Consider the following 55,417-nt stretch of genomic DNA (forward strand, 5'->3'; position numbering starts at 1 on the left):
CGCCGGCGAACAAGCGGGAGACCCGAGGTCTGGGCCTCCCCCGCGCAGGAGGGCACGTGCCCCACAGCCAGTGCAGGCATTCGTGCCCTCGCCTTCAGATAACACTGCGGGTCCCATGCCAACCAGCCCCGGGCACATGGCCGGTTGGTACGACCGCCGGGTCCCCGTCCCCCTCCGAGGACGCCGCCCGCTGGGCAGGAAGATGCCAGGAGGCAGGCAGATAAAAGTAGTGTCGGTTTAATGGTCTGGGCGTTTCGTTCAGCACCGTCCCGGTGCGGCGGCCAAGCCCCACCCCTCCGAGCCCTGGGATGTGCCGCATTTCGCTCTCCCTTGAGTCCGAGCAGGCCAGGCCGCGCCCTCTGCTGCAGATGAGCAGGGGCACGTCCCCCCTGTTCGCTCGACACCGGAGCCCCCACGGCCTGGACATTAAAAGCTAAAAAAGTCTCACCCCGGCAGAATCAGGGGGGACTGCCTGCTGCAGAGGCCACGACATATCACACACACACTCACACGCATGCTGCCGGCTCCGGGCCCAGCACCCCCTCTCCTGGCTGGGGGAGACACGTGCCACCCCAGGGCACTGCGATCGCACCCGTCGAGGTGGGAGCCGGCGCCGCCGACGCTGCCATCGTCCGGGGAGGGGAAAGGGAGGCGGCAGAGGGTCCCCCGGCGGGGAAATAAATAAAGAGGTCCGAGGCTCCGGACGGACGCCCCAGCCGGGATCACGTGGCCTTGTGATCCGGGTGGCTCTTTAGCTTGTGGAATTTGACGCTGTCCATCTTTTCGAAGCGCTTGCCGCAGTGCTCGCAGGTGAAGTTGTACTGGACGTCCGAGTTGTGCTTCTTCATGTGCCAGTTGAGAGACGCTCTCTGGCGGCACTGGTACCCACAGATCTCGCACCTGGCGGGGGGCCAGACACAGTCACGCAGGCCGCACCCCTCGGGCCCGCCCCACGGCACACCCCGCGCGAGCTGAGGGCCCTCTCTGCAGCCGTACGCTCCCTACCGCTGCCGGGCTAAACACACCCCACCCCACCGCCCGTACTTTCAGCCGGATGTGGCATTTTTCCACTTCCTGATCAGCGTTACTAGGTGCTGTTAACAGCCCCCGTGCCACACCCCTGAGGCGTCTGCATCTCAGCCCCAGGCGAGGGATCCCTGTATAAACAGCCCCCGTGCCCCACCTTGGCTGTGGTTGCATTTTAGCACCGGGTGAAGGATCCCAGTACAAACAGCTGCCACACCCCACCCCAGAGGCAGCCGCATTTCAGTGGCGAGAGGGGTAATCTCCCCACCACCTTTGAAAAGCTCACTAGGGGCAAAGCAAGCTCATCTCCAGCAGTGTCACCAATAAAAGGCCCAGGCACCGCAGGGGCAGAGCCACCCCCCCCCACCCCACTCGCCCTGGCTTTAACTCCTGCTGATGTGCTCTGCCCCAGAGGTGGTGGCACACAGAGGCGCTCCGCTCCAGGGGCTCGAACGAGCCTGGGTCGGGTTCCTAAATGGGTCACCCCCGCGCCCCCCAACTCCCGCACGTACTGGAGGGGCGTCTCTCCCGTGTGCGTCCGGCGATGCACCTCCAGGTGATTCTTCCGCTTGAAAGATTTCCCGCAGGTTTCACAGGTAAATTCACGGACGCCTGCAGGGGACAAAGAACGGGGCACAGCCGAGACTCAGTCAAGGGACCTCAGTAGGAGAATCCAGAGTCCCTCTCTGCCCACTCCCAGCCCGACGCATGCAGCAAGCAGGCCCTTAACCTGCCCGAAGGGGTGACGCCGGCCCACTGGGGCATCACACTGGGTCTGTGTCTCCCACATCCGATGTCCGAGACGGCCCACGGCGCCAGCTAAAAAAGTGACGTCCCTTAGCTCAGGCAGGGGAGAGTCTCCTGCTTTTAAACCAAGAGGCCCTGGATCAATCCCAGCGGACAGCCCAGCCGGGGGGCCAAGCGGCTGCTTCCGTTTGTTCCGGATTTTTGACTCTCTCCCCACCCCCCATAATGTAAGTGTTGAAAATGAGCCGAGTGAGACAGCTGATCCCGGGGGGAATCCGAGCCAGCCCCAGCTCCCTTCCCGGGTGCTCTGGTGCCATGCAGGGAGCATGGCTCCGGGGGGAAGCGAAGGCTAAGCAGAGGCAGCCGAGTGCCCCAGAACCAGGCGGCGAAGGCGTCGGCGTCTCCCCAGAGCAGCGCAGTGCAGGACCAGGCCCAGCGGGGAGGGGGGGGCGCCGGGGAAGAGAGCCCGGGGGTTGCACCTGAGTGAATGATCATGTGTCTGCGGAGGTGGTTGGACAGGTAGAACTTCTTGCCGCAGCCCGGGTGGGGACACACTTTTGTCTTCCCTTTCCGGTGGACGAGGTTGACGTGATTCTGGAGAGACAAGGGGGGGGGGGGGGCAGAGGGCTAGACCACACCCCCACCACAGTCACAGCAGAGGCTGCTACAACCCCCCCAGTAACCGGCAGGAATTCCCACATCAGAGCTCGTCCCTCCCTCACAACACGGCGCCTCGGTCACCGCAGCTGGGGTACCCCACTCTCTCGCCTCAACCTCGACAAACGCCCTCACCCCACAATCTACGCCCAGAGATTCCCCGTTGATGCAGCGTTGGAACCAAGCTGCCCCCAAAGCCAGCGCAGGGGTAGCGAGGTGGGGCACCGAGGCCGTGACGTTAAATGATTTGCCGATTGTCCAAGCGGACGTCCAAGACTCGATCAAACCCTTGGCTAGACACTGAGCCAGGACTAATCTGGCCCTCGTTCCCTGGGCTATTACTCCCATTGTGCAGATGGGGAAACTGAGGCAAAGAATGGCTAAATGACTTGCCCCAGGTCGCCCAGACAGTCTGTGGCAAAGCAGGGGATGAAACCTGGCTCTCCCTTGTCCCTGAGTCACGCTCCGTCGCCGTCCCCTCTCTCAAGTGCCAAGCAGGCTCCAGGTTTGGGTTTTGTGAGAAAACGCAATCGAAATATCCCCAGGCTGCTGTCACGTTCCCAACGCAGCCTGCAAGCGCCACCCCCCGGCCAGTGCTGGAAACCCGCCACGCCAGGCAGGCCCTGGCCACCCATCAACCAGGACGTGAAACTCACCAGCACCAAAGGGAAAGCAACCGCCCAGCGTCACCGCTCCAGCTCCCGCTGCAGAGAACAACCAGCCGGCCTGAGCATTTCCCAGGCTCCGGGGGGGCAGAACGGGGCTCTCAGGCAGGGCCCTTGCAGCACCCTTCACACCCCACCCCGGAGACAGGCCTGTGGGAAACTGACGCGCACAAATCGTACCTGAAAGCTACTAAGTGCTACGTAGACCTGGCTGCATCCTTCGTACGGGCAGTGGAACATTTCCAGCATGCCGTCGGCATCCGTCACGCGGCCCCGCCTGCTCCGCCGCCTCCTGCGCGGGGAACGGAGGGGTCAGCCGCCGGCAGGGGACGGCAAGGGTGGGGGGAGACGGCCGCGGAAGGCCCCCAGGGCAGAGGCCTGGGGAGGGAGGGGGCGCAGACAGCCCTGGATTGAGGCTGAGCGGCCCCTGTGTTTGAGCACCCAATGCAGCGCACGGAAAAGGGAAGGAAATACTAGGCGGCTCGCTGACGCCGCTGGCCGGATCTCTGGCCGAGTGGGGAAACCGAGGCACGGGCAGGGTCCAAGGCCTTGTAAAGCCAGCGAACCGCTTCGCCGCGACACTCACTTCTCCGGTTCCTTCGGAATCTCGTAGATGATGGCCGACATGTCACTGCCGTCCATCTCCTCGGGCTCCGGCTCCGTGTTCTCTTGGGCCGGCTCCAGCTCTTCCGGCATCTCCATTTCCAGCGGGGGCTGCAGCTCCTCCTTTTTGAGCCCATAAAGGTCTTCTTTTTCTGCCACCACAAAAGAGGTGTCAGCAGGCCGCGCCGCGCGGCGAGAAGCTGGCGAAGCTTTTCAAACAGGAAGCAGTTAACCCCCATCCCAGAGGCGGGCAAGAGCCACCGGCCACTGAAATGCAGCTAGTTCTGCCGCAGAGCACAGCAGCTGTTTAACACCGCACACGGGGGGAGGGCAGGAAGGGGAGAGTCCTGTAGCCGGCTGAACCTACGGACGGCGGAGGCGAAATGCAGTTACATCAGGGTTAACACTCAATGGGAAGTCAAGGGACCTGGGATTTTTAATGAAGCACATGAGCGGGCACCACACCGGGACATCAGAGCCAGGGGTCAGGACCCCACCCACCCCCCGGCACCACGCTGGGACAGCAGATCCAGGGGTCAGCACCCCCTATGGACCCCCTCCCTGGCACCACGCCAGGACATCAGATCCAAAGGACAGCACCCCCTATGGACCCCCTCCCTGGCACCACGCCGGGACATCAGATCCAAAGGACAGCAACCCCTATGGACCCCCTCACTGGCACCACGCTGGGACAGCAGATCCAGGGGTCAGCGCCCCCTATGGACCCCCTCCCTGGCACCACGCCGGGACATCAGAGCCAGGGGTCAGGACCCCACCCCGGCACCACGCTGGGACATCAGATCCAGGGGTCAGTGCCCCCTATAGACCCCCTCCCTGGCACCACGCCGGGACATCAGATCCAGGGGTCAGTACCCCCCCCCCCCAGCACCACGCCAGGACATCAGATCCAGGGATCAGCACCCCCTACGGAGCCCCTCATCCTCCAGCTCAGCACGGTGATGGGGCACCGGGGTCACTAGTGCAGGGAGAGCGCCCCCTAGGGAGCCACCCACCAGCACTACACTGGGGCACCGGAGTCAGCACTAACCCAGGGGAGAGCGCATCCCTTACCGAGCGCCCAACTCACTCCCAGCAGCACAGCGCCCCCTAGTGCCCTACTGTGACCCTGGGAGAAGGCCCCCACAGAACACACAGCAGCATTTTTCATGGCCTTCGGAGGCCTCCCCTCCCAGTACCGACCAAGCTCCCCATGCTTAGCCGGGGGCAGAGGGGCAGGCCCCCCACCCCCGAGGGCTGGCCACAGCTACCTTTTTTGGTTTCAATGCACTCCCCGCTCTCCACCGGCTCCCCGCCGTGGGGCTGCATGTTCTCCGGCTCCGTCTGGGTGTAGGCGGCGACGCCCTCGATCATGGCGCAGGGCATCTCCTCGCCCCCGCTGCTGGTGACGTTGAGCTGGATGCCCTCCGCCGTCAGGGCGTCGTAGCCGGGCCCGGCGATGATGATCACCTGGGAGCCCTGCATCATGCCCTGCACGGGGCAGCTGGCCACCACCTCCCCGAGCGTCTCCTGCGTCACGTTCTCAAAGAGAGTCCCGTGGCTCGCGCCCACCTGGACGGGCATGGGGACGCACACCACGGTCTCCATGCTCTCCGGGCCATTGAGAGGCGGGTTGTGGCACATGGCGGCGCCCTGCTCGGCCGTCAGGTTCTCGATGTGGTGCTCGAACGGGATGTGGATGCCGTCCTGCGTGATGAGGCCGCTGCTGCTCCCGCCTTCTGCGGCCGATGGGGGCGGATGCTGCTGGGCCTTGGCCTGACGGCTCTCGGGCTGCTCCTCCGAGCCCGAGCTGGAGCTCTCCTCGGAGGAGTCCGAGCTTCCGGCCCCCACGCCGTTGCCAGCTGCAGTGGGGAGAGCAATGGGCGGGCGTGGGTTAGAGCCACGGCAGGACGCTCCCCTGGGCTTTGAGGGACACCTGGCTCCTCCTGCAGCCTAGCATTACCCTGCCCAACCCTCAGGGCTGGGGAAGTGCCCATCTACTAGCACCATAACGATCACCTCCCATCCAGCTGGATCTTACTTAGGCATATTAACCGAACATCTGCCTTACAGGCCTAGGGAGCACTCCCCTTATGCTGAAATGCGGCCACCTCTGGGGTGGGATGCACTGCAACGCCACACAACAGGCTACCCTAAGCGCTACCCTGCCCACGGGCTGCCTTGGGAGACTAGGATCCCGCCCGCTCACCATCGTCACTCTCGTTCTCAGAGTCGCTGAGCGGCTTCAGCGGGGAGTGCAGGTCCTGGAAGTAGCGGTGCCCGGCCTCACACTGCCACACGGCCGTGGTGTACAGCCCGAAGGTGGGGTCCAGCTCCGACAGGTGGGGCTCGTAGGGGCAGCGGTTCTTGTGGTCCTCGTACCAGATCACCATGTTCTTCAGGCAGTTGACGTTCCGCCTCCTTCCTTGGGGGGAGGAGAGAGGCACGTGAGCCGACCACAGGGAATCAAAGGGGTGCCCCCATAGCTAGCAAAAGACGGGGGAGCACCCCACTGGGTTAAACCATTAGTCAAGTGATCAACTGTTTGTCAGCAATGGGACAGTCTGTGTGTCATAACTACTGTACTACCCCCACTAACGACCCAGGCACCCTAAGTTCCAGGGACCCCGGCTGGTACAGCCCAGGCTGTAGTGGGGGAGTTCCGGCCATCCACCACCCCTCCGCCCTGCCTTTGGGTGCTGACACGACCCAAGGAGGGCGAACTCTGCAACGGGGAGGAGAGGAATCTGCGTCCAGACTGACTCGCACTCGCTGTCTGTTCCACGCACACGCCAGCCAGCCGGGACAGGCGGCCTGCGGGACTCGGGCACATTGCAGATGGCTTGATGCACCGATGGAGCATCATACCAAGGTGATGGGCCTCATGGGGAGGGGGAAAGCAGTTGACATGACAGCTCTTGATTTTGCAGAGGCTTTTGACACAGTCCCAAATGACAATTGCATAAGCACTCTAGGGAAATGTGCTCTAGATGAAATCACTATAAGGTGGGTGTACAACTGGTTCAAAGACCAACCTCAGTGATTAGTGATGGGCTGTCAAACTGGGAGGGCATGTCGGGGGGGGGTCCCCGCAAAGGTCAGTCCTGGGTCTGATTCTATTCAATATTTTCATTAATGATTTGGATAATGGAGGGGGCAGTTTGCTTAGAACATCTGCAAATGACACCAAGCTGGGAGGGGCTGCGAGCGCTTTGGAGGACAGGATTCAAATTCGTAACATCCGGGACAAATTGGAGAATTGGCCTGAAATCAAGAAGATGAAATTCATTAAAGGCCAGCGGACCGTGGTACATTTAGGAAGGAAATACGAAAAGCACAACTACAAACTGGGGACCAAGCGGCTTGGCAGCAGGACCATGGAGAAGGCGCTGGTGTTACAGGGGATCTCAAATCGAACACAAGTCAACACTGCGATGCGGCTGCAAAAGTAGCTAATGTTATCGGATTAGCAGGAGTGTCACGTGTAAGACACGGGAGGTCACTGTGCTGCTCTACACGGCACTGGGGAGGCCTCAGCTGGAGTCTTGCGTCTAATTCTGGGCGCTGAACTTTAAGGAGGCCTACGGGGCAAGGTTAAAACCGGGGGCATGGTTAGCTCTGAGAAAAGTCAACCGAGGAGACCCGAGAAGTCTTCAAATAGGTTAAGGGCTGTTGCAAAGACGGGGCTCAATTGTTCTCCATGGCCGCTGAAGGCAGGACAAAAAGCAATGGGCTTCCTCTGCAGTCAGATTTAAGTTCAATATTAGGAAAAACTTTCTGACTAACTCTGAGGGGAGCTACACTCTGGACCAGGCGTCCAAGGGAGGCTGCGGGATCCCCGACACTGGAGGTTTGAGGTTGGACAAACCCCGGCCAGGGAAGGCTGAAGTTTATTTGCTCCTGCCTCAGCACGGGGCGCTGGACCCGATGAGCTCTCGAGGTCTCTTCCAGCCCCACATTTCTGTGATTCGATAGCACTGCCAAGACGGCGGCTGCTGGCTCAGCACGTGACACCTGAAGTAGGACCTGTCCCTGCTGGGGCGCCCAGCCCCCCAGAGAAAGGACAAGTCTTTCCCCAGCTGGTCTCTGCGTTTGAGCTCGGAACAATGGAGCAGCGAAGGGCCATGACAGCACCTCTGCTACTGTCACAATCCTCCTGTCATTCCTAGAGAGCCTCTTTGCCCATTTTTAACATTCCCAGGAGAGGGGCATCAACTGCCGGAGGAATCCGAATTGTACCGCTGCCTCCTTCCAGGGCACGGAGAGCTCACACCAGAGCTGCACCCTAACCGGTGCAAAAGCAAAGGTCTCCTCAGATGTTAAGATGCCGGGAAGAGACTGTAACAGCAATGAACACTGAGCAGATTGGCTCCCTGCTTTGCCAACACCTGTAATACCCTCCTCCTCCACACAGGCAGAGGGAGGTTTGTCTGAGGAGCCCTACATCTCCATCCTGCTTTGCCAGCTCTGGCCCTGTGTATCACCGGCCCACCATTTGCGCTGGCCGTGCTGTGAACTTTGGCAGCTCGTGCAGCCACCTTTGGGGAGATCACAGTGGGGGTGGGAAAACGGTGACTAAGGCAGTGGGGTAAAGCCCCTTGGAAATGTCAGGGGACACTGAACGTCTGTCTAAGGTACACATACAGCCCCGGAACATGGGTATCCGAGCACCGAGCAGTCATTAATGGGTTTAGCTTTGCTTGCCACCTGGGTCAGGGCAGGTCTATCCAGATGGCAAACTGAGGGGCACAGAGGTACGGTGACTTCCCAAGGTCACCCGGAGAGCTAGCAGCAGAGCTGGGAATTGAACCAGGGCTTGCAGGCCCAAGGCTCATGCTCTAACCAGTGGCCCACCCTCACCCCCAGGAGCAGGATTCAGAGCTGAAGCTCAGACCCACAGAAACCTGCACGGCTCTCGATCCCCCTCCCTCAGAGGCGGGCCAAGTGGGGCTTTAGTGACTGCCAGCCCGCCCCCGAGCCTGCTCAGCCAGCCTTCCAGCTGGAACGGCTTTAGATCTATGGTCAGTGGCCAGTCTCCCCATGCCGGATCCCTCCAGAACAGTCCCGGGGCAGCCCCAGCTCTCCGGGCCTGGACTGCACTTTTGGGCTGTATCCGTGAAAACTCCACTGCACTCTATGGACGCCTCCAACGGGCACGTAGCCTCGTCGCTCCCTCACTCAATGTCACGCCAGTTATTTCTGCACTTGGTGCTTCCCCAGGAAAGACAGGAGTAAAACACCAGCCTTTACCCCCTGCCAGCATCAGGGGTCAGACCTAGAGAAATCAGCCTGCGTCCAACACTGCTGCAGCAAACCGCTTGGTACGTTTGTAGAGAGGAGATCCTACGTTCATATAGCTATGAGAAAGGCCATCGGAGTGAGCAATTCTTACGCATCAGGGCAGATGGGGTCACGCAGATTATTGTTTATTAGGTATGTTACGATAGCATCTAGGAGCCCTAGTCACAGCACCCATTTGTGCTAGGCACAGAACGTTATTGTTTAGATGTATTACGGCAGCCCCGATGAGCCCTAATCACAGACCAGGACCCCGTTATGGTGGGTGTTAGATGTAATTTATTAGGTATATTGCAGCAGCCCCAAGGAGCCCCCATCATGGCCCAGGACTGCATTTTGCTAGGTGCGGTACATTATGTATTAGGTGTATTATGGTAGCGCTCAGGAGCCCCCCTCACAGCCCCCGCCACATTGTGCTGGGTCCTGTACATTATGTATTAGGTGTATTACGGTAGCAGTAGGGTTCCCCCGTCATGGAGCAGGACCCCACCGTGTAAAGTGCTGTACGTTATTAGGTGCATTACGGTAGCAGTAGGGTTCCCCCGTCATGGAGCAGGACCCCACCGTGTAAAGTGCTGTACGTTATTAGGTGTATTACGGCAGTGATAGGGCTCCCCAATCTTGGAGAAGGACCCCATTGCGTATGGGGCTGTACAAAGACAGACAAAGGCCACTGGCGGGGGATTGGACAGATGAGAATTCTAAGAACGGGTTTCTGGGTGCAGACACGGATCTTTGACGCGTTCATTGTGCACCCACATTCAGCCATTGTCACAAGCTGGATCCCCCAGGACAAGTCACTTACTTTTCTTTCGTTTTGGCTTTTTAGGGATTTGCTCCCACGGCTTCCTGCAACAGAAAAAGAGAGCACTGATTTAGCATCAGGGGCTATGCTCCATAGCTGGACATCTCAGCCATTTAGCGTAGGAGGCAGGGCTGTGCTAGTATCTCCCCCCGGCTTTTACAGATGGGGAAACCGAGGCACGGATTCAGTGACTTGCCCCAAGTCATGGTACCTGTACCTTATGTGACGCAGATTCACGAGAGGAAATCAGGGTTTACTGCCAAGGTTTAACACAGGAGCAGGGCTACTTAGTGATTGGTTTTTAAGACCCCATAAAGAACTCTGTTCTATTACAACGCGCAGGGAGCGGCATCCGTCCCTCACATCATCAACCCTATATCGGTTACTCCTCTGGCTGAAAACCAGCCCCCACACTCATGCCCTTTTGCAAAAGAACGAACGAAAAGGACTTAGATCAGTGACTGGTGAGCGATCTAAACCCTCTGCTCCCAAATTCTCTCAGCAGAGCACAGCCATGGATTGCTGATCTAAACGTGACAGGCCACGAAATCCAGCTGACTAGATGCTACCCAAAAGGGACAATGTCCTTAATACAGCGAGGCCATGAAGAACACTTGAGCCTGTTTTCTTCCAGTGTATAATTAACCTGGGAAATCCACTGTGCAGGTTATTACATAAATAATTTAAGGCCAAATTCTCTCATCTGATCCCCTGTATCTCACAAGCCACGACAGACACCCCTAAGCTGAGCCCTGTGACTTTAGTTAGACTAAAGCATTTTAGTCCTCAGGAGACTAAACTGTGCCACAGGCAGCGAACAGGAGAGACCGAGGTGCCACCGATGCCCCTGTGATGGCAGGGAATTGTTCAAGTGAGACATGCCCAGATGATACCAACAGGTGAGCCACACCCCATGCTGCGGAGGAAGGTGAAAAATCCCCCGAGTCCGTTATACTCGCTGAAGCCCTGAACCTGCAGCGAAATGAATGCAAGTGGATCTCTGCACCGTCACAGACCCACAAGGACTCAGATGCAGCACCACGAGAACACAGATAATCTGCCCACGTCTCTCCCGTCACAGGATCAGCACCTAGGATACAATATCAGAAGGGAAATACACTAGTTCTCGTGTAGGAGCTGGGATCGGAGAGTAATTTCCCTGCACGGTATAGTACTGCCAGATGAGAGCCCTTCCCCTGAAGCATTCATCACATGGCTGGCAGGGCACACTGAGTTAGGACCAGTGCTCTGATCTGGGATGCAGACCGTGACACTAGCGTGATTTAACAATCACCAGGAGAGCGGCAGAGAGCGTAAACAGTTCTGCTTTAAGATAGTTCTCATCTTTGCAGATCCACAGCAGCTCACCACTGGAATTCAGTCACGACAAAGGCAGAATGGGGTGTGTATCTCAGACGCGTCTACACTAGAGAAGGTTTGCCGATAAGGCTGAATAGGCAAGACCTCCTAGCACTGAGCAGTTTCTCCCGGCGAAAGAGCATTGCCTGGTAGGGCCAGTACGCACAGCAAAATGAGCTGTACCAAAACTATAGTTTTGCTGGTATAACCGCGTCTGCACTACGGCTCTGGCTGGTATCAAAATGTTAGCGACAATCACCCCCCAAAGTGACATAACTGTACAGGCAAGATTCTTCACATTTAACACCTTTCTCGAGCCCCTTCAATCCAAGGGTCACAAAGTCCTTCACCAAATCTCAGATGCCCAACATCCTCCCCCCCCCCCCCGCCCACCTGTGTGTGATATTATCCCCTACACACAGAGGAGGGAAACTGAGGCGCAGAGGTGTGAGGTGACTTGACCATGGTGTTCGCATACCATGGTGATGAGGGTGGTGTAAAAATATGACTAGAGAAGATCATGGGGGGAGAGTCTCTGAGAAATGTGGGCAAAACCCAGGAGCTTTGACACCATATCACTTGCTCTAACCACTAGTCCACATGGTCACACATTTTGCTGTCAAATGAGAAGGTGGAGGCCTGGATCTCATCCCATCCTCAGTCTACTGGCTACACCTCAACTGGAGATGGGAACAGATTTGAGGGGAGGGAGGGAGGGAGGATGTGTCTATCCATGCAGGGGCAAGACATCCCCTCCCATGTAGAGAGGCTGGAGTAAGACACCCCATCTAGCTGCTCACGACTCCTGTCAAAGCTGGTTGCAGGAGCGTTCTCTCCCCTAGAGATGCTATGGGGGCAATGGGGTTAACACCCCATGGGAGGGATCCTGGTCTCCCCCAGGCTTCCCCTCTCCAGCCCCTGCTCCAGAAGGAAGGAGATATAAGGGGATGGGGGAAGGAAAAAGGGCTCCAGATCCCACAACTCCCTCATCCATCCCCTTACTTGCTGTCTCTGCCCCACCAGGAAGGGGGCATATGACAATGGAGTCAGGGAATGAGTGGGACCAGCCAAGTGAAGTGGTCCTGGCTGTCAGTCATGGAAGGAAATGGTATATGGGATTGAGGGGGGGGGAAGGGATGGGGCAGGTCCTAGCTCAGTCAGGGGTCTGATCTCCCACTTCCCCCAGCTCTCACCTGTGGCACCCCACTTGCTGCCCGCGCTCCAGCAAGTGGGGGCATACGGGGACAGGGACAGGAGAGGAGGAGTCAGTGAGGGGCCCGGCCAGGCATAGGGGAAATCTGGCTCAGTAGGGGCCAGCTCTCACCTGCAGCACCCTATGCACAACCCCTGCTCCAGACAGAAGGGTGTGTACAAGGAGAGGTGGTCCGGGCCAGAGGGTTGGGGGGCCCGGCTCTCACCCATGGCACCCTGCGTGCTGCCCCTGATCCAGCAGGTAGGGGGTGTACGGGGAAGGGGGGGTCCAGGCCAGATGTGGGGGTTGGGAGGCCCAGCTGTTACCCAGGGCACCCCGTGCGCTGCCCCCGCTCTAGCCCCAGCAGACAGGGGGTGCACGGGGAGGGGGGCCCGGCCCAGAGGGGGGGTGGGGGCCCGGCTCTCACCCACAGCACCCCGTGCGCTGCCCCCGCTCCAGCCCCAGCAGACGGGGGGGTGCACGGGGAGGGGGGCCCGGCCTGGAGGAGGGGGGGCCCGGCTCTCACCCGCGGCGCCCCGCGCGCTGCCCCCGCTCCAGCCCCAGCAGACAGGGGGGTGCACGGGGAGGGGGGCCCGGCCCGGAGGGGGGGTGGGGGCCCGGCTCTCACCCGCGGCGCCCCGCGCGCTGCCCCCGCTCCAGCCCCAGCAGACAAGGGGGTGCACGGGGAGGGGGGCCCGGCCCCGAGGGGGGGTGGGGGCCCGGCCGGAGGGGGGGTGGGGGCCCGGCGCGCTGCCCCCGCTCCAGCCCCAGCAGACAGGGGGGTGCACGGGGAGGGGGGCCCGGCCGGAGGGGGGGGGGGGGCCCGGCGCGCAGCCCCCGCTCAAGCCCCAGCAGACGGGGGGTGCACGGGGAGGGGGGCCCGGCCGGAGGGGGGAGGGGGGCCCGGCTCTCACCCGCGGCGCCCCGCGCGCTGCCCCCGCTCCAGCCCCAGCAGACGGGGGGGTGCACGGGGAGGGGGCCCGGCCCGGAGGGGGGGTGGGGGCCCGGCCCGGAGGGGGGGTGGGGGCCCGGCTCTCACCCGCGGCGCCCCGCGCGCTGCCCCCGCTCCAGCCCCAGCAGATAGGCCGCCAGCTTGGCGTCGCTCCAGCCGCTGCGCCTCCGCAGATCCACCCAGGGCCCGTGCGCCTCGCCCAGGTAGACCCGCCGCACGTCGTACTTCTTGCGGGACTCGAGGCGGCGCCGGGCCCGGTCGGACTCGGTCAGGCGGGGCCGCCCCCGGGCCTTGCGGCCGCCGGCCCCGGCCTCCGCCTCCCCCGCGCCGGGCCCCGCCTCCTCCTCCTCGGCCGCCTCCTCCTCCTCCGCGGCCGCGGCCGGGGCCGGGCCCCGCTGCGCCTCGCTCATGCCCAGCCCGCTGGCCGCGCCGAGCAGCCCGTTGTTGGGGGACTCGGAGGAGCCCGGCGCAGGGGCAGTGACGTCAACGGCCCGCGACCCGCTTCCTGTTTCCGCCCCCCCCCGTCGCTGCTCCGCCAGAAAAGTCTCACCAGTCGGCGGCGCGCGTGCTCAGCTGATTGAGCTCTAGGCATGCGCACCCAGCGCCCGTTGGGTCCACACTGCGCCTGCGCGGGAAGATGGGTTCAGGGCGCAGGCGCCCCTCTCGAGCTACGCTCCGCCTTCAACATGCCCACACTGATGCAAGCGCCTGTGCTCTTTTTGCGCATGCGCTGGAGATCCCCGCCTCACCACCACCACCAGCTCTCTTGCGCATGCGCCCCAGCACTGGGCGCCTATCTGTACCCCCCCAACAGCCTTCTCAGGGGGGCTCAGCGTTGAGGCTGCCCCGCGCTCTGCCTGACCCCAGGGAGCGGAGCCCCTGCCCAGACAGCCCCCCCAACCGCCCCCAGGGGGCATCCCCGCCCTGTTGCCCCCCCAGGGGCAACGCCCCCTCTACCCATCCCCTCCTGGGGCCCAGCCCCACAGACTTGACCCCCACCCCCAGGGCCCAGCTAGCGCCCAGCCCCCTCCAGCAGCCCAGCCCCACAGAACTGACCCCCACCCCCAGGGCCCAGCCCCCTCCAGCAGCCCAGCCCCACAGAATTGACCCCCACCAGCAGGGCCCAGCTAGCGCCCAGCCCCCCCCCCCATGCTCCCCCTCCTGGGCCCCAGCCCCACAGGACTGACCCCCACCCCCAGGGCCCAGCTAGCACCCAGCCCCCTCCACCGGCCCAGCCCCACAGAACTGACCCCCCACCAGCAGGGCTCAGCTAGCACCCCGCCCCCCCCCCCACGCTCCCCCTCCTGGGGCCCAGCCCCACAGAACTGACCCCCCACCAGCAGGGCTCAGCTAGCACCCCGCCCCCTCCACCCATCCCTCGTCCCCCCCCTGGGGCCCACCCCGAGGGCCCAGCTAGCGCCCCGCCCCCCCCCCCCCCCCCACGCTCCCCCTCCTGGGGCCCAGCTCCACAGGACTGACCCCCACCACCAGGGCCCAGCCCATACACGACCATTCCACCCAAGCCCTGGGACAGACAGGTCCACACACACCCCTGCCAGCCACCACCCTCCCTTGCACGCTTGGGCCCAGCCCCCCAGGACAGGTCCCCCCCATGGCCCAACCAGCACATGGCTGCTCCATCCACCATGGTCCCACATGCTTAATCCGGGACGGACACACACACACCCCCTACACCCAGCCAGGGCCTGGACAGTTTACCCACCATGCTCCCCCGCACCGGAGAGCCCCCCAGGAGACACCCCCTCCCCCCAAGCCCAGCCAGTGCACAGCCCCTCAACCCATACAGTTCCCTTGACTAGCTGGCTGGAGGCAGCTCAGCCCAGTCATGACCCCCCCAGCAAGTAGCTGCTCTGTGATCAGCAGCAGCGCCCTGCCAGTCTCCTCAGCCAGAGCACCCCAGGCTCTGAACACCCCCTGTCAGGCCAGCTCCTGGCTAGTTTTCAGAGTGGCTTCGGCAGAAGGCATGGGGAACTGGGGCAGGCTCTCCTAGGCCCCCATGGCTTGGGCAGCCCCCCCTCCTCCCCAAGCCATGTTGTAATGGTGACCTGCCCGTTTCATGGAGAAGGATCAGCAGGGCCGGAACACGACTCATTCCCGGCCTCCTTCGGAAAGTGCTGAAGGCTTTTTAATAACATCTCTGCTCCACGCCCGGGGCAGTGGTTTAATAGGAGCTGGGATTACAACTCAGGAGGCTCTGGGCTCCCCCTGCCGCGATCAGAGATCACCCAGAACAATGATCAGGTCCAAATGTGAGGCGACTACATCAAATCGTCTGGCGGCTAAGCACATTCACCCCATACCCAGTACCGTCCTTAGCGCTAGAGCGAAGGAAGCAGGGGGAGGAGACAGTCACAGCACCCTCATTACGTGGGACTCTACTCAAAGCGGCTCAGACTGATTGAAAGGACGGATCCGTTCCTATGCCACGGTGGCTGCTGAAGCAGATTCCCGCTGGCCCATCGGCTCGATCGCATGCAGCTAAACAATCCCCAAGGAAGGCGACCAAATGGAGGCAGGTTTAAAGTTCTTGCTTCATGCGCCAACTTTGCGGGATCTCCTCCTCGCCGCTCTCCGAGTCCGAGGCCACCTGGAACTCTCGGGGCCCCGGCGTGAGGTGGAACACAACCGGTGTCTGACTCAAAATGGGATTGGTTTGCTGCAGGCCCAAAATCCACTTGGCCAAAGTGGCCTGGTCTCCTGCCCCGGCCATGCACATGGCAAAGATGGGGCCTTCCACCACTGCAGGGGACAGGACAGAGAACAGAAGCAGCGTCAATATTAGCAAACCCCACAGCACAATGGAGCAGTGGACTCCAGTAATGCCATCGGAGTGACTGGAAATCAGGATTCTTGGGTCCTAATCTCACCTCTGCCCCTCCCTCCGCAAGGAAACTGTCAATTCACCAAACAACAATAATCCTCCACCCTCAGGAGGGAGGCGGCTTGTCTGTCAAGGACTTCGGGTCCCTGGTGCAAAGTCCACACAGCCAGGAACTGTTTTTTTCACCCGGCATTGAAATGTGGCCACCTCTGGGGAAGAACACAACAGCTACCACACAGCCGCTTAGAACAGAAGTCACTATCGTATCCCGCTGCAGAGGAGTTCTGATTTGACATGTTCAGGTAGGGAAGAAAAGTATCTGCTGATCTAAGTAACCTTAATACTTTCTTTCTTGGGGGATCAGATATAGAGATAAGAGGGGGAGGAAAAAGATCATTCTTATTAGCCTGCGATTGCTCAGAAGCTGGATAGGAGTCAGCAGGGGGCCCTTGTTGCCAAGGCGGCTAATGGCATTTTGGGCTGTATAACTAGGGGCACTGCCAGCAGATCAAGGGACGTGATCATTCCCCTCTATTTGACATTGGTGAGACCTCATCTGGAGTCGTGTGTCCAGTTTTGGGCCCCCCACTACAAGAAGGATGTGGAAAAATTGGAACAAGCCCAGCAGAGGGCAACAAAAATGGATTAGGGGGCTGGAGCACATGACTTATGAGGAGAGGCTGCGGGAACTGGGATTGGTTAGTCTGCCGAAGAGAAGAATGAGGGGGGATTTGATAGCTGCTTTCAGCTACCTGAAAGGGGGTTCCAAGGAGGATGGATCTAGACTGTTCTCAGTGGTGGCAGATGACAGAACAAGGAGTAATGGTCTCAAGTTGCAGAGGGGGAGGTTTAGGTTGGATAGTAGGAAACACTATTTCACTAGTAGGGTGGTGAAGCACTGGAATAGGTTCCCTGGGGAGGTGGTGGAGTCTCCTTCCTTAGAGGTTTTTAAGGTCAGGCTGGACAAAGCCCTGGCTGGGATGATTTAGTTGGGGTTGGTCCTGCTTTGAGCAGGGGGTGCGACTAGATACCTCCTGAGGTCCCTTCCAACCCTGCTATTCTAACCAGTGCCAGGGCTGGTTTATGCAGACCTCTCTCAGAAGCTCTGGATTAGGATGGGGACTATTAACTGGGGCAGTAACCTTCATCCACCGCTGAGCAGGGCTGGATTTGAACTGGTGACTTAGAGGTTGACAGCAAACTATTACAAGCGTTGGAAGCTTATACCGAGGGGGAGTGGCTTTGGTTAAGAGGTGGAGTTAGGCACTGGGAAACTGGACACAGGACTCCAGATGAGGCCTCACCAATGTCGAATAGAGGGGAATGATCACCTCCCTCGATCTCAGCTTAGGGTGAGTGAGGACACAGAGGTCGATTAGCCTATGGAACAGCCTCCAGAGGGATGAATCAATTTCTGGGCTCTATTTCTGTTTCACTGCCAGCTGCTCTGGCTCTCCTGTTGCCCGACTGTCCCAGTAGATTTGATTGGCTCTAAATGTGCCCCCACCTCAGTGGCCCAGCCCCACGTGTGTTACCTTCATCCACGTAAAATTCCTCGTCGTCCCAGAGGCCCCGGTCCAGGTCCAGGTCGAGGTGCATGGGGTAGTACAAGTTCCTCTCGGAGTCGATCACCTCTTCCTAAGGGGGAGGGGGGGGGAGATATTTATACAGGGGGAGTAAATACCCCCCCCAAACACCTCTACCTCACTCAACCGCTACCCAGCACCCCTGAGCCGCATGCATCTCTCTGCCCTCCTGGGACAAGCCCACTCTTCAGCTTGTGCGGCCCCTGGATTTCCAGAGAAAGATGCCAGAATGGCAGCCCAGTGCGTCTGCAGAGCCAACTTCCTGTCCGATCTCCCCGAGCCAGCCCTGGACAGACCCCCCAGGTGGAAGAGGGGACCCCGGCCTCTCCAGCGAGGCTGTTGGTGAGGAGCCTGGTCACTGCAGATTGTGCTGGGGGTTTCGACGATACGTTCACCAGCCCAGCTAGGAATGAGCTGAGACCTGGCAAACTCATTATGTGCAGGCCGACGAATGGCGTCAGGTGGAGGTAATTATTGGTCTAGGGAATAGAACTGGTGCCCCCGAGAGGGGAAAAGCCCCATATTCCAGTCTCTGACTCCCCTGAGCAAGCCAGTCCCCATGCTGGGGGTCAGAGACAGCACCCCCTATAGGGGAAAAGCCCCCATAGCCCACTCCCCACACCCCATGAACCAGCCCCTGCCCCACCTCCACAAGACTTACAGCGTTTCCAGAGTGACTCAGGTCATTCACCAAACCAGCACCAACTCCGTGGTGTTTGCAGTGCAGGGAAACAGCCTGGAAATACAGACCCTCCTCCCCAGAGCCCACAGCTGGCAGCCCCAGGCCTACGCAGAGAGGCAAGGCCATTCTTTACCTTTTCTTCAGGAGGCAACGGCTCTCCCCGGAGTATATAATAATAAACACACGTCTTCTTCAGCCACAAGGGGAAGGGGCCCTCGACAAACACGGGCCTGGCCGGATTGTGGCGAGCCAGGAGTTCCTGCTGATCAGGGCTCTGGATTCCTAAAGGGAGGGGAAACCACACACGCCACAAACCGAGGATTAGCCACCCGGGGAGAGAATGAACATAATCCAACGGCTCTGCGCTGAACGGCCTTCGCACCAAGCCAGAGCACCCCAGGCGGGGAAGCTCTCCGGAGCACAAGCCGCGTACAGCCCCCAGCTGCCAGGCTGTGATTCCTACCCAGGAGCTGGGCTTGTGATCGACAGGCAAGACTCCCCAGATGCGCGCCTGTTACCCCAGATGCAATGCTCCACAGAGAAGCTTAGCTCGTTAGCGTCTCTAAAGACACTGGGCTCCTCAGCGCCGGAGCAGCGTCGTTATTTAACGGGGGAAGGAAGGGTTAGAGGCGAGGCTCTAAGGAAGGTGAGCAAATCCACGTCAATGGGGTAGAGACATGCCCCCATACCCCCCCGAACGTCCCCCTCTGAGTCTGTCCAGGGTTGCGTGGGGCTTAGAAATCACGAGCCACGTGGGCTGCTTCCCCACAGCCGGGCTGCTTCCAGCCAGCGGCTCGAATGGCCGGACGCCCTCAGTGCCGACGTCGCCTCCAGCTAAGGCAAAGGCGACACACACAACAGGCTAGAGACTTTTCGCTCCCACGTAATCCGGCACCGGCCAGTCAAAGGCAAAGGGGTCCGGGGCATCCCGTACCTACGATGTGCGGCTGGGTGATCTCTTTTCCGGCATCCGAAATATCCGTCAGAGGCCTCTGCGGGGATGAAGACGCCTTTGTTAGAGACAGCATCCTTCACACGCATGGGCTCCCTGACTCGCTCCCCCAGTTCAATACAGCCCGGCAGGCTGTAGATCCCAAGAGGCCGGGCCCCCTGCCCGAACTGGGGACCGAGCCCCGGGAGGCCGGACCCCAGGTAACAGGAGTAAACTCCTTGGTGCATAGAACAGTCTAGAGGGTGCTCCATGCCCCAATTGCCGCAAGCACCTTCTCCTCTGCATCAGGCTGTGCTAGGGGTCGTTCGAGCTGACCAGAGCTTTGCCTCCATCAGCAGCAGCCGCCTGCTCTTTCTGTGACTCCACCGCTGTGCGGCAAGAGGCCCTGGTACGTTAGAGTCCCTTCCTCCGCAGTGCTCACACCCCGGCGCGCGAGAGTCAGTCACTCCCATGGCTACGCGCAACGCGCTACGGCCGAGCGCCTCTCCTTACCTGATAGACCGTGACCGTGGCGCTCAGGTCGGCGGCAATCCGCTGCAGGCTGATCCTGGCGAGGTCGACGGGGTCTCGGGGGAGGGCCGCCGGGACCGGGTACGGGTTGACATGCTTGAATTTGGGGAACCAGTACATGAGCCGCTGGTACTTGCGAACAGGATGGCTCTTCTCGCCAAAGATCTGGAGCAGCAGGAATTTCGTCTGCTTGTTGGGCATGATGCCTGCGCAGACGAGGGAGGAGAGGCACGTAAGAGACGCAGACGGTGCCTTCACCGGCCCTCACCATGGAGACTAAGGGACAGAGGGGTTAAGCGACTTGCCCAGTTCAGACGGGGAGTCAGTGGCAGAACTGGGAATAGAACCCAGGAGTTCTGACTCCCACTCCCCCCAGCCCTAACCACTAACCCACACTGCCACTATGGGTGTTCGGGCACCCCGCACCCCTACCATAGTTCTCCATCTGCTCCAAGACTTGGATCCCGCATTCCTGCTGCCTCGGGTAGTGGTTGAACATCCTCTGGATGAAGTTGCGGGCCACGAACACTTCCTTGGGGAAGACGTCCAGGATCTTGTTGTAGACGTCGAGATCCCGCTCCACCCCAAACTCCGGCATCTTCCTGAGGGCCGCGTTGATGAACTCGACATGACCTCTGCGCCGGACGTCCCTCTGGCAGAAGAGCTCCACCGCTCGGCTGAAGGCGGCCTTGGTCCTGTCTCCCTCGTGGGCCCGCTCGAAGAGCTCATCAAAGGGCACCAGGGACCCATCACGGAACCCTCTGTCTTTCTCCTTGTCCCCCCTCGCCGTGGGGACGAGCTCAGAACGGCTCAGGGCAGCGCTGCTCCGGATGCGCCGCGCAGGCACCGGCCAGACGCACTAGCAGAGAATTGGATACAAACGGCGCCTTTAGCAGCTGTCATGTTACCTGGTGATTAGAGCGCGCTCAGTGGGGCAAGGCCCTAGATATCAGTACCACAGTCCACAGTGCCATTCCATTCCCCTGGCTCACGGGCACTGGACGCCAGCTTGCAGGCCAGCAGTGACTGGCACCATTTGACAGCTGCTTAGCAGCCTGTGTGCAGTGAAACCGCGGACCGATCCGCTGCGACACCACTCGTACGAACGGGCGCCTGCTGCCCCTCTTTCCCCAGCCCTCAGATCACAACAAATGGGAGCGGGGATGGGGGGCTTTGTCCTGGGGGGCGAGTGGGAGAAGAAGCCAGATCCATGTGGGCGAGTGGGGGGAGCCAGATCCATGGGGGGCTGTGCCCTGGGAGGGGAAGCTGGGGGGGCAGCTGGATCCATGGGGGGCTGTGCCCGGGGGGCTGAGCTGGCGGGGGCAGCTGTGGGTTTAGGGAATAGAACCCCAGAAGTCCTGACTCCCAGTCCCTGCTTCCCCCAAACACACGCACAATCCCCTCCCTGGGGCGTCACACCACAGGGCTGCCCACGTGCCCCGAGTTGGTTTCCTTTGGACTGGGAGCTGCTGCCCTGCTGAAGGACGCCTGGTACCTGGGCACAGCTGCTTCCCTGCAGCCATGGGCGAGCCCTCCCCGGCGCCGCTTGCCGCAGGATGCCGCGTCCGGCAGAGAGCCCTCGGGCCCGGAGCAGCTTCCGCACACAGTTCATGGTGGGGGGCTTGTCCCTCGGACACGGGGCGGAGGCTGGCGAGGAAGGAGGCTGCTGCTGGAGCTGGGAGACTCAGAATGACGGAGCAGGCTCAGCCATGCCTGACCTCCAGCGTTTGCTTGAAACAGACAGAGAGGGAACTTAGAGATTGACCGTAGGACACGGGGACAGGAAATCTACCGGGGGGGGGGGAAGGGAGAGCTCCCCATCACCTGTTCAGGCGCCCCTCCATTCATGGTGCCCCATATGCATCCACACACACTGCGTCTGTGTCCCCCCCAAACACATTCAGCCCCCCCCGTGCCCTGTCCCCAAACTCCCATATACCCCCCACGGGGAGGGGAGGCCTCCAGACCCTCAACACGCCCATCCCCTCACCTCACACTTCCCGGACACTCCACCTCCCGCCCCCCACCACACGGGCATGCCCCCAGCCCCCCAAAACCCCATCTCAACCCCCAGCTCTCATCCCCCCAACCTGGGCATGCCCCCAGCCCCCCAAAACCCCATCTCCACCCCCAGCTCTCATCCCCCCCATCTGGGCATGCCCCCAGCCCCCCAAAACCCCATCTCCACCCCACACCTCCACCCCCAGCTCTCAGCCCCCCATCTGGGCATGCCCCCAGCCCCCCAAAACCCCATCTCAACCCCCAGCTCTCATCCCCCCAACCTGGGCATGCCCCCAGCCACCCAAACCCCCATCTCCACCCCCAGCTCTGAGCCCCCACATCTGGGCATGCCCCCAGCCCCCCAAAACCCCATCTCCACCCCCAGCTCTCATCCCCCCCATCTGGGCATGCCCCCAGCCCCCCAAAACCCCAACTCCACCCCCAGCTCTCAGCCCCCCATCTGGGCTTGCCCCCTGCCACCAAAAACCCCATCTCAACCCCAAGCTCTCTTCCCCCCAACCTGGGCTTGCCCCAGCCCCCCAAAACCCCATCTCCACCCCCAGCTCTCATCCCCCCCATCTGGGCATGCCCCCAGCCCCCAAAACCCCATCTCCACCCCCAGCTCTCATCCCCCCCATCTGGGCATGGCCCCAGCCCCCCAAAACCCCATCTCCACCCCACACCTCCACCCAGCTCTCAGCCCCCCCGATCTGGGCAGGGCACCCAAAGCTTCCCACCCCCCATATCCGACCTCAGCCGGCCTCACCCCACTGGGCGCCGCCATTTTAGCACCGCCCCCCCCCCGTTTAATCCCTGCCGGGTCAGGGGGCGGAGCCAATCACACGCCTCGCTTCTAAGTCCCGCCCACTCCCAGGCCCAGGTGGGCGGGGAGCCCGTGGGGCAGAGCCGGACACGTGGGTCCCACTTGCCCCCCCCTCTCCCGGGCAGGGGGCGCGCCCCTGAGTCCCACCCCCCGGCAGAGGGCCCGGACTCCTGGGTTCTATTCGTGGCTTCCCCCTCACCCCCCGATTTTGGCCAAGTCCCTTCCTTTGTGCCTCGGTTTCCCTGGCTGGGGTGAGGCTGAATCAGCCAGTGCCCCGGGGCTGCCAAGCCCTTCGCACCCCGCCCCAGACGTGCCCGGACCGGCGGGATTGCCTGGTTCCCGGCTGGTTACAGAGCAGGGGGCACCTTGTCCCAGGTGGGGGGCACATGGGGCAGAGCCAGGTAGGAACCGTCTCGCCCCCCCCCCGAGTCCGGGTGGGAGGGCTGGCCTGCAGCCGGGAGGTTGGACAGAGCCCCCCAGCCCAAGCATGAGGCTCTGCTATTATTTAATATGCCCTCCTCAACCCCCCCCCCCACATACACACAGATCACGCCCCCCCCCCCCCATTATGTCAGGCGCTGTATAGACACAGTCCCTGCCCCACAGCGATGGAAGGGTCAATGACCCCATTTTACAGCTGGGGAAACTGAGTCACGGGGCAGGGGAGTGACGCACCCAAGGTCACTCAGGGATTCTGTGGCAGAGCCAGGAACTGAACCCAGCTCTCCTGAGGCCTAGCCCAGGGACCCCCTCCTCCTCCATCCCCTCGCTGGCCCAGAGGGTGCCCTGGCTTTCCGTTCCCCAGCCCTGCTTTACCAGACCCCCTGCCGGAGGCGGGGGAGCAGGCCTCCAACTTCAGCTTTATGGACAGCAGGGAGGGAACGTCACCTTCCCGCTTGATTCCTCCCTCGGGCCTGTTCTCTCCTGTGAGGGTCACTTGGATCCTTCCTCACACCTGCCCCAAGCTGTGGCACGGCCACTGTGAAACACCTGCCGGGCCCCACCCCAGAGGTGGCTGCACCTCAGCCAGGGGCGGCTCTAGGCACCAGCAAAACAAGCTGGTGCCTAGGGCGGCAAAATCTAGGGGGCGTCCCCTGCGGCCGGGGGGGCGGCAGGCTGGGCCGGCGGACCTGCCGCAGTCATGCCTGCGGGAGGTCCACCGGAGCCCCGGGACGACTGGACCTGCCGCAGGCATGACTGCGGAGGGGGCGCTCGTCCCGCGGCTCGGCTGGACCTCCCGCAGGCATGACTGCGGCAGCTCAAGCGGAGCCGCCGGACCCGCGAACCGTCCGCAGCCGCGGGAGGTCCAGCCGAGCCACGCGGGACCAGCGGTCCCTCTGCAGTCATGCCCGCGGGAGGTCCGCTGCTCCCGCGGCTCCGGGGCGCCTCCCGCGCATGACTGCTTGGGGCGGCCAAAAACGTAGAGCCGCCCCTGACCTCAGCACCAGGTGAGAGTCCTGGTATAAACAGCTGCTGTGTTCCACCCCTGGGTGACTGTACCTCAGCGCTGGATGCGGGATCTCCGTATAAACCAGAAGTAGCTGGATTTCAATAGGGGATTATGTGATCCCTGCCTTTATGTTGTATATGGCTTTGTGACACCCTGAAAGGTGTGTCTATAAACATGGGGCTGTGGCGACAGACGAAAGCAGCAGCTTCCCTCTTTGGAGCATTGCATGTGCATTGCTCCAGGAGATGTGTGCAGGGGCGGCTCTAGGAATTGCGCCGCCCCAAGCAGGGCGGCACGCCGCGGGGGGCGCTCTGGCAGTCGCCGGTCCCGCGGCTCTGGTGGACCTCCTGCAGACGTGCCTGCGGAGGGTCCGCTGGTCCCATAGCTCTGGTGGACCTCCTGCAGACGTGCCTGCGGATGCTCCACCGGAGCCGCGGGACCAGCGGACCCTCCGCAGGCACGTCTGCAGGAGGTCCAGCGGAGCCGCCTGCCGCCCTCCCGCAGCACGCCGCCCCAAGCACGCGCTTGGCGCGCTGGGGTCTGGAGCCAGCCCTGGATGTGTGTATCGTCCCCATTATTCAAAAGGAGAAACTGAGGCACGGGGCGGGGACGTGACTTGTTCATGGTCACACAAGGAGGCGGTATGAGAAGTGAGACTAGAAACCCAGGAGCCCTGGCCCTAACCACTAGACCTCCCCGCTGCCCAGGCGCCTCTCAGAGCCAAGAATAGACCCAGGAGTTTGACTCCCAGCCGCCACCTGCATTAACCCCGGAGCAGCTGTGAATTCAGGAGACAGAACCCAGGCGTCCTGGCTCCCAGCCCCCGTCCCCTCCTGCCACGGGGATAGAACCCAGGCGTCCTGGCTCCCGCCTCCTGCTCCCGCCCCTCCCCCCCAGACAGGGACCGCACCCAGGCCTCCTGCTTCTTTCAGAGCCACCCCCACGGCAGCGCTGGCTCGTCCCCCACCTCGGGACCTGCCACCTGGCCGGCTCCCACCGCCGGTGGGTGGGGGAAGGCGGCGGGGGGCGTGTCTGGCCCCACGAGGGGGCGTGTCCTGCGCAGGGATTGGTGGAGGCGGGGGCGCTGGCCGGCCCCCCTGTCAGAGCCAGGAGCGGGGCGTGGGGTTGGGATGTGGCAGCTCCGCGGAGCCTCCGCCTGGGTGGCCGCGGGAGCCCCTGGGCTCCGAGCAGCCGGCGCCCCACGCCCGGGGGCAGGAGCTCCCCAGGTGGGTGGATCGTGCGGGGCAGGGCGAGCCGGGGGGGGAGCCGGATCCATGGGGGCTGTGCCCTGGGGGGCGAGTGGGGGGAGCTGGATCCATGGGGCGCTGTGCCCTGGGGGGCGAGTGGGGGGAGCTGGATCCATGGGGCGCTGTGCCCTGGGGGGTGAGTGGGGGGAGCTGGATCCATGGGGGCAGTGCCCAGGGGGGCGAGTGGGGGGAGCTGGATCCCTGGGGCGCTGTGACCTGGGGGGCGAGTGGGGGGAGCTGGATCCATGGGGCGCTGTGTCCTGGGGGCTGAGTGGGGGGAGCTGGATCCATGGGGGGCTGTGCCCTGGGGGGCGAGTGGGGGGAGCTGGATCCATGGGGCGCTGTGCCCTGGGGGGCGAGTGGGGGGAGCTGGATCCATGGGGGGTGAGTGGGGGGAGCTGGATCCATGGGGGGCTGTGTCCTGGGGGGCGAGTGAGGGGAGCTGGATCGATGGGGCGCTGTGTCCTGGGGGGCGAGTGGGGGGAGCTGGATCCATGGGGGGCTGTGTCCTGGGGGGCAAGTCGGGGGAGCTGGATCCACTGAGTCTGTGCCCTGGGGGGGCGAGTGGGGGAAGAAGCCAGATCCATGTGGGCCAGTGTGGGGAGCTGGATCCATGGGGGGCTGTGCCCTGGGAGGGGGAGTTGGGAGGCAACTGTGGGTTCAGGGAATAGAACCCCAGAAGTCCTGACTCCCAGTCCCTGCTCCCCCCCCCCCCCACTAGATCCTGCTCCCTTCCAGGATCTCCCAGCTTGCCTGGGGTAGGAGCCAGGGAGCCAATGGGGTGGGAAGAGGGGGAACCATGAGGGGCCGGGCTGCTGGCTCCCTTGTGGCAACACCCCCCCTTGCACCGAAATTGGCACCGTGCATTTGGGGGAGCCCCCCCCATGGAATCAGGGTACCTGTCACTCATCCCTGAGCTGGTCTGCAGCCAGGGTGTGCAGAATGCACCGGGCCGGCCCCACCGCTGAGGGGGCATTACACCAGGCTGGCTTTTGGCCCCAGACAGGGTTAGTGGCTGGGGGGGGGGGGTACGGGGGGAAATTGGCTGCAAGTTTTGCCACTTTGTTACTTGCTCAATTTGCTTATTGACCTGCCAGAATGAATTATAATAATTAACCTCGTGGAGGGGGCTGGGGCCAGCACAGCCAGAGGGAGGTGGCGGGAACTGGATTATTTAGCTGCACGATTCAGTTCCCTGGCGTTGGTGTTTTGCAACCTTTAATTACTGAATGGGAGCGTCTCACCCGCCCTGCGAGCTGGGCACGTCGGATGCTTCCCCAGAGGATGCCAAGTTCCCTGAAATCCCTCCCATGCTCCACCCCGTGCTAACCTGAAACCCACACTCCCCTGCCTGGGCTGGGATAGAACCCAGGAGTCCTGATTCCCTGCTCCCAGAGCTGGGATAGAACCCAGGAGTCCTGACTCCCCCATCCCCTGCTCTAACCACCACTCGCCTCCCAGGGCTGGGATAGAACCCAGGAGTCCTGGCTCCTCCCTCCCCTGCTCTAACCACCACTCCCCTCCCAGGGCTGGGATAGAACCCAGGAGTCCTGATTCCCTGCTCCCAGGGCTGGGATAGAACCCAGGAGTCCTGACTCCCAGCCCCCATCCCACTCTAATCACTTAGGTGGACCATGGCATTACCCTATTCCCCCCTCTTAATTCCAGATTTTGACCTAAGCCTCGTGATCAGTCTGTGTGAGGTGCCCCCCCCTTGCACCCGCACAGCACGTGAACACAGGGAGCTGGCACGGATGCCAGGCACAATGTGGCCGCTCCGTCCCGCGGTGACCCGGCCTGGCTCCGAGCTGCAGTCGGCTTTGTTCTCTGGCCCTGATCCGTTTGCCTTGGCAGCGAAAGCAGGAGGTGGCATCTCGATTGAGCCAGTTCCGGTCACCGCATCCAGACCCTGAGTACCCGCTCTCAGGCCTGTGGTGGGGCAGGGACCTTGCGAGGGCGTCTGCGCCAGCCCCTCTGCACTGAAGTGGGACCCGGTAAACCCAGCCCATCCCTGCCCGCTGTTCGTCCCGCCTGTTCTGAAAACTCTCCGGCCATGGGGATCCCACGGTTAGCCTCAGCCCCCTGCCACAGCCGCAGCCATCGGCGTCCAACACCACTGGGGCTGCGAATGCGACTGTTCCTCATGGACCAGGGCACAGGCAGTCAGACCTAGGAGTTGGAACCGCAGGTCAGCGGCAGAGCCGGGGCTGGAGCCAGCGCAGTCGCAGCTGCAGGGAGTGCTACTGCTGGGCTTAGGAGCATGGCCCAGGAGCCCATGGTGCCAGGCGCTGTACATTATTTATTAGGTGTATTACGGTAGCGCCGAGGTGCCCCACCCATGGCCCAGGACCCCATGGTGCCAGGCGCTGTACGTTATTTATTAGGTGTATTACGGTAGCGCCGAGGTACCCCACCCATGGCCCAGGACCGCATGGTGCCAGGCGCTGTACGTTATTTATTAGGTGTATTACAATAGCACCGAGGCACCCCAGCCATGGCCCAGGACCCCTGGTGCCAGGCGCTGTACGTTATTTATTAGGTGTATTACAATAGCACCGAGGCACCCCAGCCATGGCCCAGGACCCCTGGTGCCAGGCGCTGTACGTTATTTATTAGGTGTATTGCGGTAGCACCGGGGCACCCCAGCCATGGCCCAGGACCCCATGGTGCCAGGCGCTGCACACAGCCCAAAGACACCAGCCCTGCCCCAAACACCTTCCAGGCCTACCAATGCTGTTGCACACGCTCTGCTTCGCTGCTTGGCAGTGGGTTGAAGCGCGTGGCAGCGTTGGCGGGATCGGGGCCAAAGCGTCAGACACGAGGTGGGGGCAGCTGGGGGGGCAGGGAACAAGGAGACGATGCTGATGGGCATGGCGGGCAGTGGGCTCGGCTCTAAGCCGTCGTACCTACACGGTGCCTGTCCCCATGGTTTCTGGTCTGGAGGAGGAGGGCCGGCTCCAGCCCCTGTTGGAACCTCACCCACCCAGACCCCTTTTCCTCCCCACACATAGGGAGCCAGTATTCAGTCCGTGGGCCCCATGGCACTGCCTGCCCCCCCCCACACACACACGCCCGCTGCCAGGCTCCCGGGATCACTCCCACCTGGGTCTCCGCTCAGAGCCAGCCAGATCCGGCTCGACTCTGGGTGGGCTCAGCTCCATCTGGGAATGCTGGGCCCTGCCCCATGGAGCTGGGGGCTCCTGGCCCCACTGGAACGGCTCCCCGTGCCCAGAGCAAAAGGACAGGAGAGCAGGAGCCTCTATTTGCTATTGTCTGCCATTGCACCACTGCTCTGCCGGTGCCCCTCACTCCCGACCCGCAGCCCCTGCTAGCCCAGCCCTGGGCCCCCCCAGCTCTGCCGGTGCCCCTCACTCCCGACCCGCAGCCCCTGCTAGCCCAGCCCTGGGCCCCCCAAGCTCTGCTGGTGCCCCTCACTCCCGACCCGCAGCCCCTGCTAGCCCAGCCCTGGGCTCCCCCAGCTCTGCCGGTGCCCAGAGGCAGATTATAGTTTTGTGGGGCCCTTGGCCAGAGCAAGTGGGGGCCCCTCCCCACCCCTTCTGCTTGCAGGCCAGTTCCCCGCCTGCCTGGCGCTCCAGCTGGGAGGGGGAGGGGAGGTCTGGGGACTCATTTTTCTGGGGCCCCCGGGCACAGACCCCATTGGCTAATCCGCCACTGCCAGCGCCCCTCAGTCCCAATCTGCAAAGCCTCCCCGCCGGCTCCTTCCGGCCGGTCGGCCGGGCAGTGGTGTGGATCCGGGGTTCGAGCCACCAGGGTCAGTTTGCAGCTTCACAGCCTGTTCGGTCTGTGATCATAGAGACCTCCCGGCTGGCTGGGAGAGGTCACCTGCCCCGAACCCCCACCCCACAGGGTCACCTGCCCCAAACTGCCCCACCGGGTCACCTGCCCCGAAGCCCCACCCCACAGGGTCACCTGCCCCAAACTGCCCCACCGGGTCACCTGCCCCGAACCCCACCCCACCGGGTCACCTGCCCCAAACTGCCCCACCGGGTCACCTGCCCCAAACCCCCACCCCACAGGGTCACCTGCCCCGAACCCCCAACCCACAGGGTCACCTGCCCCAAACTGCCCCACCGGGTCACCTGCCCCAAACCCCCACCCCACAGGGTCACCTGCCCCGAACCCCCACCCCACAGGGTCACCTGCCCCAAACTGCCCCACCGGGTCACCTGCCCCGAAGCCCCACCCCACAGGGTCACCTGCCCCAAACTGCCCCACCGGGTCACCTGCCCCGAACCCCACCCCACCGGGTCACCTGCCCCAAACTGCCCCACCGGGTCACCTGCCGCTACCCCCCACCCCACAGGGTCACCTGCCCCGAACCCCCAACCCACAGGGTCACCTGCCCCAAACTGCCCCACCGGGTCACCTGCCCCAAACCACCACCCTACAGGGTCACCTGCCCCGAACCCCCAACCCACAGGGTCACCTGCCCCAAACTGCCCCACCGGGTCACCTGCCCCAAACCCCCACCCCACAGGGTCACCTGCCCCGAACCCCCAACCCACAGGGTCACCTGCCCCAAACTGCCCCACCGGGTCACCTGCCCCAAACCCCCACCCCACAGGGTCACCTGCCCCGAACCCCCAACCCACAGGGTCACCAGCCCCCAACGGCCCCACCACCGGTCACCTGCCCCGAACCCCCACCCCACAGGGTCACCTGCCCCAAACTGCCCCAACAGGTCACCTGACACGAACCCCCACCCCACAGGGTCACCTGCCCCAAACTGCCCCACCGGGTCACCTGCCCCAAACCCCCAACCCACAGGGTCACCTGCCCCAAACTGCCCCACCGGGTCACCTGCCCCAAACCCCCACCCAGCTGGGTCACCTGCCCCAAACCGCCCCACAGGGTCACCTGCCCCAAACTGCCCCACCAGGTCACCTGCCCCGAACCGCCCCACAGGGTCACCTGCCCTGAACCCCCCACCCCACCAGGTCATCTGCCCCAAACTGCCCCAGTGGGGCACCTGCCCCGAACACCCCACCCGGTCACCTGCCCCGAACCGAACTCCCCAGGTCTCCTGCCCCAAATCCCGCACCCCACCGGGTCACCTGCCCAGAATCCCCTCCCCCATCCCAAAGCCCTGCCCCTGAAATCCATTCAGGGTTCCAGCAGGACACGTCTGGAGCAAATATTGATTGAAGTGCAGAGGTTAGTTTGCAGGAAGCTCATTAAGCAAATCCTTAATGACAGTCAGCAGGGCTCCTCTGGGCAAGGATCACCCAGCGCCTGCCAGGTGCAGGGGTTGCTTTAAAGCTCCAGCCTCTGGGAGGCTCCCACCTCTCGCTCACAAACGAAATGATCCTGCTCCCCTCCCAGGGCTGGGGCTAGAACCCAGGTGTCCTGGCGCCCAGCCCCCTGCTCTAACCACTAGACCCCACTCCCCTCACTGGGGCTAGAACCCAGGTGTCCTGGCTCCCAGCCCCTTCCTCTAACCACTAGACCCCACTCCCCTCCCAGATGTGGGGCTAGAACCCAGGAGTCCTGGCTCCTGCCCCCTGCTCTAACCACTAGACCCCACTCCCCTCCCAGATGTGGGGCTAGGACCCAGGTGTCCTGGCTCCCAGCCCCCTGCTCTAACCGCTAGACCCCACTCCCCTCACTGGGGCTAGAACCCAGGAGTCCTGGCTCCCAGCCCCCTGCTCTAACCACTAGACCCCACTCCCCTCCCAGATGTGGGGCTAGAACCCAGGAGTCCTGGCTCCTGCCCCCTTATCATTCAATAATGCTCCCTCCCTTTTGGCAGGTCTTCAACATCAGGCTTCTCTCCCCAGGGGTTCTCTCCCCGGCTCCAGGGGGCCAGATCCCCATCTCGCCTCCAGAGAGCGGGGTACATCCTGGGGGGCTGCTGGTGCTCCCCCTCCCCCGCTGGCCTTGGGCTGCTGGGCGACAGCCACTGAGAGCCCCAGCAAAATCCCCTGACTCGGAGTGGGGGCAGCACCACGTGGCACCAAGGGCCTGTGGTGGGGGAAGGGCACAGGGCTGAGCGTTGCTGTGATGCTTCCAGTGCAGGGGGACCCACAGAGAATCAAGCTCCTAAGTACTCTGCCCTCTGCGACGCAGACTTATTGCCGCTCCACAGAGATCTGGCAGGGCAGGGCGCGTGTGTGCCACTGCCCTTTGCTGCATGGAATGAGAGCAGCTCTGCTGTGTGTCATATGCCCTATAGTGCTACCAGCCAGTGGTGATTCTCCTTCTGCTCAGATGTGGGGGCTGGTGCTTCGTGACCAGAAGGCTCCAGATCCCATCCCGGTGGGGCCCCACGCTCACACCCCGCGCTCCATTCACAGGTGCCACTGAGCGGCCATGGAGGAGTCCACGCGGCTGGGTTACTGCATCGTGGCCGGCAGCTTCGTGGCCTTCCAGTTCTTCTTCTCGGCTGTCAGCCCCCAGCTCTCGCTGGCGCTCAGTCGCCGCTACTGCAGCCTGACCACCGTCAAGAAGTGCGAGTGGAACTCCAGGTACCGCAGTCCTCGGGGCCTGAGGGGAACAGGACAGAACCCAGGAGTCCTGGCTCCCAGCCCCCCAACATCTAACCACTAGACCCCACTCCCCTCCCAGAACTGGGGCTAGAACCCAGGAGTCCTGGCTCCCAGTGCACTAACCACTAGAACCACCCCCCTTCCAGAGCCAGGGTTAGAACCCAGGAGTCCTGGCTCCCAGCCCCCCAACGTCTGACCACTAGACCCCACTCCCCTTCCAGAGCCAGGGTTAGAACCCAGGAGTCCTGGCTCCCAGCCCCCCAACGTCTGACCACTAGACCCCACTCCCCTCCCAGAGCCAGGGATAGAACCCAGGAGTCCTGGCTCCCAGCCCCCCAATGTCTAACCACTAGGCCCAGCCCCCAGCGGGAGCCGTCCGGACGTTCCTGGTGGGCTTAGCCTGAGAACATCCTGGCAGCCGCGTGAGGCGTCTGATGGGCTGAAAGGAGCCATTGTCTGCCCCGGGGGCTGGGCGCTCGGAGCAACGTGGTGGGGCCGTGTGTGATCCGGGGGGGGCACGGGGGGGGCTGAGCCGCGTGTGATCCCCTGGGGGGGTCGTGGGGGGGGCTGAGCCGCGTGTGATCCCGGGGGGGCCATGGGGGGGGCTGAGCCCTGTGTGATCCGGGGGGGCCATGGGGGGGGCTGAGCCCTGTGTGATCCGGGGGGGGCTGACCCCCCTGCATGTCCCTCTCAGGTGTGTCTCCACCCTGCACGCGCTCATCGTCGGCCTCTTCTGCCTCTACATCCTCTTCTTCGATGAAGCCGTTAACGCCAACCCCATCTGGTGAGCTCCCCCGGTGCCCCTCACTCCCGACCCGCAGCCCCCTGCTCCCTGCCCCACAGCTCCCCCGGTGCCCCTCACTCCCGACCCGCAGCCCCCTGCGCCCTGCCCCACAGCTCCCCCGGTGCCCCTCACTCCCGACCCGCAGCCCCCTGCGCCCTGCCCCACAGCTCCCCCGGTGCCCCTCACTCCCGACCCGCAGCTCCCTGCGCCCTGCCCCACAGCTCCCCCGGTGCCCCTCACTCCCGACCCGCAGCCCCCTGCGCCCTGCCCCACAGCTCCCCCGGTGCCCCTCACTCCCGACCCGCAGCCCCCTGCGCCCTGCCCCACAGCTCCCCCGGTGCCCCTCACTCCCGACCCGCAGCCCCCTGCGCCCTGCCCCACAGCTCCCCCGGGGCCCCTCACTCCCGCCCCCCAGCCCCCTGCGCCCTGCCCCACAGCTCCCCCGGTGCCCCTCACTCCCGACCCGCAGCCCCCTGCGCCCTGCCCCACAGCTCCCCCGGTGCCCCTCACTCCCGACCCGCAGCCCCCTGCGCCCTGCCCCACAGCCCCCCCGGTGCCCCTCACTCCCGACCCGCAGCCCCCTGCGCCCTGCCCCACAGCTCCCCCGGTGCCCCTCACTCCCGACCCGCAGCCCCCTGCGCCCTGCCCCACAGCTCCCCCGGTGCCCCTCACTCCCGACCCGCAGCCCCCTGCGCCCTGCCCCACAGCTCCCCCGGTGCCCCTCACTCCCGACCCGCAGCCCCCTGCGCCCTTCCCCACCGCTCCCCGGTTGCCCCTCACTCCCGACCCGCAGCCCCCTGCTCCCCCGGTGCCCTCACTCCTGACCCACAGCCCCCTGCTCCCGGCCCCACAGCTCCCCCGGTGCCCCTTTCTCCTGACCCACAGCCCCCTGCTCCCTGCCCCACAGCTCCCCCAATACCCCTCACTCCCCACCTGCAGCCCCCTGCTCCCTGCCCCACAGCTCCCCCGGTGCCCCTCACGCCCGACCCACAGCCCCCTGCTCCCTGCCCCACAGCTCCCCCGGTGCCCCTCACTCCCGACCCACAGCCCCCTGCGCCCTGCCCCACAGCTCCCCCGGTGCCCCTCACTCCTGACCCGCAGCCCCCTGCGCCCTGCCCCACAGCTCCCCCGGTGCCCCTCACTCCAGACCCGCAGCCCCCTGCTCCCTGCCCCACAGCTCCCCCGGTGCCCCTCACTCCCGACCCACAGCCCCCTGCGCCCTGCCCCACAGCTCCCCCGGTGCCCCTCACTCCTGACCCGCAGCCACCTGCACCCTGCCCCACAGCTCCCCCGGGGCCCCTCACTCCCGACCCTCAGCCCCCTGCGCGCTGCCCCACAGCTCCCCCGGTGCCCCTCACTCCTGACCCGCAGCCCCCTGCGCCCTGCCCCACAGCTCCCCCGGTGCCCCTCACCCCTGACCCGCAGCCCCCTGCGCCCTGCCCCACAGCTCCCCCGGTGCCCCTCACTCCCGACCCGCAGCCCCCTGCTCCCTGCCCCACAGCTCCCCCGGTGCCCCTCACTCCCGACCCGCAGCCCCCTGCGCCCTGCCCCACAGCTCCCCCGGTGCCCCTCACTCCCGACCCGCAGCCCCCTGCGCCCTGCCCCACAGCTCCCCCGGTGCCCCTCACTCCCGACCCGCAGCCCCCTGCTCCCCGCCCCACAGCTCCCCCGGTGCCCCTCACTCCCGACCCGCAGCCCCCTGCGCCCTGCCCCACAGCTCCCCCGGTGCCCCTCACTCCTGACCTGCAGCCCCCTGCACCCTGCCCCACAGCTCCCCCGGTGCCCCTCACGCCCGACCCGCAGCCCCCTGCTCCCCGCCCCACAGCTCCCCCGGTGCCCCTCACTCCTGACCCGCAGCCCCCTGCTCCCTGCCCCACAGCTCCCCCGGTGCCCCTCACTCCTGACCCGCAGCCCCCTGCTCCCTGCCCCACAGCTCCCCCGGTGCCCCTCACGCCCGACCCACAGCCCCCTGCTCCCTGCCCCACAGGTCCCCCGGTGCCCCTCACTCCTGACCCGCAGCCCCCTGCTCCCCGCCCCACAGCTCCCCCGGTGCCCCTCACTCCTGACCCGCAGCCCCCTGCTCCCTGCCCCACAGCTCCCCCGGTGCCCCTCACTCCTGACCCGCAGCCCCCTGCTCCCTGCCCCACAGCTCCCCCGGTGCCCCCCACTCCTGACCCACAGCCCCCTGCACCCTGCCCCACAGCTCCCCCGGTGCCCCTCCCTCCTGTCCTACAGGCCCCGGCACCCTGCCCCACAGCTCCCCCGGTGCCCCTCACTCCTGACCCGCAGCCCCCTGCTCCCTGCCCCACAGCTCACCCACAGCCCCCTGCTCTCCCAGCCCTGGGCTTCTCCCCCCCGCCCACAGTTCTGTAGCTGGCTGCAGCCCATGCTCGGAGTTGGGGGCGGGGGCAGATTTGCTCTGGTCCATTTCCCAAGCCCCGTCTCTCACAGCTGGTTGGAAGGTGCCAGCCCTGGGCCGGGCAGGGGGGTGAGCGGGGGGTCCCGTGGGCCTGGGGTCACATGGTGGCAGAGGTGATAAAAGGCTGGTTTGTGCCTGGGAAGAATGGCCCCCTTGTTCCCCGCTGCCAGGAGCCAGAGCCGACCGTGCAGCTGGCATCAGCTGGGCATAGCCACTCGCATTGGGGAGCGGAGCCCGGGGGCTGGCACGGTGCCCGGCAGGGGGGTTGCATGCAAGGAGGATCTGGGGCCCAGGCACTGGGGGGAGTGAGCGTCTGAAGGGGGGAGCAGGCCCCACGATCTGCCCCCTGCCTGTGTTCATGTTCCACCTCCCCCCCACCCCGTCCCACGCCAGCCCCTCATCCCCTGACTCCTTGTGCTTCCAGGGGGGACCCTGACCTGGTGAAACTCAACGTGGCCATCACCTGCGGGTACCTGCTCTACGGTAAACGCTGGGGGCACCGCGCTGCCCCTGCTGGCCGGCCTGGGGACTGCGACCCCCAGCTCCTGGGCCTCCCTGACCCGGGGGGACCCCAAAACTGGGATTTCAGCCACAAAATCATCTAAAAACCTGAAAAAAACGGGGAAAGTTCTTACAGTTTTGGTGGCTTTTTCCTTGTAGGGTGACCCGATGTCCCGATTTTATAGGGACAGTCCTGATTTGGGGTCTTTTTCTTATATAGGCTCCCATTACCCCCCCCAACCCCATCCCGATTGTTCACACCTGCTGCCTGGTCGCCCTATTTCCTCCTAGAGCTGCTGGGGCCAGGCTCTGGGGCTGAGGCAGAGAGCAGCAGTGGGGCGGCTGGACCCTGAAACCCCACCCAAGTGGGAGCCGTTTGTCCCCCCCCCAAAGCTGAGGATCCCAGCAGTGGATGGGAGCCCCAGGAGAAATCCAGATGCCCAGCCCAGGGGGAGGCTCTCCCAGGCAGTGACCGGTTCGTCGGGCCCCAGGGCCGGCGCTGAGGGGGCGCCAGGGGTCGCCCACCGGCTACGGGCCCCGCTCCGAGGGAGGGGGCGGGAGCTGCCCGGCGAGCGGGAGGGGGGATGTGGGGGGAGTGTTTGGGGTGGGGGGGCGGCTGTGTGTGTGTTTGTGCGTTTCCCCATTGCTCAGCCTGACCCAGCCCCCCCCCCCCCCCGGGCCCCCCGGCACACTGACCTGCCCCCCACCATTAAACCCCCTCGCGCTCTGTTCCAATTCCAGATTTGCTGCTGCTCCTGCGCTACTGGAAGACGCTGGGCGACTCCCTGTTCGTTTGCCACCACTTGGTGGCGCTGTACGCCTACGGCTACGTGCTGGTCAGTGCCAGGCCCGGCCGGCCGCCCTGGGGCAGGCTCCCTCCCCTGTCCCTGCCCCCCAGATCTCTGCTCTCTCTCTGCTTCCTCTGCACCCCCCAGCTCTTTCCTTTGCCCCCACGCCGAGGGCAGCGGCTGGCTCCATGCAGGCTCCAAATTCAGCTTCAACCCCCCCCTTTAAACCCTGCTAGAATCCACCCCCCCACCCCCACCCCCACCCCCCGCTTCAAGTCAGACCTCAGATTTCAGCCCCCGTTCACCAGCCGGCGTCCCCCCTCCCAGGCCTGGCGGGGGCGGGGACGCAGCCAGAACACAGGAGCTAAAGGCACCTGCCTCCGGGAGGCTGGGCTGGGTTTGGGGGTAAGGGGCTGGGAGTCACGAGCGCTGGGTTCGAAGGGGTCTGGCCGCTGCTGGAGACGGGATACCGGGGTAGATGGGCCCAGGCCCTGTTCTGCAGCAGGGAGGGGCTAATCTCAGGGGGGGTTAACACCAGGAAGGACCCTTAGATCTAGTCTGACCTCCTGCGTGGCACAGGCCGGAGAATTTCACCCACCTCCTGCATGAGAGATTAGCTCAAGGCAGAGAGCGTGGCCAGGCCCTGGACTCCCCGCTTTGTGTGCGGCTCGGGGTGGGCACCCTGGGGCGGATGGCGAGGGCTGGACCAGGGAGGAAGGATGGTCACAGACAGCCTGGGTGACCCTGGGCCAGTTGTGTAGCTGCTCGGTGCCTCAGTTTCCCCTTTGTATAATAGCTCTGCACACACACACACACACACACACCCCTGCCAAGGGCATCGTGAGGCTAAATACACCAACGATGGTGAGGTGCCCAGATGCCACGGTGATGGCAGCCGAACGGCGCACACGCTGTGCTGGGAGACAACTGGGCTTTTCCCACACACACACCCAGGCGGCTTCCCTTGGTGGCCAGCGACTCACCAGGAGCCGTTTGCCTCCGCAGCCTCAGCTGCTTGTTAGCACCAAAGCTCCCCGGGCCCAGCTCTGTCAGGGGCGGCACCAGCTGCCCCCGGGGAAGGGGAAAAGCCCTGCATGGGGCAGCGGGGTCGGGGGGATCCTCTCCCCCACTAAGGGCTCATGCGACGCCCTGAAGGGTTAACGGCCCTTCCCCAGGTCTGCTCAGCCCAGCGCTGCTGGTCCCAGATCACTGGGGAGGAGCCTCGTTGGCTTCCGAATCGGGACTTTCTACCAGTATTTGGGGTTCACCTTATGAACTGGGGGGGTTGCAGCTGTAGCCGACTTCCCCTGGCGCTGGCAGCTTTATCCGTCCCGCTGAGGGCCAGGACGCTGCTTTGCCTTTGCTGCGAGAGCTGGATTCTCCCGGGACTCCAGGAGCTGGGGATTGAAACCGACTCTCGCCCGACTCTGGGAGCTGGGGCGTCGGCTCGGTAACCGGGGGCGCTGGGGATCAAGCTGTGTTCCAGCCTGCAGCGTCTTGGGTAGGGTCGGAGGGACTTATGAAAAGTCAGGGGGGCAAACCAAGGTGTGGGGGAGCATAGGAAGTGACGCCCCTGCTTGGCATCGGCCAGGCCTGTTAGCATCGGCCAGGCCCGTGAACCGGGCTACTCACTTGGGCCGTGTTTTCGCCTGGGTCAGTCTCCCCTGTTTGTGGGGCCGTCGGGCCCTCAGATCTTAGCCAGCGGGAAGAGTCCGGCCCCAGCCCCAGCTGGCGTCTCTCTCCCCACTGTGCCCCCTGCGCTGCGCCCCGGCCATGGGAACATCTGAACGTTTGTGACTCCTTACCAAGCCCCCGGCCCTCCCTGGTGTGACCCTGGTACTGAGCTCCCATGGGGATCAGCCCCCCCACAGCTGTCAGACACAGCCCCACCAGCGGGGGCGGACACCCAGAGGGAGGCGGGCCGCAATACGTGGACAGCTCTTTGAACAGGGGTGGGGCAGGTTGAGATTGGGAGCCACTCACAGAGCTGGGTAGGGGAGACCCAGGGCTGGGGTTGTGGGGCTGCGGGTCGGGACTGAGGGGCACTGGCAGGGCTGGGGTGGGGGGCAGGATCCCAGGGCTGAGCTAGCAGGGGTCTGTGGGTCGGGACTGAGGGACACTGGCAGGGCTGGGGTGGGGGGCAGGATCCCAGGGCTGAGCTAGCAGGGGTCTGTGGGTTGGGACTGAGGGGCACTGGCAGGGCTGGGCTAGCCAGGTCCGTGGGTCGGGACTGAGGAGCACTGGCAGGGCTGGGCTAGCGAGGATCTGTGGGTCGGGACTGAGGAGCACTGGCAGGGCTGGGCTAGCGAGGGTCTGTGGGTCGGGACTGAGGAGCACTGGCAGGGCTGGGCTAGCGAGGGTCTGTGGGTCGGGACTGAGGGGCACTGGCAGGGCTGGGCTAGCGAGGATCTGTGGGTCGGGACTGAGGGGCACTGGCAGGGCTGGGCTAGCGAGGGTCTGTGGGTCGGGACTGAGGGGCACTGGCAGGGCTGGGCTAGCGAGGGTCTGTGGGTCGGGACTGAGGGGCACTGGCAGGGCTGGGCTAGCGAGGGTCTGGGGGTCGGGAGTGAGGGGCACTGGCAGGGCTGGGCTAGCGAGGGTCTGTGGGTCGGGACTGAGGGGCACTGGCAGGGCTGGGCTAGCGAGGGTCTGGGGGTCGGGAGTGAGGGGCACTGGCAGGGCTGGGCTAGCGAGGGTCTGTGGGTCGGGACTGAGGAGCACTGGCAGGGCTGGGCTAGCGAGGGTCTGGGGGTCGGGACTGAGGGGCACTGGCAGGGCTGGGCTAGCGAGGGTCTGTGGGTCGGGACTGAGGGGCACTGGCAGGGCTGGGCTAGCGAGGGTCTGGGGGTCGGGACTGAGGGGCACTGGCAGGGCTGGGCTAGCGAGGGTCCGGGGGTCGGGACTGAGGAGCACTGGCAGGGCTGGGCTAGCGAGGGTCTGTGGGTCAGGACTGAGGGGCACTGGCAGGGCTGGGCTAGCCAGGGTCTGTGGGTCGGGACTGAGGGGCACTGGCAGGGCTGGGCTAGCCAGGGTCTGGGGGTCGGGACTGAGGGGCACTGGCAGGGCTGGGCTAGCGAGGGTCTGGGGGTCGGGACTGAGGGGCACTGGCAGGGCTGGGCTAGCGAGGGTCTGGGGGTCGGGACTGAGGGGCACTGGCAGGGCTGGGCTAGCGAGGGTCCGTGGGTCGGGACTGAGGAGCACTGGCAGGGCTGGGCTAGCGAGGGTCGGAGGGTCGGGACTGAGGGGCACTGGCAGGGCTGGGCTAGCGAGGGTCTGTGGGTCAGGACTGAGGGGCACTGGCAGGGCTGGGCTAGCCAGGGTCCGTGGGTCGGGACTGAGGAGCACTGGCAGGGCTGGGCTAGCGAGGGTCTGTGGGTCGGGACTGAGGGGCACTGGCAGGGCTGGGCTAGCGAGGGTCTGTGGGTCAGGACTGAGGGGCACTGGCAGGGCTGGGCTAGCCAGGGTCCGTGGGTCGGGACTGAGGAGCACTGGCAGGGCTGGGCTAGCGAGGGTCTGTGGGTCGGGACTGAGGGGCACTGGCAGGGCTGGGCTAGCCAGGGTCCGTGGGTCGGGACTGAGGGGCACTGGCAGGGCTGGGCTAGCGAGGGTCTGTGGGTCGGGACTGAGGGGCACTGGCAGGGCTGGGCTAGCGAGGGTCTGTGGGTCGGGACTGAGGGGCACTGGCAGGGCTGGGCTAGCGAGGGTCTGTGGGTCGGGACTGAGGGGCACTGGCAGGGCTGGGCTAGTGAGGGTCTGTGGGTCGGGACTGAGGGGCACTGGCAGGGCTGGGCTAGCCAGGGTCTGGGGGTCGGGAGTGAGGGGCACTGGCAGGGCTGGGCTAGCGAGGGTCTGTGGGTCGGGACTGAGGGGCACTGGCAGGGCTGGGCTAGCGAGGGTCCGTGGGTCGGGACTGAGGGGCACTGGCAGGGCTGGGCTAGCGAGGGTCTGTGGGTCAGGACTGAGGGGCACTGGCAGGGCTGGGGTGGGGGGCAGGATCCCAGGGCTGGGCTAGCGAGGGTCTGGGGGTCGGGACTGAGGAGCACTGGCAGGGCTGGGCTAGCGAGGGTCTGTGGGTCGGGACTGAGGGGCACTGGCAGGGCTGGGCTAGCGAGGGTCTGTGGGTCGGGAGTGAGGGGCACCGGCAGGGCTGGGCTAGCGAGGGTCCGTGGGTCGGGAGTGAGGGGCACTGGCAGGGCTGGGCTAGCGAGGGTCTGTGGGTCGGGACTGAGGGGCACTGGCAGGGCTGGGCTAGCGAGGGTCGGTGGGTCGGGACTGAGGGGCACTGGCAGGGCTGGGCTAGCGAGGGTCTGTGGGTCAGGACTGAGGGGCACTGGCAGGGCTGGGGTGGGGGGCAGGATCCCAGGGCTGGGCTAGCGAGGGTCTGGGGGTCGGGACTGAGGAGCACTGGCAGGGCTGGGCTAGCGAGGGTCTGGGGGTCGGGACTGAGGAGCACTGGCAGGGCTGGGCTAGCGAGGGTCTGGGGGTCGGGACTGAGGGGCACTGGCAGGGCTGGGCTAGCGAGGGTCTGGGGGTCGGGAGTGAGGGGCACTGGCAGGGCTGGGCTAGCGAGGGTCTGGGGGTCGGGACTGAGGAGCACTGGCAGGGCTGGGCTAGCCAGGGTCTGGGGGTCGGGACTGAGGGGCACTGGCAGGGCTGGGCTAGCCAGGGTCTGGGGGTCGGGAGTGAGGGGCACTGGCAGGGCTGGGCTAGCGAGGGTCTGGGGGTCGGGACTGAGGGGCACTGGCAGGGCTGGGCTAGCGGGGGCTGCGGGTCGGGAGTGAGGGGCACCAGCAGGGCTGGGCTAGCGGGGGCTGCGGGTCGGGAGTGAGGGGCACTGGCAGGGCTGGGCTAGCGGGGGCTGCGGGTCGGGAGTGAGGGGCACCAGCAGGGCTGCGGGGGGTGGACTCTGCTCATGGCTCTAGGTCCTCAGGGAAGTGACTCTGCCTTGGGGTCTGTGAGTCCAGTGACCCCCCCCACCCCCCCCACCCCACCCCGTGCTCTTTTCCTGCCTTTCTTCCTGCGGGGGCCCAGCTCGGCGCCCCCCGTCTCGGGGGTGGTTCCCGAGCAGGCCTGGGGCGGAGGATCCGTCCCCTTCTCTCTGCTGGGGGGGGGTCCCGCCCGCGAGCCCCCTGGGGCAGGGGAGTAACGGCCTCTCTCTCCCCCAGAGCCGAGGGGTGCTGCCCTATTTCGCCAACTTCCGCCTCCTGTCTGAGCTCTCCACCCCATTCGTCAACCTGCGGTGAGTCGGGGGGGGGCCCGGGGGGGCTGGAGCTGGGGGGCTCGAAGGTGCCTGAGCGTCCCAGTGGGACCCGGATTCAGATTTTCCCGAGGCGCTGGGGGATGGGGATGGGGCCGCTGCCCCAGAGGATGCTGGGATGCACAGTGTGGGGAGGCGGGCTGAAGGGTAGGGCAGGCAGTGACCCTAGATCAGTGGGGCTGGGAGTTAACACCCCTTTGACTTGCATCAGGGCAGCTTCACCCTTGACCCGGGCTGGGCAATTGGCTCAGGCTCTCGGCAAACTCAGGCAGCGTCAGTTACCCCTCCGGCTTAATGAGAGCGCTGATGTGATCATGTGACTCCAGGAGCTGGAGGGGGCGGGGCCCGGGGCTGTTTAAAGTGACGGCGCTCCTTTGTCGTGGCCCAGGTGGTTCTTTGACACCGTGGGGCAGCCCCGCTCCTCCTGGTTCGTCCTGGCCAACGGCCTGGCCATGACCGTGGTCTTCTTCCTGGTGCGCATCGCCGTCATCCCCAGCTACTACGCCCGCGTGCTGGCCTGGTACGGCACGCCCGAGTACGCCCGCCTGGGGCTCGCCGTGCAGGTGGCCTGGATTGCGCCCAGCCTGGCCCTGGAGGTCCTCAACCTGGTCTGGATGTACAAGATTGTCCGGGGCTTCTACCGGGCCTTCTGCCGGCCCCAGGAGCGCCAGCCGGCCTGCGGCCACGGCGACTGAGCGGGAGCTGGACTTCCCCAGGGGGCACGGCCGGGGGGCCCCAAGAGCTGGACGATCCACGCTAGTTCCCATCAGAGCCCACAGCCACAGGAACCCCCTGGCCTGGCACGTGCCCGCCAGGCACCCGGACTGACCCCCACGGAGCGCCAGGCACGGGCGGGCACCTCGGACACTCATGGAGATCACAGACTGGCATATGCCCCAGGCACCCAGGAAACCCATGGGGCACCGGGACTGGCACTGAACACGGGACGTCTGGCTGGGAGCCCGGTGGGGCCCGTCTGTGGGGCTGGCAGTGCCCCTCGCAGGGGGCTAAGGCTGCCCAACCCCCAGCTAGGGGTGTCCTTGGGGGGGCCTGCGTGTCCATGCATAAGGGGCGCAGAGGCTCCAGCTGGGTGGGGGGTCCCATGGGGCAGAGCAGGGAGCCATGGTAGGGCCACGTGAACGGCTTCCGCAGGCCCCCGCGCCCCCTCCCACTCCTGCAAAAAGTGGGAGGAGCCCCACACTACTGGGCTGGGGGGGGCCCATCTGCACTGAACCCCCGAGGGCCAAGGGGTCTACGTAGCTTTTGAGGACACCCCTGTGCCCCAGGATCCTGCAGTCTGACCCTGGCCCCTCCCTCCCAGACGCCTCCTGGCCATAGCACCCCCCGGCCATAAAGCCCTGGCCCCTGCAGTGGCGGGGGGAGCTGGGAGGGCACACGGGTCCCAGCAGGGGTGTCTCTCCCACAGGTCAGCCCCCAGCTAAACCTACCACTGGGGCCCCAGAGACCCGGGGTCTAGTCCCTGCCTCTGTGCCTCAGTTTCCCTGTCTGTTAAAGGGGGACAATGCCCCTTCATCTGTGCCTTCTCTCTTCAGAGTGGGAGCTCTTTGGGGCAAGCCTGTCCCACCCTCTGTATCTGTGCAGCGCCCGGCACGGCCGGGGGCCCCAATCTCAGCCTGGGCAGCGCCCGGCACGGCCGGGGACCCCGATCTCAGCCTGGGCAGCTCCCAGCACGGCCGGGGACCCCGATCTCAGCCTGGGCAGCTCCTGGCACGGCCGGGGCCCCCGATCTCAGCCTGAGCAGCTCCCGGCACGGCTGGGGCCCCCAATCTCAGCCTGGGCAGCTCCCGGCACGGCCGGGGGCCCCAATCTCAGCCTGGGCAGCTCCCGGCACGGCCGGGGACCCCGATCTCAGCCTGGGCAGCTCCCGGCACGGCCGGGGGCCCCAATCTCAGCCTGGGCAGCTCCCGGCACGGCCGGGGCCCCGATCTCAGCCTGGGCAGCTCCCGGCCCGGCCGGGGGCCCCAATCTCAGCCTGGGCAGCTCCCGGCACGGCCAGGGGCCCCAATCTCAGCCTGGGCAGCTCCCGGCACGGCCGGGGACCCCGATCTCAGCCTGGGCAGCTCCCAGCACGGCCGGGGGCCCCGATCTCAGCCTGGGCAGCTCCCGGCACGGCCGGGGCCCCCGATCTCAGCCTGGGCAGCTCCCGGCACGGCCGGGGTGGGGGCCCCCGATCTCAGCCTGGGCAGCGCCCGGCACGGCTGGGGTGGGGGCCCCCAATCTCAGCCTGGGCAGTGCCCGGCACGGCCGGGGGCCCCCGATCTCAGCCTGGGCAGCGCCCGGCACGGCCGGGGGCCCCCAATCTCAGCCAGGCCCAGCCAGCACCCCTTGATCTCAGCCTGGGTTTCTAGGCATTTCCACGCGCCCAGTGACTCTGAAGTAGCCGCCGGCGGCAGGTCTCGCTCCGGTCGGCGCCGGGATCGGGGTTTTCGGACGATTTCCAGTGGAGAATCTCAAACTCCTTCTCGATCCCTTGTTTCATGACTGACATTTCTGCCCTAGTGAGGAATTAACCCTCCCCCCTCGATACTAATTTATTAACCCCCCCCCACTGGCTCACCCCCAAACCAGGCTGGACTCCGACCTCTCCGGCCACGTTTGTCTCCAGTGTCTGTCTGTCAGGGGAGGGGCGGGACCCACAGTGGGGGTGTCGGGGGACAGGCCACCGGGCTGGGACTCAGGACACCTGCGGGCTGTCCCCTGCTCTGCCCCTGGCCGGCTGGTGACTCTGCACAAGTCACTGCCCGGTCTGTGCCTCAGTTTCCCCCTCGCCCTTTGTTTAGATTGTGAGCTCGTTGGGGCAGGGACTGTCTGGGTCTGGGCAGCCCCTGGCACAATGGGGCCCCCCGATATCTCAGCTGGGGTCTGGGTAGCCCCTGGCACAATGGGGGCCCCCGATATCTCAGCTGGGGTCTGGGCAGCCCCTGGCACAATGGGGGGCCCCCGATATCTCAGCTGGGGTCTGGGCAGCCCCTGGCACAATGGGGGGCCCCCGATATCTCAGCTGGGGTCTGGGCAGCCCCTGGCACAATGGGGGGCCCCCGATATCTCAGCTGGGGTCTGGGCAGCCCCTGGCACAATGGGCCCCCCGATATCTCAGCTGGGGTCTGGGCAGCCCCTGGCACAATGGGGGGCCCCCGATATCTCAGCTGGGGTCTGGGCAGCCCCTGGCACAATGGGCCCCCCGATATCTCAGCTGGGGTCTGGGCAGCCCCTGGCACAATGGGGGGCCCCCGATATCTCAGCTGGGGTCTGGGCAGCCCCTGGCACAGTGGGGGGCCCCCGATATCTCAGCTGGGGTCTGGGCAGCCCCTGGCACAATGGGGGGCCCCCGATATCTCAGCTGGGGTCTGGGCAGCCTCCAGCACAAGGGGGCCCCAATCCTGGTTATGGTCTAAGGCCAGTAGGGCCGGTCAGGGAGACACCAGCTTGCACCAGCTGAGGATCTGGCCGTGAAGTTACACCAGACTCTGCCCCACCCGCGACCCCTCCAGGCCTGGCTGCCGATTGCCCCTGGGCTGCCGGGGGCAGGGCTGGCCTGGAGCATTTACCCTGGCACACGCCGGAGCCCAGCCCCGAACTCAAACCCGCCTCCCCGGGCCCGATGCCGGGGGATTCTCCGGCCTGTTCTCTGGAGGTCGAGGGGGGCGACCGCGCTGCCCAGTGCCAGCTCAGACCTGGCATTTCGTCCCCCCCCCCCCGCGCCCCAAACACCTGCATCCCCGTCGGCCCGCGTCCTGCAGAGCAGCCCCCAGGCTCCCGCTGCCACCACCCCCCCAGGGGGCCCGGCAGGAGAAAGGGGGAGGGGCAGATGGAGGGATGTGGCCCGAATTGCGGGGACCCGGGTTTGCCGTCGCGGCGAGGTCATTCTCCCGCCTCGTGGCACCGTTCTCGCGAGGGGCGGGGCCCCGTCTGAGGCCCGTCTCCCCCCCCCCCCCCCGGCCTGTGATCGCTAAGCCGGGCGGGGGCCTTGGAAGTGACAATAAACAGGGTTTTGTTGGTGAAGCTGAGCCGTCCCGCAGCCCTTTCTCGGGGTGCCCTGTGCAGTGTGTGTGTGTCACGGGGGGGGGGGGTCAGGGCCCTGCCCCCCCGGCTCCCTGCGGTTCCCCGGACTCTCAGCCAGCCAGGAAAACAGCCGGTTTATTTGGGCGACAGGAACATGGTCTGAGACAGGCCTTGCCGGGACAGACCACAGGACCCCCCCAGTTAGGTCCACTGGGCGGGGGGCAGGGAGGCCAGAGCCCCATCTGGGCTCCCCTCCCTTTTCCCAGCCAGCTCCAAACTGAAACTCCCCCCAGCCGTCTGGCCAGGAGCGGGGCCCTGGGCGGGGTCCTGCCGCGCTCCCGGTCGTTGGTGGCAGTTCTGGGGGGGGGGGGCCTTCCGCGCTCCCCGTCGTTGGCGGCAGTTCTGCGGGGGCGGGTCCTTCCGCGCTCCCGGTCGTTGGCGGCAGTTCTGCGGGGGGGGGGGGTGTCCTTCCGCGCTCCCCGTCGTTGGCGGCAGTTCTGCGGGGGGGGGTCCTTCCGCGCTCCCGGTCGTTGGCGGCAGTTCTGCGGGGGGGGGGGTCCATCCGCGCACCCCGTCGTTGGCGGCAGCTCTGCGGGGGGGGGTCCTTCCGCGCTCCCGGTCGTTGGCGGCAGTTCTGCGGGGGGGGGTCCTTCCGCGCTCCCGGTCGTGGGCGGCAGTTCTGCGGGGGGGGTCCTTCCGCGCTCCCGGTCGTTGGCGGCAGTTCTGCGGGGGGGGGTCCTTCCGCGCTCCCGGTCGTTGGCGGCAGTTCTGCGGGGGGGGGTCCTTCCGCGCTCCCGGTCGTTGGCGGCAGTTCTGCGGGGGGGGGGGTGTCCATCCGCGCTCCCCGTCGTTGGCGGCAGTTCTGCGGGGGGGGGTCCTTCCGCGCTCCCGGTCGTTGGCGGCAGTTCTGCGGGGGGGGGGGTCCAACCGCGCTCCCCGTCGTTGGCGGCAGCTCTGCGGGGGGGGGTAAATCCGCGCTCCCGGGTGTTGGCGGCAGTTCCGCGGGGGGGGGTCCTTCCGCGCTCCCGGTCGTTGGCGGCAGTTCTGCGGGGGGGGGTCCGTCCGCGCTCCCGGTCGTTGGCGGCAGTTCTGCGGGGGGGGTCCTTCCGCGCTCCCGGTCGTTGGCGGCAGTTCTGCGGGGGGGGGTCCTTCCGCGCTCCCGGTCGTTGGCGGCAGTTCTGCGGGGGGGGGTCCTTCCGCGCTCCCGGTCGTTGGCGGCAGTTCTGCGGGGGGGGGTCCTTCCATGCTCCCGGTCGTTGGCGGCAGTTCTGCGGGGGGGGGGGTCCTTCCGCGCTCCCGGTCGTTGGCGGCAGTTACGCGGGGGGGGTCCTTCCGCGCTCCCGGTCGTTGGCGGCAGTTCTGCGGGGGGGGGGGCATGCGCGCTCCCGGGAGTGGGCGGCAGTTCTGCGGGGGGGGGGCCTTCCGCGCTCCCGGTCTTCAGGGCACTTCAGCGACGGGTCCCGGAGCGACTGAAGGACCCGCCGCAGAATTGCTGCTACCGAAGACCCGGAGCGCGGAAGGACCCTCCCCCCCGCCCGCCGCCGAATTCCCCCCCCCCAAATCCTGGTGTGCTAAGCGACCGCCTAGGTCGCCTAAATGGAAGCGCCGGCCCTGCGTCTGGCCCAGCCCCCCCTGCCTTTGTCCAGGTTCCCGGGCCGAGGTGTCACCTGGCTCCAACCCCCCCGCCCCGGTTCTCCTGTTACCTGCTCAGGTGCCCTCCCTTCCCCAGAGCCAGTCCCGCAAAACTCCCCTGCAGCCGGCCCAGGCCGCACTCCCCACGCAGCGTTCACAGACCCTTCCCCCGCGTCACAGGGGGGGGGCGGGCAGCCCCTCGGTGGAGGGGTATTTCAGTGTGACGGGGCAATGGACGTGTGTTGGGGGGGGAGGCTGTAGGGACTGCATGGGGGGCGGGTTGTGGGGGACTGTGTGTGTTGGGGGCCGGGGGAGGGGGCGTCAGGCTGTGCACATGTTGGGCTGGTGGGTGGTGGGTGGATATGTTGCGGCTGGGAAAATAACCCAGGAATCCCGATTCCTCCCCCCCCCCCCGCTCTAACCACTAGACCCCACTCCCCTCCCAGAGCTGGGGACAGAACCCAGGAGTCCTGACTCCCCGTCCCCCTGCTCTAACCACTAGACCCCACTCCCCTCCCAGAGCTGGGATAGAACCCAGGCGTCCTGCCTCGCAGCCCCCTGCTCTAACCACTAGACCCCACTCCCCTCCCAGGCGTCCTGCCTTGCAGCCCCGGGCTCTGACCCCCAGACCCCCTTGTGCTGCACAGCAAGCCGTAGTCAGAGGAAGCAGCTCCGCAGACGGGAGCCGGGGCGGGCGTTGCTACACTGGCAGGTGATGCAGGCCCCTAATGCCCCCCCCCCGATGAAATAACTGTTAGGTCTGGCAGCAGTGGGCAGCGCTGCCGAGCCTGGGGGGCCGTGGTGCGTGTGGTGTCAGCTACGCAGGCCAAGGAGCCGTCAGTGCGTCTAGAAGGAACCGCGGGAAGGGGCCGGGGGGGCTCCCTGCCAGGGCCGGCTCTGGGGTTTTTGCTGCCCCAAGCAAAAAAATTTTTGGCTGCCCCCCAACCCCAGCCCTGGGCTCTCACCCCCCCCCATCAGTCCCCACCCGCACCCCCTGGCGCCCCAGCCCTGGGCTCTCACCCCCCCATCAGTGCCCTCCCCCACCCGCACCCCCTGGCGCCCCAGCCCTGGGCTCTCACCCCCCCATCAGTGCCCTCCCCCACCCGCACCCCCTGGCGCCCCAGCCCTGGGCTCTCACCGCCCATCAGTGCCCTGCCCCACCCGCACCCCTGGCGCCCCAGTGCTGGGCTCTCACCCCCCCCATCAGTGCCCTCCCCCACCCGCACCCCCTGACGCCCCAGCGCTGGGCTATCCCCCCCCCGATCAGTGCCCTCCCCCACCCGCATCCCCTGGCGCCCCAGCGCTGGGCTCTCACCCCCCCGATCAGTGCCCTCCCCCACCCGCATCCCCTGGCGCCCCAGCGCTGGGCTCTCACCCCCCCGATCAGTGCCCTCCCCCACCCGCACCCCCTGCGGCCCCCCGCCTGGGCTCTCACCCCCCCATCAGTGCCCTCCCCCACCCGCACCCCCTGGCGCCCCAGCCCTGGGCTCTCACCCCCCCCATCAGTGCCCTCCCCCACCCGCACCCCCTGGCGCCCCAGCCCTGGGCTCTCACCCCCCCATCAGTGCCCTCCCCCACCCGCACCCCCTGCCGCCCCAGCCCTGGGCTCTCACCCCCCCCATCAGTGCCCTCCCCCACCCGCACCCCCTGCCGCCCCAGCCCTGGGCTCTCACCCCCCCCATCAGTGCCCTCCCCCACCCGCATCCCCTGGCGCCCCAGCCCTGGGGTCTCACCCCCCCCATCAGTGCCCTCCCCCACCCGCACCCCCTGCCGCCCCAGCCCTGGGCTCTCACTGCCCCATCAGTGCCCTCCCCCCCCCGCATCCCCTGGCGCCCCAGCGCTGGGCTCTCACCCCCCCCATCAGTGCCCTCCCCCCCCCGCACCCCCTGGCGCCCCAGCCCTGGGCTCCGACCCCCCCCCCATCAGTGCCCTCCCCCACCCGCACCCCCTGGTGCCCCAGCCCTGGGCTCTCACCACCCATCAGTGCCCTCCCCCACCCGCACCCCCTGGCGCCCCAGCCCTGGGCTCTCACCGCCCATCAGTGCCCTCCCCCCCCCGCACCCCCGGCGCCCCCGGCCGGGGCTCTCAACCCCCCATCAGTGCCCTCCCCCACCCGCACCCCCTGGCGCCCCAGCCCTGGGCTCTCACCGCCCATCAGTGCCCTCCCCCACCCGCACCCCCGGCGCCCCAGCCCTGGGCTCTCACCACCCATCAGTGCCCTCCCCCACCCGCACCCCCCGGCACCCCCGCCCCGGGCTCTCACCCCCCCATCAGTGCCCTCCCCCACCCGCATCCCCAGCCACCCCAGCCCTGGGCTCTCACCCCCCTTCAGTGCCCTCCCCCACCCGCACCCCCTGGCGCCCCAGCCCTGGGCTCGCACCCCCCCCATCAGTGCCCTCTCCCACTCGCACCCCCTGGCGCCCCAGCCCTGGGCTCTCACCCCCCCTTCAGTCCCCACCCGCACCCCCTGGCGCCCCAGCCCTGGGCTCTCACCCCCCCATCAGTGCCCTCCCCCACCCGCACCCCCTGGCGCCCCAGCCCTGGGCTCTCACCCCCCCATCAGTGCCCTCCCCCACCCGCACCCCCTGGCGCCCCAGCCCTGGGCTCTCACCCCCCCATCAGTGCCCTCCCCCACCCGCACCCCCTGGCGCCCCAGACCTGGGCTCTCACGCCCCCATCAGTGCCCTCCCCCACCCGCACCCCCTGGCGCCCCAGTGCTGGGCTCTCACCCCCCCATCAGTGCCCTCCCCCACCCGCACCCCCTGGCGCCCCAGCCCTGGGCTCTCACGCCCCCATCAGTGCCCTCCCCCCCCCCACCCACCCCCTGGCGCCCCAGCCCTGGGCTCTCACCCCCCCCTCGGTGCCCTCCCCCACCCGCACCCCCTGTCGCCCCAGCCCTGGGCTCTCACCGCCCATCAGTGCCCTCCCCCCCCCGCACCCCCTGCCGCCCCAGCCCTGGGCTCTCACCACCCATCAGTGCCCTCCCCCACCCGCACCCCCTGGCGCCCCAGCCCTGGGCTCTCACCCCCCCATCAGTGCCCTCCCCCACCCGCACCCCCTGCCGCCCCAGCCCTGGGCTCTCACCCCCCCATCAGTGCCCTCCCCCACCCGCACCCCCTGGCGCCCCAGTGCTGGGCTCTCCCGCCCCCATCAGTGCCCTCCCCCACCCGCACCCCCTGGCGCCCCAGCCCTGGGCTCTCACCCCCCCATCAGTGCCCTCCCCCACCCGCACCCCCTGGCGCCCCAGCCCTGGGCTCTCACGCCCCCATCAGTGCCCTCCCCCACCCGCACCCCCTGGCGCCCCAGCCCTGGGCTCTCACCCCCCATCAGTGCCCTCCCCCACCCGCACCCCCTGGCGCCCCAGCCCTGGGCTCTGACCCCCCCATCAATGCCCTCCCCCACCCGCCCCCCCTGCCGCCCCAGGCCTGGGCTCTCCCCGCCCCATCAGTGCCCTCCCCCACCCCCTGCCGCCCCAGCCCTGGCCTCTGACCCCCCCATCAGTGCCCTCCCCCACCCGCACCCCCTGGCGCCCCAGCCCTGGGCTCTCACCCCCCCATCAGTGCCCTCCCCAACCCGCACCCCCTGGCGCCCCAGCCCTGGGCTCTCACCCCCCCCATCGGTGCCCCCCCCACCCGCACCCCCTGGCGCCCCAGCCCTGGGCTCTCACCCCCCCATCGGTGCCCTCCCCCACCCGCACCCCCTGGCGCCCCAGCCCTGGGCTCTCACCCCCCCATCCGTGCCCTCCCACCGCCGCACCCCCTGGCGCCCCAGCCCTGGGCTCTCACCCCCCCATCAGTGCCCTCCCCCACCTGCACCCCCTGGTGCTCCAGCCCTGGGCTCTCACCCCCCCATCAGTGCCCTCCCCCACCCGCACCCCCTGGCGCCCCAGCCCTGGGCTCTCACCCCCCCATCAGTGCCCTCCCCCACCCGCACCCCCTGGCGCCCCAGTGCTGGGCTCTCATGCCCCCATCAGTGCCCTCCCCCACCCGCACCCCCTGGCGCCCCAGCCCTGGGCTCTCACCCCCCCATCAGTGCCCTCCCCCACCCGCACCCCCTGGCGCCCCAGCCCTGGGCTCTCACCCCCCCATCAGTGCCCTCCCCCACCCGCACCCCCTGGTGCCCCAGCCCTGGGCTCTCACCACCCATCAGTGCCCTCCCCCACCCCCACCCCCAGGCGCCCCAGCCCTGGGCTCTCACCCCCCATCAGTGCCCTCCCCCACCCGCACCCCCTGGCGCCCCCGCCCTGGGGTCTCTCCCCGGATCAGTGCCCTCCCCCACCCGCACCCCCTGGCGCCCCAGCCCTGGGCTCTCACCGCCCCATCAGTGCCCTCCCCCACCCGCACCCCCTGGTGCTCCAGCCCTGGGCTCTGACCCCCCCCATCAATGCCCTCCCCCACCCGCACCCCCTGCCGCCCCAGCCCTGGGCTCTCACCGCCCCATCAGTGCCCTCCCCCACCCCCTGCCGCCCCAGCCCTGGCCTCTGACCCCCCCATCAGTGCCCTCCCCCACCCGCACCCCCTGGTGCCCCAGCCCTGGGCTCTCACCCCCCCATCAGTGCCCTCCCCCACCCGCACCCCCTGGCGCCCCAGCCCTGGGCTCTCACCGCCCCATCAGTGCCCTCCCCCACCCGCACCCCCTGGCGCCCGAGCGCTGGGCTCTCACCGCCCATCAGTGCCCTCCCCCACCCGCACCCCCTGGCGCCCCAGCCCTGGGCTCTCACCCCCCCATCAGTGCCCTCCCCCACCCGCACCCCCTGGCGCCCCAGCCCTGGGCTCTCACCCCCCCCATCAGTTCCCTCCCCCACCCGCACCCCCTGGCGCCCCAGCCCTGGGCTCTCACCCCCCCATCAGTGCCCTCCCCCACCCGCACCCCCTGGCGCCCCAGCCCTGGGCTCTCACCGCCCATCAGTGCCCTCCCCCACCCGCACCCCCTGGCGCCCCAGCCCTGGGCTCTCAGCCCCCCATCGGTGCCCTCCCCCCCCGCACCCCCTGGCGCCCCCGCCCTGGGCTCTCACCGCCCATCAGTGCCCTCCCCCACCCGCAGCCCCTGGCGCCCCAGCCCTGGGCTCTGACCCCCCCATCAGTGCCCTCCCCCACCCGCACCCCCTGCCGCCCCAGCCCTGGGCTCTCACCCCCCCCATCAGTGCCCTCCCCCACTCGCACCCCCTGGCGCCCCAGCCCTGGGCTCTCACCGCCCCATCAGTGCCCTCCCCCACCCGCACCCCCTGCCGCCCCAGCCCTGGGCTCTCACCCCCCCATCAGTGCCCTCCTCCACCCGCACCCCCTGGCGCCCCAGCCCTGGGCTCTCACCCCCCCCATCAGTGCCCTCCCCCACCCGCACCCCTTGGCGCCCCAGCGCTGGGCTCTCACCGCCCATCAGTGCCCTCCCCCACCCGCACCCCTGGCGCCCCAGCCCTGGGCTCTCACTGCCCCATCAGTGCCCTCCCCCACCCGCATCCCCTGCCGCCCCAGCCCTGGGCTCTCACCCCCCCCATCAGTGCCCTCCCCCACCCGCACCCCCGGCGCCCCAGCCCTGGGCTCTCACCCCCCCCATCAGTGCCCTCCCCCACCCGCACCCCCTGCCGCCCCAGTGCTGGGCTCTCTCTCCCCCCCCCACACCTGCACCCCGTGCCGCCGCCCTGCCGCAGTCCCTGGCCAGCTCGGGCCGCTCCGCCCGGCTGCGGCACTGGGGGGAGGCCACCCTGCGGCACCTGCAGGCAGCTCCCTGTGCCGTGCGGGGCGGCCCCCAGCCTGAGTGTCCCCCGCTCGGAGCCTGCCCGCCCCAGCCGCAGGGTGCAGGCGCTGCTCCCCCGCGGCGCGAACCGCAGCGGCCCCAGGGCGCCCCCCACGCACGACGCGCTGCTGCTGCCAGGGCCGGCTCTAGGGTTTTACCACCCGAAGCAAAAAACCAGCTGGCCAGTGCCGCCCCTGACACTGTGCCGCCCCAAGCACGGGCTTGCTGTGCTGGTGCCTGGCGCCGGCCCTGCTCCCTGCCACGGGATCCGTGAGGCCAGGAGCAGGAGGGGGCAGTGAGGCCCCCGGGGCTGGGGGAGGGCAAACGCGAGTGAACCCAGAATAGGGGAATGGGGGGGGGGATCAGCCCATCGCTGCCGGGAGTCTCACACCTGCCTCTGACGTAGCTGGTGCCAGCCCTGCTCTCCACCGGTCGGCGCTTCCTTGATCCTGCCCAGATGTCCTAACACATCGGGCCCCACAGCTGGCACCTCCTCCTCAGTGCCCCCTCCCTGGGGCCCCCCAGCACCCCCTCCCCAGGCACCCCCAGTGCCCCCTCCCCAGGCACCCGCCCCTCCGTGCTGCGGCTGGCGCCATCCTCCCCTGCTGCCGCTTGGAGATTGTTGAGCAGCGGGTGCCCAAAGGTGCCCGCAGAGCCCCTTGGGTGCCCGGACCCCCTGCCCCCAGGGCCTGGGCCAGCCCCAAAGGTTCCCCTCTAGTCCCAGGGGGCTCCCTGGCCGGTGACTTCACTCCCCGCTCGTCCCCCCCAGCTGCCTGTCTGGAGCGTTAGTCGCCGGGGCTGGCAGAGGAGCAGGGCTCCTGGTCCAGCTGCCCGGGCCCCTGGCAGGACCCCCCATTCCCGGGGGCACCCTGTTGGCAGAGCCGTGGGCGCGGTGACATGGGGCCAGGCCGCCAGGCAGCTATAAATGGCAATGCGCCTTCTGAGCTGGGGAGCGAGAGGGGGTGGGCGAGAGGGGGCCAGGGGGCGGGGAGGGGGGCGTTGGCACCCGGCCTGACTCAGCCACCGCACGGCCCAGCCTCACGTCATCAGCAAAAATTAGCCGCCCGCCAGGTCCCTCCGGCATCAGAGCCTCCTGGGCCGTGAGCTCAGGGCTGAATCAGCCTGGGCCCTTAACCCCCTGGCTGCTGCGGCCTGGACACACGCGTGTGCACACGCACAGCCCGGCAGCGCTGGGTTGGCAGGAGCCAGCCTGCTGGGGGGGGGGGGGCACAGGATCGGGCCCCTGGGGTGTCACCTCTCCACACACCTCTAGCCCGCCCGGCCCATCTCACAGCCCAGCCCACCAGCAGGGGGCAGTGCAGATGCACACCCAGCCCTCCCCACCTCGGGGTGAGCTCCCGGCCCAGGGAGCTGGGACCCCCCAAACCAGACCCTCCAACAGTCACCGGCTTCTAACCAGGGGGTTACTCCTGCTGGAACAGAGTCTGGGGCCCTGGGTTCCCCGGGCCCCTGACCTGACTGGGGGAGCCCCCATGGGCACAGTGCCAGGGCTGCCTCCTCGCACCTTCTCCAGCCGGTGCCCGGATCATGTGTCGCGGCACTTCCCACACTCCTATCGGGCACCCCGGGCACCCCGGCGGGGGATCCTAGCCAGATGGCCCTGGCAGCGTGGCAGCATCTCCCCGTCGCCGGTGCCTTCCTACCCCCCGCCCCAGTGTGTCCCTGTGCCAGTCCAGGGCCCGGAGCGTCGCATGTGCCCGCCGTGCCCAGCTGCCTCTCGCCTCCGACGCTTTGCCTGGAAACACTTCGGGCAAGGCCCGTGATTAGCTATTGGGGGCAGCGCCTGGCACAAGGGGCCCCAAGCCCAGCCCGGGGCCCGCCCGGCGCTGCCCCGATATAAACGTCGTCATCAATTCGTTCCGGGGGCGTGGGGAAGGGGAGTCGCCCGAGGACGCCGAGAACAATGAGCCACAGTCCCTAGTTCTCAGCACTTCCACCAGCAGAGCTCCAAGCCGCGCGGCATCCTTCTCCCCATCTCCCAGCTGGGGAAACCGAGGCACCGAGCGGGGAGGTGGCTGATGCAGGCCGCCCAGCCGGTGTGACGAACTGGGGGGGGGGGTTCCAGTGGGCAGTGAGTCCGTGACAGCGGCCAGCGGCAGAGCCGGGGATAGAACCAGCTTTCGCTCCAGGGCTCTATCCGCTAGGCCACGCTGCCGGGCTCCGTCTAACCCGTCGCTTTGGGTTAGTTCATGGGGTAGCACCTGCTGCAGGCTCACCTGGAGCTCCCACAGCGCCTCTTGCATCCTGCCGCCCCGTGTCCCCAGACATAGCACCCCCCAGCGCCGCCTGCACCCCCCCTCCGGACCCCGTCTGACCCCGTGTGCTCGCTGGGGCTTCCGGCTGCGTTCCCAGCCCCCCT

At 66.4% G+C, this 55,417-nt stretch overlaps 3 protein-coding genes across 5 annotated transcripts; 1 reads left to right on the forward strand and 2 right to left on the reverse strand.

The window, feature by feature from the left end:
- Nucleotides 1–221: 221 nt before the first annotated feature.
- On the reverse strand, nucleotides 222–13,840 carry LOC123353584 (zinc finger protein 653-like). The gene is made up of 9 exons (XM_044994798.1): nucleotides 13,389–13,840; nucleotides 9,799–9,842; nucleotides 5,905–6,120; nucleotides 4,967–5,557; nucleotides 3,682–3,850; nucleotides 3,276–3,387; nucleotides 2,253–2,367; nucleotides 1,539–1,638; nucleotides 222–900 (listed from the first exon to the last, which is right to left on the reverse strand). Exons 1-9 carry the CDS (start codon nucleotides 13,709–13,711, stop codon nucleotides 723–725), a joined length of 1,848 nt encoding a protein of 615 aa, XP_044850733.1. The 5' UTR covers nucleotides 13,712–13,840; the 3' UTR covers nucleotides 222–722.
- Nucleotides 13,841–15,463: 1,623 nt separating this feature from the next.
- LOC123353590 (evolutionarily conserved signaling intermediate in Toll pathway, mitochondrial-like) lies at nucleotides 15,464–22,739 on the reverse strand. 2 transcript variants are annotated; one of them, XM_044994808.1, is made up of 8 exons: nucleotides 22,641–22,739; nucleotides 21,369–21,603; nucleotides 20,306–20,732; nucleotides 19,856–20,079; nucleotides 19,346–19,403; nucleotides 18,545–18,693; nucleotides 17,679–17,781; nucleotides 15,464–16,061 (listed from the first exon to the last, which is right to left on the reverse strand). In XM_044994808.1, exons 2-8 carry the CDS (start codon nucleotides 21,483–21,485, stop codon nucleotides 15,841–15,843), a joined length of 1,299 nt encoding a protein of 432 aa, XP_044850743.1. In that variant the 5' UTR covers nucleotides 21,486–21,603; nucleotides 22,641–22,739; the 3' UTR covers nucleotides 15,464–15,840. The 2 variants fall into 2 exon arrangements, with proteins under 2 accessions (XP_044850743.1, XP_044850742.1); XM_044994807.1 differs by having other exon boundaries at nucleotides 22,626–22,668.
- LOC123353598 (TLC domain-containing protein 4-like) lies at nucleotides 16,057–43,585 on the forward strand. Of its 2 annotated transcripts, none has more exons than XM_044994825.1 (7): nucleotides 16,057–16,445; nucleotides 31,709–31,879; nucleotides 32,595–32,684; nucleotides 35,528–35,586; nucleotides 36,346–36,440; nucleotides 41,558–41,631; nucleotides 42,038–43,585. In XM_044994825.1, exons 2-7 carry the CDS (start codon nucleotides 31,725–31,727, stop codon nucleotides 42,342–42,344), a joined length of 780 nt encoding a protein of 259 aa, XP_044850760.1. In that variant the 5' UTR covers nucleotides 16,057–16,445; nucleotides 31,709–31,724; the 3' UTR covers nucleotides 42,345–43,585. The 2 variants fall into 2 exon arrangements, with proteins under 2 accessions (XP_044850760.1, XP_044850761.1); XM_044994826.1 differs by lacking the exon at nucleotides 16,057–16,445 and adding an exon at nucleotides 25,240–25,373.
- The last annotated feature ends 11,832 nt before the right edge of the window (nucleotides 43,586–55,417 follow it).

Source organism: Mauremys mutica, chromosome 20 (assembly GCF_020497125.1).
Source record: "Mauremys mutica isolate MM-2020 ecotype Southern chromosome 20, ASM2049712v1, whole genome shotgun sequence".
NCBI classification, from domain to species: domain Eukaryota; kingdom Metazoa; phylum Chordata; order Testudines; family Geoemydidae; genus Mauremys; species Mauremys mutica.

Coding starts and splice junctions, on each gene's coding strand:
- LOC123353590 (XM_044994808.1), bottom strand. CDS start 21,485: ATGAACTGTGTGCGGAAGCTGCTCCGGGCCCGAGGGCTCTCTGCCGGA. Junction 20,080..20,305: donor GGAGCAGATGGAGAACTATG/GTAGGGGTGCGG, acceptor TCGTCTGCGCAG/GCATCATGCCCAACAAGCAG. Junction 19,404..19,855: donor CCACGGTCACGGTCTATCAG/GTAAGGAGAGGC, acceptor TCATCCCCGCAG/AGGCCTCTGACGGATATTTC.
- LOC123353584 (XM_044994798.1), bottom strand. CDS start 13,711: ATGAGCGAGGCGCAGCGGGGCCCGGCCCCGGCCGCGGCCGCGGAGGAG. Junction 9,843..13,388: donor CAGCGCGCGGGGCGCCGCGG/GTGAGAGCCGGG, acceptor TTTCTGTTGCAG/GAAGCCGTGGGAGCAAATCC. Junction 6,121..9,798: donor AAAGCCAAAACGAAAGAAAA/GTAAGTGACTTG, acceptor CCTCCCCCCAAG/GAAGGAGGCGGAACGTCAAC.
- LOC123353598 (XM_044994825.1), top strand. CDS start 31,725: ATGGAGGAGTCCACGCGGCTGGGTTACTGCATCGTGGCCGGCAGCTTC. Junction 31,880..32,594: donor AAGTGCGAGTGGAACTCCAG/GTACCGCAGTCC, acceptor TGTCCCTCTCAG/GTGTGTCTCCACCCTGCACG. Junction 32,685..35,527: donor GTTAACGCCAACCCCATCTG/GTGAGCTCCCCC, acceptor TTGTGCTTCCAG/GGGGGACCCTGACCTGGTGA.